A 67657-nucleotide genomic window follows, 5' to 3' on the forward strand; every position below is an offset into this window, starting at 1 on the left:
GATGAAGCCAAAGGGAAATTTGCGCCAAATTGGCAAAGTCCCTACATAGTTCACCGAGTACTCTTGGGAGGAGCAGTAATTCTTGAAGAAATTGATGGCACAGTAAGCACGAGGCCGATCAATTCAGATGCCATCAAGAAGCACTACATTTGAAGACGTTAGGACTAGTTGTTTTGTTGTACTTTTGCATTTTTTTGATGTAACAGAACTACGTATTAGCCTGACTTCCCACGGCGGGATACGTAGGCAACCCAAATAGGGTTCAGTTTCCCTTAGAAAACCCAAAATATCATCCTTTCATGTATTCAGAACTACGATCGACCAGACTTCCCATGGCAGGATACGTAGGCAATCCACATTGGATTCGGTCCCTTCATATTTTTACCTTTCCATCATACTAAACTACGGCCTGACCTGATTCCACTTGGATATGTAGGCAGCATGAATCAGGCTCAGTCATTGTATTATTTTACTTTATCTTTTGTATCAAACTACGTTATGACCTGATTCCTATTCTTAGGATACATAGGCAGCTTGAGTAAGGCTCGGTCACTACACTACATATTTTCACTTTTCTCATTGTAATTGAACTATGTCATAACCTAATTCCACTAGGATACATAGGAAGTCTAAGTCATATTCGGTCACTACATTTTATTTTTCCTTCTCCACCTTCAAACTACGTACAAACCTGGTTCCCATTTTAAGGATACATAGGCAACTTGAAAAGTTTGGTCTTACCTTTAGGATAATCCCATTTGCTCATAGTGTAGTCTCAGAATATAAGAGATGTCACTGCTAGAATCGTCGCAGCATCGACAGTCAGAGAAGCTCCACCCGAAGGATAAAGCTACATGGGTCACGATCGACACATAGAGGCTTAACGGATCCTAAAACATGTTATAATCTGAAAATAATAAAGGTTACTATATATATTTAATATATACATAATGTATTTGTGAAAACATATATACATATATGTATTCTTACTATACTTTTCAAATTTCCCACCTACTGAGACTCCAAATTTGGGAGTGATCAAGCAGCCGAGGGAGTGTTGGAGAATTCTGCAAACAAAGCGAGGATCCCTGAGTAGACACAAATCAACAACCCCTCCCAACTAAGAATTTTTCTTTAAGTACAAAAAAACAGGAATTGGAAGATGACATTTAGTCAGGCTTTGGGATAGGATCAAGGCATCATGCGGCTTACCACCACGACATGAGCCAAATATTCTTCCCTCAATTCATTCTCTTTACATATGTTTATACTATTCCTCACAGGCTATAAGATTTTTATTTGAATTCTTTCACAGGTACATTTTTAACACCCGAGTTGGAAATGAAGAAAAGAGGATCCTCATAGGAAGATTAGGCTATCTACTTCTCCCAATAAAACTCTATCAATCGGAGCCAACTACCTGACAGCATCAAATAACTTTGCCAATCAAATAATTATTGTCTAACTGCATCAAATAACTCCGCCTATCAAATAATGCCGTCGGACTCCTAAAAAGTCAAGCTTCCACATTTCGAGGACTGTACATAAGCAAACAAAGGCGAGTTCCATATTCCAAAGGCTGTACATAAGCAAGTAAAGAGATCCTCTGCCATATCAGAGGATGAAAATGATCAATACAACCCTCTGCCATATCGGGAGTTGTGCACTAGCAAAGGGGCACCCCGCCATAAACCAAAGAATGTACATAAAGAAAGTGACGCTCCACCACATCGGAGAATCATATATCAACAAGCATAGTACGGTCCATCAATCAAATACTCACACCATAGCAAGCACATCAGAAAACTACTATCGCAATAAATGCATTTGAACCTACTGCCATGGAAGCAAAAAAGCTATTATCGTAGCAACATCAAATTTTAATAGCAATAGCGTCATCTAGTTTAGACCAAAGATCACCATGCCAACACAGGGTAGTTCACCTTTGGGCAAATGTCCCATCGTTAGAGGCTTTACTTTTCAAATAGTACTCGCCAGTCAGATGGTGTTTACTTCTCAACAACTACACGCCAGTCGAATGGTTTATGCTCTAGTTGCTCGCCAGTCGAATGGATCAATTGCTCATCAGTCAGATGGCTTTATTTTTACAACAAATGCTCAGACAACGGAGGCTTTTACATTTTATTTGATGGAAGCTATTTACATTTTGGTTACTACTTAGCTGATAGAGGCTCTTACTTTCAGCAACTGCCCGCCAATTGGAGGCCTTTACTTTCGAGAAACTGCTCGGCCAAGGGAAGCTATTTATATTTCAGTTATCGCCCCGCCAGTCGTAGGCCTCCACAAATGGGAATCACTACACTAGTTTAAATATCTAAACTCTGCCCTTTACATTACAATTACAATTTATAAATTTTGAACAAACCGATACTTTTCACCCCTTTACCTAGTTTGGCAGGAACATGCAATACAGTGTGGAACTACCCTCTTAGCAGTAAACTAGGGCAAGCTAGCGGAATGTCAAGCACCCCTAGCTAAGTCAAGGGTTCCAGGGAAGAAGCTCAACTCGACTCGACTCAAGTTGTCATTTTAGTATCATCACCTAGTGCTATCTTAATCCGATGCTGGGGAAATTCTTAAAATTCACAGTCCCTTTTTCTCTAAAAAGCCTCAAATATATTGTTATTCAACGCCTCTCCATTCTCGGTTACCTCAAACTATCAATTCAGGGATAAATACACCCATATCCTTTCTTATTCATGTTGAAATCTTTATTATCATCCTCGAAGGAACCCAGTGTCATCATAATTCTACAGCGGGGTAAAATTTTACATTTATCAAAATTTTGCTACCAGCCAAACTAGAAATGGCCTGATTTCTTGTGGAGCTCAAGATATGTAGGCAGCTTGGAAATTGGAGCCCGGCCATTATCTTTCAAATATTTTTTTATCCAAGACAAAATTGGATATGTCAACGTGATTGCCAAAAGATTTTCACATAAATCTTCGGTCACTCAAGGGCAACTGTTGACACCCAAATTTGACTCGCTCTTTTCACTTTAATTATTTTTCGATTATCCTTGGTCCTAAATAATTTTTAAAATTAAATAAAAAATAAGATCCGTATCTCTATTGCTATAAATTTTTAAATAAGAGAGAATTTATTTTTATTATAAGAGAGAATTTGAATTCGTATGGAACAGTGAAGAAACAAGAGAAGATCGAGAGAAAAACAAGTAAAAAAATCAGCAAAAAGGAAAGACAAGTGGAAGAACAAGAAAAATCAGAGAGAAAGAGGTAAAAAAATGTAAGAAGGGTGGGAGATCTAAAAAAAAGAATGAGTGAGAAAAAAAATTCGAGAGAAAAGCAAATCTCGAAGAGATATTTTAGATCTATGAGAAAGCAAGAAAATTGGAAATTTTGAGCTCTAAAAAAGAGAAAAGAAAAACGGAGTTTGGATGCGCTTCTGAAAAAGAAAAAGTTTTTTCAAAATTATTACTTCTTTCTGATTTTGGTGAAGTCGGAGTTCGACAGTTGCGTTACTTGTCTCCGAAAAATCCTCGTCGTCCTAGCCTTAGTCTTACTGCCCAAAGAAAGGTACTAAACCCCTCTTTTATCTCATTTTCGTCTCCTTTTCTTTGTCTTATTTGGTGTTGAGCATGTAGACTAAATTTACTGAAGTTTTGTGTTGTTAAAGATGGATGGTTGTGCATATTATTTTTTGGAACGAAGATTGTGGTTTGTTGTCATTGTTTTGTTGTTGTTTCAGTGTACTGATTTGTTTGGAACGTATGAGTATGGGATGAATTTGGCAGGAATTTTGTCAAGATATATGTAAAAAAAATCGGTTAAACTTGTTTCTTTTGCTAAAACTCCATTGGTAATCATATGATGCTGATCAAGTCTCGTAAGTTATGTTGTTGTTTGAATCTTATCAATAGGTGTAAATTCTCAATTTTAAAATTTATTTCGAAAGACCTGTGTTAGTAAACGTGTGTATTGGTATGCCTATTTTCTTTAAATGACTGGAATTTTAATTTATTACTATATGATTATCTTGTGTAGTTCAATCTTTGTCAAATAATATTCAGTATCTACTAGCACGGCGTTATCCTTCAGTAGTTAGTGCCCTTTTCTTTTTTTTTTCTTTTGATTCATGATTCATGTAAAAATTTAAAAAAAAATGCAAAACCCAAATGGAACAATTATACAGTATCATCTTTGTCAAAGAATGAGAGATCTTTTTGGACTGCATTGGTTATTTCTCCTTCATTTTATTGATTTTCTTTTAATCGGACCAAAAAAATATATTAGCTTAGGGACGTGCCAATAATCTTAATAATAAAAAATTAAGAAATCTTCACTTTTAAGATTGTTCATCGCCCCCTTAATTAATGTCATGATTTCTCTTTGAGAGTGTTTAAGGTGTGATAATTCTACAAATTTGATTTTACCCCCTTTTAAACTTAGATTAGAAAAACAAAGTCATGGGTGCATGTTAATGCGCGCGTTCTTTTTTATATATTACATTTTAACTCATGTCTTTATTATGGTTCTTTATTTCATGTTCATTTACCCAGTAGTACTTAATTTTCTTATGTGTGGCCCAATTTGATCCAAATATTCGCCGTCAAATAAACGGGAGGTGAATGACATTTTTTGTTTCTCTTTTTCTTAGATTGAAATATTTTACATTAGATTTAAGATAGCTTGGTTATGCCTTGACGTTTCAAGGCTAAAATTTAGGAAGTTGGACCCCTTTTATTATTATTATTATTATTATTATTATTATTATTATTATTATTATTATTATGAACAAGACATATAATTGTGGGTGAACGAGCCATAAAATAATATATTCTATCCCATGGTGAACATGTTGTGCATAAGCTTTGAATGTAAAGCGTAGGATTATTTTTATCTTACATGTTGTTAAATTATCATATTTCGGTTAAGTTTAAATAATCACATGTGATGTTTGTCTATTGATCTACTTTATTTTTCTTTAATTTTATTTTTTTTATTTATTTGGATGTTTCAACCTTGTTCTCTTCTTTTCTTTTGCATGAACTCGAGAGTCGGGAGTTCCGCAACGAAACTCGTTTTGACCCAATTAATCGGGTCAATCGATATTACGATAGCAGAGCTTCGGAATTGCATTACTTAAAAACTCAAACTCCGAAACGGAGTCTAGTGCCCCCTTTAGTTTGTCCTTCGTTAAATTATCCGTATTATATTGTTGTTGTTATTGTTATAATTTTGCAGCTAACTTTATGTTCACTGTTGCTTTGTTGTGATAACTTCATTGCTTTATAATTTCTTTATTATGTGCCAATTTTTATTTTAAAATGAGACATTATTGTCATATTGTTCCGATTAACGCCTAACTAATCTATAGAATCGATTTTTGTAAAAGATTAGTGAATCTTAAATTTATTCAATTGTTTAGTTAAGTCACCTTGCTGTTTAAAGGCTAGCTAATAAATGAATGTAGTAATTCCTATCATTATTTTAGAGTAAAAACGAATTTTCAAAATTAAATTAGCAAGAAAGTAAGTCGCCAATTTTAGATTTGAATTACTGATTTCAATTTGTTTGATGAATAATGCTAACATGTTATGTTATTTTACAAACGATATTAGAATTTTTCAAACCTCCAAGTAAAGAATTGCAAGGTATAAATATCCATCCGCTACTACGTACGAGGTACATTATTTTCGACACTACTAAAAATTATTTCGTCATTGCTATTGTTCATATTAATTGCCAATGTTACTACTTTATTATTTGCACTATACTTATCATCTTTTTAAAAAAAAAAATGTCATCGATATTATTTTTATTATTGTTATTCTTAATTACTACCATTATTATTATTATATTATTATTATCATTATCATTATCATTATAATTATTATTATTACTATTATATTATTATCATTATCATTGTCGTTGTTATTTTTTTTTGCAAAAGCTCAACATGATTACCTATTTTTGCACACTTAAAATATATTTCGTAAATAAACTCCATGCTTTAAAATACTTTATTTATTTTCATAAATAATTAAAATTGAATATTTAAATTCAAATATCTTTTTAAATTCCCTAATAGAATTATAAGACTCTTATAAAAATTATATTATTATTTTTTCATAGGCATGCATATTTTCATAATGATTACGTTCCCGTACGTGGTAGCTTCATGTTTATTGCACCTTAAATTTTCTTCAAAATAATAATAAAATTTTCTATCAATATTTTTAGCGAATAACGAGGTAAAAGTTTTTCCTAACATTTTCCTAAACTAAGCCTAAGGATTATCTTCGGATAGGCTCTGAGGGGTGCCTAACACCTTCCCCTCGAGTAATCAAAACTCTTACTTAGAATCTCAAATATTTTCGAAAGACCAAAATAGGGTTTTACAAATAAGAAATGGTTTTTTCCTAACTTTCCTAAAAAGTTAGGTGGCGACTCTAAAAAATAATTTTCAAATCCCAAAAGTCACTAGAAATCACCAGATGTCGTGTGATGTTTCAATCGGTTCGAAATGGAATCATTTGGATTATAGCTTATACACGTAATAACGACAGTTAGAATTCTAGCACAAAAATACGAGGAGTTACAAGTGAACTGGCATTTCAGTGTTTGGCTTGGATCAAAAATCAGGCCTAGAAGGGCTTTGGTATGTTGGTGGAGCTGAAGGATGACTCTGAGGAGTTGATGTGTACCATTGTGGGTACGATGAGAGTTAAACATGTGGTTGTGCATTGTATGCTGGATATAGAAGTGGGGGAATGGAGTTTAATGGATTTTGGGCATGATTATGTAGAGCTTGGGTATGAGCTTGGGCTTGAGCCTTAGGGTAATGACGACGTGGTCTTCTTGACCGAACCCATTGTCCAACTACAATAGCAGATACATCTTCCTCATTCTTCTTCCCTCCAATACTTCCTGAACCCTTTTGAATTACTTGAGTAGGTTCTTTCAACGTTGCAAAACTCACAATGCGACCGGTCTTAATTTCATCCTCAATCATCTCCGCCATTTTGAGGACCTCAATAAATGGTTTGCCTAATGCAGGTAACAAGTGTTGATAATATGTTTCATCCTGCACTTCAATAAACACTTCCACTATCTTACTTTCTTTCATTGGCAGTTTTACCCTAGCTGCTTGTTCACGCCATATAATCGCATATTTCCTAAAACTTTCAGTACTTTTATTCTTCATGTTAGTTAGGGATTTCTTATCAAGAATCAACTCCACATCGTATTGGAATTATTGCATGAATTCATTAGCTAGGTCATCCCAACTAATCCACTTGTCGATGTCTTAGTCAACAAACCATTTCAAAGCTAGACCTGAAAGACTCTCACCGAAATAAGCCATGAGTAATTCTTTCTTTCCTCCACAGCCCCTTAGTTGGTTACAATAACGTCTCAAATGTGCTACGGGATCGTCGTGTCCATCATACTTCTCAAACTTTGACATTTTAAAACCAAGAGGGAGATTAACAATTGGAAACATGCACAGGTCATTATATGAAACACTTTTGTACCCCCCTAAGTCCTTGGAAATTCTTTATAGCCAGTTCCAAACTTCTTAATTTTCTGGTAATTTCCTCTTGTTCTTCTGTCATAACAGGTTTTTCAACATTAAGAGAAAATTTAGACGGGTGAGTGTAGCCATAAGGACCAGTTAACTTAAATGTGGGCTCAAAAGCATAATGTTGATCACCAAAAATATTTAATACGGGATCATTTGCAGTGTGAGGAAGCACAACCATTGATGGCCCTAAGAAGTAGGAGCTTTATGTGCAGGTGGAGCTGCAAAAATGGGAATTACAGGTGGAGTAGAGTATGTGGTAGTTTTGTATTGAGGAGATTGGAGAGAAATATTGGAAGTGTTTGGATATTGTTGCCTCGGAGTAGATCCTGATACATATTGTAGCGTGTCAACAAAAATAGGGAACTGTACATGTGATATGGGGGGGCAAACTAGACAGATATTTCAAATTATCAGTGGGAACTGGAGGAGATGTTAGCCCAAGCTCGATGCATTTCTATCATTTGTTGCCTTAATTTCTAAATCTATTCATTAGCTCCTAAATTCTCACTCCCCGAACTCTCTATTTGATTAGTGGCAACAACCTCGATATCCTTGGTGGACATAACTTTCTCTTTGACTTGATGCAATATGGCAGACCAATCAAAATTTCATAAACCAACCACCTTAAACTAACTGAACAAGAGATAACAAATGCATTAGAGTTCAACAAATTTTCAAAACTTTTTTTTTATTTTTGAAAAGAATCAGGTGTGCGTAGTTCGTGAAGTTTTGACACAAAATGTCCAATCAAACTCTCTTTATTTTTGTTTTCCTTTTTCTTGAAACTTTAAGAAGAAAAGAAAATAACAAATTGTCAAAAGAATTGACAAAAAAAAAAATTAAATTTTTTCAGCTTTTAACATCCTTATACAAAATGAAATCAATGATTACCAAAGAAATTTTTTGGGGGGGTTTGATTTTGAATTTCATACGAAAATGAAACTTGAACCTATTAAAGAAAAATCTTTTTTGTAGTTTCTTTTAAAGATTTATATCACACCTACTCTAAATGAAGAGTGAAGAAAATCTTTTTCTGAATTTTTGAAATAAGATCACCGAAACCTAGAAGGGCTACCTACGTATCTCACTCCCGAAAAAGGAGAACCCAAGTGTGTGTAGTTCATCCAAATTGGATAATTATGGATTAACTAATTGATTGACCCTAACTTAAGAGACACGAACAAAGATTGAGGATGAACAATGTCAATAAAATCTTTTTTGGGTTTTTAATTAGACATTTCACACAAAACTGACACCAACAACTATGAAAGAAAAAAAAATTGATATTTTTGTTATATGAAATGTACAAAATTTCTATCATCTTTTTTTTGAATTTTTCTATTATAAAAATCACCTATTGAAAAAAAATCTTTTTTTTAAAATTTTCAAATTATGAATGTTTGTTAAAGGAAACAAAAGAAAAATCTTCTTGATGTTTTATTTTTGAGTAAATGAGTGCAAAAGGTAAAAAATCTTTTTGAATTTTTGAATTGTGAAAAACAAAAGCCATAAAGAACACTAAAAAGCTGCGAAACTCTTTTTTCTCTTGACTCTTTTTTTCTTTTCTTTTTTTTCTGAATTTTCCTTGCCTACACACTTTTCTTCAATTCTAGCACATGTTTTTCCTGAATCAGTTCATTAAATGATCTTGTAATCTTCAAAGATGCAACAATTAGTACATACGGATGCTTTAGGGGTGAGTCTCCTACAAAGGACCAAGCGGGTCCTGCTAGGTCTCAATATGATGTAGATAAGCATGACCTAAAGGCTAACCTACGTTGGGATCCACTAACAAGGCTGTTCAGGGGAGCATATGATCGATGGTGGTTGTGATAGCGTTCCATCCACTCTATACCAGTCGGCGGCTCCCCCTCCTAAAATAAAGGTAACTCAACTAAAGGTCAAGTACACAACGTGTACTACGAGACTTGTTGCGAAAGAAGTGACTCGGGTTATGCATATGATTTCAGATATAAAGCAGTAACACATAAGAGAAAATCTTTAAACACGTAGCATGAAGGCACTCAACAATGATAAAACAAATATAAATGATAACACAAACAACGTCTATACACTCATAATGTCAAACTAAGCTGATACAACTCAAAAATAAGCTCAAATTCTAAAAATTCCAAGCAAAGTCGTCAGAGCTATCACACCCCTTTTTAACCAAGAAGATTGATTTTAAGTTTGAAAGAATTTTTATTATTAAGTGACTAAGGAATTTTGTTGACTGAGGGGAAGGTCTTAGGCACCCCTTGGTCCCGTGGTTCGACTACGATCTACGATCGCTCGTGGGGTATATCGGCTAGTATGACATTATGAAGTGAATAAACCAAATAAAATACACAAACCAAACAAACAAAAATCCAAAAGTTAATGTCCAATCCAATTTATTACAAACCAAAATAAAAATACTGAAATTAAAATTAAACTATTATCTCTATCCTAGATTATGCTTTGCCCGATGCCTCGAGCCTTTATCATGATCGGTCTTCTGAGTACAAAGTATCGCGAGGCATTCCCCTATAATGAATATAATTTTCCTCAGGGCATTCCCCGCCCAAATGAGTACAAGGAGTTTAGATGCGATGAAATAAAAGTTATTCAACACATTCAACAATCAATAATCCCTAAGTTTTGCATACCCAATCTACCATTTTCTTATCGATGCTTGGCCTAAAACATGATACTATTGAATTCAACAAAATAAATGTCCATTTCAAATCAAACAAACCAATTAATCAAAATAAGTTGATATTCATTTTTATAGATTTTCAATCCCTTTTTCCCAAATCATTTTTCAATAGAAATTTCTCATATGAGACTTGGTTATCCAACCCATACTAACATTGAATTCATACCATAATCAATTATCCATAACAAGTAACATCAACGTCAACAAAATTACCCAATCATCAGCATCCAACATATAATCATAAAATTAATTTCCCAAATTTAAGATGAACTAAAGAGAGAGATTTGAAGAATCGAACCTCAATTGTCGATTTTAATACACCGAATATAGAACTGCACTCAAAAAATCACAATTCGAACCTCGACGCAAACCAAATCCAATTTGAATATATCTTTTAATGCTTATCACCCATACGAACCAATAATTGCACGAAAAAGACAGACCTACACTGGCTTATACAATCTAGTCACTAGGTTTTGTGGGTTTTCAAGCGAGATGGAAGATGGACAATGGTTCTCAGATGATTATCAATAGAACATCATCGAAATTACATGAATGGGGTCGTTTTGGTCAGAAATCAAGGCTTGCAGGTCATTCTCTGGAACAGTAACAGCGGCGGGGGTTTTAGTCTCTATTTTTCTCTCTTCTCCTTTGGTCCCACTCTTTTTTCTCTCCAACCTCTTTTTTTTGTCACTCAATCTCTTCCTATCCTCTCTATTTTCTCTCTTTCCTTAACTATTTTTCTTGCTCTCAGTTGTGTGGCTATATGTGTGTCAGTTTTATTGTGTGAATTAGATAAAAAGATATGTGTGTTAATGGAGCCATTTCCACATTGTTCCTTTTCCCCTGTATTTTGTGTGTGGTCTGTGTGTTTAGAAGAATGGTGAGTGTCTGTTGATGGAGTGAGTCCCTGGAATTGTAAGTGTGTTGTTAGTATATCTGACTGTGTCTGTATTTTTTTCTCGTGTAGAAGTTGTGTATGTAATGAGTATATGGGTGTGAGTGTCAATCATGTAAGAGTATGTATGTATTTTATTAAAGGGAAAAAAGGGGAAAACGTGAGTGGGGTAGGAGGTTAGGTAGGGTAGTGAGGTGGGTAGAAGTGTGAGTCGTTAGGATAAGCTGAGGTGGTTAAATTTGATTTGGTGGGGTGTTAGTTTATTGAAAATTTTATTATTTTTGTTATTTGTTGAGGGTTAGTCACACGGGGGTGAGGTATACAGTAAAGTAAGGGTAAATGGGTAAAAATACACTCTTGAGAGGGACAAAATTACGTATCTACACAATCAAGCTACTACACACCAAGATTACAGTGTTGTTATTCACTAACATAGACAATATTCACATGTATATGGTCCAACAACTTCAAACTCTAGCTCACAGGGTTATTCTACAGCTCAGGACTATGCAACACCACCTAAGTTCACTAATGAGCAGTATGATCAGATTTGCAAAATGTTAGAATAAAACCAAAGCAACACCAGCTTGGCAAATGCAGTAAACATGATAGGTACCAGTAGTTCCCTGATGGTAAACAATAATCCACATTACTGGATCATTAATGTGGATCATTGACACAGGGACTACTAACCATATAATTTCTAGTATTAACTTACTTAATAAAGACTTTGTGATCAAATCCACTACATCTAGACAAGTTCACTTACCAGATGGTGGAACTTCCCTAGTCACACACACAGACACAAGTAATATATCTAACAGAAGCACCTTAAAAATGTATTGCATGTACCTCAATTAAAGTATAACTTATTATCTGTGTCCCAGGCCACAAGATAGTTACAATGTTCAGCTACATTTTATCATAACTTTTGCTTATTTAAGGATCTCTACAATGGGAAGGTGAAAAAGATTGGTAAAGAAAAAGTTGTCCTCTACTTCCTAATCAATCAAAAACTACCTGCAATGCAGAATGGTAGATTTGGTTTATCAATAAGTGATAAACTGATAGCCAATTCCACAAATAGAAAATCTATATTTTGTGGCATGTTAGACTTGGTCATATACCAGCTAGGAATATGTTGAAACTTTTTGCTATTCAAAGTCCATCTATACTAAGAGTTCTAGAAAACGGCACTATATGTCCTTGTGCTAGACAATCAATAACAACTTTTCCTACAAACACCTCTACTAGTTCCAATGTGTTTGAGCTCATTCATATGGATTTTCGGGGGTGTTATAAAGTGTCTACTTGTGATGGTTATAAATCATTTCTCACTATTGTTAATGATCATTCTAGATTTACTTGGATATTTCTCTTGAGATTAAAATCTGATGTAGTAGTTGTCATTAAATAATTTTTGGCTTATGTTCAAACTCAGTTCAATACTTATGTTAAGACAGTAAGAACTGATAATGGTGCTGAATTTGTACACACTATATGTACTGATCTATTCTCTAAGTTAGGAATTGTTCATAAAAAATCCTGCTCTTACACACCTCAGCAAAATGACATTGCTGAAAGAAAACACAGGCATATCCTAGAAATCACTAGAGCCATCAGATTTAAAGCTAAAATCCCTCTTAAATTTTGGGGCTTCTGTGTAAAGGCTATTGTATACCTAATTAATAGACCTTCATCTGTTGTGCTTAATGGTATATCTCTTTTTGAAAAATTATACAACTAACAACCTTCACTGTATCACTTAAGAACTATGGGGTGCTTATGTTATGCCAAAGTAGTTTAAGAAACTGACAAGTTAATGTCTAGGACTAAACAATATGTTCGTATGGGTTATTCAGAAACCCAAAAAGGCTATGTTCTTTATGACTTAACTAACAAAATATTCTTTGTTAATAAGCATGTTACATTGAGAGAGGATATATTTCCCTTTGAGCATGATGACAAGCACAATACATAGTTGTTCAAGGACTCATCACAGTATCTGATAGATGACTCTACAGGTGCATGTCCAGCTGCAATGCCTAATTACCTATAAATCACTCAATTATATGCAACTGACACACATGCACCAGCTGGTGAACATGTACCAATACAAGAAAGTAGAGGATCACCTGATCAAGCTGTTGTTGCACCTATACAAGCAACAAAAAGATCCACCAGAGGATCACATCCTTCTGCATGGATGAAAGACTTTATTTCTCTAAGTATTCATGATGATAAACCTTATGCATTGTCCAAATACATCTCATATAATGGTTTTTCATCTAAATACCAAGCTTTTCTTTTTGCGTTCTCTAATATTGTTGAACCTACTTCTTTTGCAAAAGCTAGCAAGGATCCAAGGTGGGTTGAAGCTATGCAAACTGAGATCAAAGTATTGGAAAACAACCACACCTGGACAATAGTACCATTACCAAAAGGGAAGAAACTAATTAGATGTAAATGGATCTTTACAGTTAAACATCATGCATCTGGTGAAGTAGAAAGGTTTAAGGCAAGACTTGCTGCCAAGGGATTTAGTCAAACTGAGGGAATTGATTACCAAGAGACCTTTAGTCCAGTTGTCAAGATGATAACTCTCAGGACTATTTTAGATACAGTTGCAGCAAGATATTGGAACATCCATTAAATGGATGTGTACAATGCATTTCTCCAAGGTGACCTACATGATGAGATCTACATGGAACTCCTACAAGGATTCAAAAGTCAAGAGGAGTGTAATAAAGTATGTAGACTCTCCAAATCCTTGTATAGACTCAATCAAGCACCAAGATAGTGGAATGCTAAACTATCTGAGGCTTTGTTTACTTTCAGATTTATTCAGAGTCAATATGATCACTTACTCTTTACTAAAAGAGCTAAGGATGGTATTATCATAGTCTTGGTGTATTAGATGGTATTCGAGTAATAGGTGATAATCTAAGTATGATTGAAAAGAGCAAGAGTGATCTGCACAAAGCATTAAAAATAAAGGATCTAGGTGAGCTCAAATACTTTTTTGAAATTGAATTTGCTAGAACAAAGGAGGGTATTTTGATGCATCAAAGGAAGTTTTATTTAGAATTAATGTATGAGACTGGACTTAGTGCAGCTAATCCTGTAAATACACCGATGGATACAACTAACAAGCTCACAACTGCTAAATATGATCAATATGTCAAAGGAGGAACAGATAGTGTTGATGAAAAACTAACTAATCAGGGTATTTATTAGAGAATTATAGGAAAACTTATGTATCTTACAGTCACTAGACCTGATATCTCCTACAGTGTGCAGACACTAAGCTAATTCATACAAAACCCAAAGGTATCTTACATGAATACATCCCTAAGAGTCATCACATACATCAAAAACAAACTAGGACAAGGTATACCACTTTCCAGCAATGAAAGAGATATCTTAATAGCCTACTATGATGCAGATTGGGCTTCATATACCATGACAAGGAAATCAGTTACAGGATTTGCTATAAAACTAGGAGATTTCTTGGTCTTATAGAAGTCTAAGAAATAGACTACAGTAACCAGAAGCTCAGCAAAAGCTAAGTATAGAAGCCTAGCCACTACAGTTGTAGAGTTGACATGGTTAGCTAGACTTATCAAAGACCTAGACTTTCAACTACAACAACCAATTTTTCTATATAGTGATAGCAAAGTTGCACTTCAAATGGACATCAATTCAGTATTCCATAAAAGTACAAAACACATTTAAATAGATTGCCACTTTATAAGAGAAAAGATTCAGCAAGGGTTGGTTAAGACTATGCATATTCCTACAGCTGATCAGCCTGCAAATGTGCTAACCAAGAGCCTGAACAGAGTTCAACATCAATATCTTACTTCCAAACTTAGTGTGTATAATATTTTCACAACACCAAATTTGAGGGAGGGTGTTGAGACCAAATCAGCTTCTATTAAGTAGTTTAAGTTGTTAATGTAATTAGTAGGAAGTGAGCTCACTAAGTTAGTTATAGGTTCACAAAGTTAGTTAGTGACTAACCTACTCTAACCAACTTCTATATAAAACTTTATATCTCTTTGTATCAAGCATCAACAAGAGTACACAAGGATAATAACAACATATTCTCTACTTCTTCTTCTTCTCTTCTCTTATCTTGATTATTTCATATTATATATTCTACATTAAAGAATCTGTACAATTCTTCAGAAAGATAATTTTACTTGAACAGGCTTTTCAAATTTCTTAATGTGGGTCTTCTGGCCTTATTATCCAAAAAGGTAGTCAGCTTACAAGGTTTGCTTGTATCATCCTTCGAAAATGCCTTCACTATAAAAAAAAAAGCAAATGAAATAGATGTCGTATAATTAAAGACATAAAATATTTACTAAAAGTAGTATGTGCAGAAGTTAAGCCTTAGAAACAACCTCTTGCAGAAATGTAAAGTGAGGCGGTGTATAATAGATTCTTGCGATCGAAACTTTCCTTAACCCTGTGCATAGCTGGAGTTTTAGTACATCGGTGCCTAGGCTGCCTAGTACGTGCAGAAGTTGCATAGAAGATAAATTGCCCAATAAAAAAAAAGAGGTTGCCAACTGTAAATTTAAATTTATATAGCTTCTAGTAATTTCAAGATCTTGGAACATTTAAGAGAACACAAATATATTAAAATGATAAAATAATAATTAAATCCTATCTCTAGATTATTGCCTTTTCTAGTACTATCTGAAATCAACACAGAGAAATTGAAAAATTTTACTTTTTTTGGTGAAAAAGAGGAAATGCATTAATGTAAATAAAGGTTAGTTACAAGCAAGACCTAATCAGGTACAAAAATAGGAGCATTTTGGTTAAGACTACCATTGCTATATATAACTTAGGAGAAGGATTTCCCTTCGAAGTCTTCCCAAAAAACTACTCCTATACTAACTGGAGGAGTAATAAAAATATGAAGGTTCTCGAAAAGGTCTTTCTTTGAGCCCATCTTCGCCATTAAATCTGCTACTCTATTCTGCTCCCGATATATGTGGTAAACTAGAGGATTTCCTAACTTCTCTAGCAGAGATCTGCTATAAACACGATAGAATTATATAGCAAGTTTCCATGTTGCAGAATGTTAATCACTTCTAGAGAGTCAATGCAGATATCTAAGGGCTTTAAATTATGTTCCATGGCCAAGTTGAGGCATTCTTTAAGGGCTAAGAGTTCCATGAGATTGTTAGTGGCATGGGTGAAGCTCCTGCTGAACCTCACTACTCAATATCCTCTACTATACCTGATGACCCCCTATCTCTTCCCTACCTGTGTTCCTAAGATAGGACCCATCAGTGTTGAGTTTAAAGAGGGGTTGCCATTTAATGGTGATGCTGGTCCTAGAGAGGTAATTTCTAAGATCTCCTAAGTGGTGGTACTCCACTTCTTCAACATGGGGTATGCTGAAGCAAGGTTGTGAGTTTGAATTTTGGAAATTCTTACTATTTCTAATCTTCTAGAGATGCCATAGGTAGAAGGGGAGCAAGGTGCTCCAGGGGGTGTTAGGGTTAAAATCCTTATTACTCAAGATTTTCCAGGTAGAGTGCCAATTATTGGTGTCAAACATGAGGACATTTAGTTGCAAGGTTCCTTTGTATTTTTGGATAAGATGGTGCCAAAAGGTCTTGGCAATATTGTATCCAACGAAGATATGGTGTTGGTCCTCCTGACTATTGTTGCAGTTGTGATAGGAGGAGGTGATGTTCAGGCCCCTTTTGGAAAGAGTATGATTAGTGAAAAGACTGTTGTGGTGCAAGATCCACATAAAAGTCTTTATCTTGTTAAGAATTCTAAGCTTCCAGATCCAGTTGTAGGAAAGGTGATTAATGGTGGGATGTCTTTCCAGGCTATTGGTCTGATGGTAAGCACTTTTACAGAAAAAAGTGTCATCTCCAGTAAGACTCCAAATAGGGGTGTCTTGATTAAGGTTAGGGCTCTATAAAAAGACATTTTTTATATTCTGGACAATACTAGGAGAGATGTGGAAGGGCAGGGGGTGAACTTCCATCTGCCTTTCTTCAAATACCCTTGATTTTAGTATGAATATGTAATGACGGGATAGGCCCCTGCATAATGGAAGAAAGATAGGGCATTCCAGGGATCCAGCTATCCTTCCAGGCATTCGCATTTGTGCCATACTTAATGGCCTATAATAGGGCATTCTTGCATAGCTTCCAGCCATTGATGATACCTTTCCAGGTTCTGGAGCCCACACTGAAACTATGAAGGATTCTATTAATGGTGTGATAGTTCTATAGATCAGCTCTTACAAAGAGAGTGAGGTTATCAGCAAATAAAAGGTGGGAGATAGGGTGCCCCTTTTTGGAGATGGAAATAGATGTCCAATTAAGAATGTCAACTTCATAGTTGATTCTTCTGGACAGTATTTCCATGCAAAGTATGAAGAGGTAGGGGACATTGGGACTCCTTGTCTAATGCCTCTTAAGGGATTGAAGTTGGTTGTTTTTCCCCATTAACAAGAACAGAGATGGATGAAGAAGAGATAGAAGAAATAATGAGTTTGATAAGGTTAGGGGGAAATTTAAAGAAAACTAGGGCTTGCCTGATAAAGGACCACTCCAATTTATCAAAGGCTTTTTCTAGGTTAATTTTGAGGAGCATGTTGGCCTTCTTACCCGTCATCTTGGAGAAATGACTAACATACTCTTGCACAATAATGGCATTGTCAGAGGCTCTTCTGTTGGCCATGAAGCTGGCCTGGCAATGGCCAATGATTTTTGCCAGGAGGGGCTTCAGCTTGGTGGTTATAATTTTGGTAATGAGCTTATATTAGGTATTGCAGAGTCCTATGGGTCTAAAGTTCTTAAGGGAGGTTGCATTCCTACATTTAGGGATGGGGCAAAGATAAGTAGCATTCACTTAAGGGTCCATAGAGTAGGAGGTAAAGGTTTCTTAGAAAATTTTGAACAGAGGGGACCCATAGTGTCCCAAAAATTTTTATAAAGGAAAGGATGAAGACCATCAGGCTTAGGGTCCTTATTAGGTTTAAAGGAAAAGATTGCCCTTTTGGCCTTCTCCATGGAAGGGATGGCCTGAAGAGCCTCATGGTTAGGGGGGTTAATGCTACCCTTAGTAGAGGGGTTGGACTGGGTAACTATATAACCCAGGGTATGATCAGTAATGTAGAGGTTGGCATAGTAAGAGAACACCATTTGATCAATGTCAGAATAATGGTAGTGCCAATTATCACTATCATCAATGAGGGAATTAATTTTATGTCTTCTCCTTCTATTGAGGGTGGAGGTATGGAAGAATCTAGAGTTGAAGTCCCCTTCTAACAGCCAAGAGATTTTGGACTTGAGTTTTTAGAATTCAGTCTATAGGGTGTGTACATGGTTGAACTCCTTTAGGAGGATTGCCTTTAGCCCATGAATGAAGGGGCTGGTTAGGTATTTGGGAGAGTTCTGGATGTCAGCTAACCTTGCAAGCAAAGTGCTTTTTCTTGGGAAAGATGTTTCCAAAAATAAGTTTATTCTAATTCTTATCCCTATCTTCAAACTCAGTGGTAGCCGTATTAATGTAGGGACAGTCCAGGAAAGAGTCTTTTATAAGGTTAGGGAAATCCTAGTGACTAAGCCACATGGATTCCACTCTAAAAGGCTTAATCTGGTTAGAAGGAAAAGAACCCACATTAAGAAAAAGGGGGGAGTGGTCAGAGTGGGTTCTAGGGAGGTGAGTGATGGTGGCCTCTGGGTAAAGATATACCCAATCATCATTAGCAAAGTGTCTGTCCAACCTTTCCAGGATGAGGCACTGTTTGTTCCTATATCTCATACTGGACCAAGTGAACTTACTACCTCTGAAACCTAAATCAATGAGCTTACAGTAATTTAGGCATTTCATAAAAAGGTTAGACCTGTTAATGTTAATCCTGGAGCCTCTAAATTTTTTTGAAGCCCTTAAGACTTTATTGAAGTCTCCCCCAACTAACCAGCTCTTGCCCTTAGGAAGGATGTAGGTATCAAAAAAAGAAGAGAGTTCGTCCCAGAGGTCAAGTCTGGTTTAAAAGTCAGTGCTGGCATAAATAACACTAAGAAACCAAGTAAAGAGGGGGAGTTTACCTTAACTTTAGAATTGATTACATGAGGAGAGGTGGATACAGAAGAAATGAAGATAGAGTCCTCTTTCCACATGATGAAAATCCCACCTGAGTTACCATTTACTTCAGCTTGGATATGGTTGTGGTATCCAAGCTCTTCACAAAGGTCTTGGTGGTTAGTCATCTTGGTTTCAAGTAAGGCTAGGATACATGGTCAGTGCATTTTAACCATAGCCTTTCCATGCTTCCTAAACTTAGCATTCTTGGCCCCCTAGCATTCCACACAATGCAGTTCTTGATCTTGGAGTGAAGGGGGTGGTGAGGTTCTAGTGTATGCACCTTGTCCTTCCCCTTGGGGTTGGAGGTGGATATCTGAGAAGGAGTTTTCTTTTTCCTGCTGAGAAAGAATAATATGACCTTGATGGTCTCTTTTATTATAGGGTTTGTTGGACTTATTTTTATACCTAGACCTTCTAACCCTAGAGGTATTAGATTGATCACAATCTTCTAGACTGGCTTGGTGAACTCCAGATGTAGAGGTTCTACCAAATTGAGGAATTTTGTTCTTGGCATACTGAGCTGAGAAAGAAAGTCCTCCATGTCCTTGTTGCACACTCTTAAGGCCTCTAGTGCATTCAGCCTCTCTATCCTATTGAGTGTCAGATGGAGAGAGAATGAGAGAGTGGATGGTGCTATTTCCTGGCTGATGGGGGCCAGTTGCTCCCCAGTTGGAGACAAAAAAGTTTTTCCCAAGAGCATTATTGCAGGGTCGTGAGGAGGGAAAAAAGGAGAGTCCCAGGCTGAGCTGGTTCATTATATTGGCTAAGGACTCTGTGCTCAGTTCCTCTCGAACTGGTGAGTTTATCACATAGAATAGGGTGGCCATCCATACATTGGACCCATATGTCTGTAAACCCTGGTTCAGGCTCAACATGGCTAGTTGGGCCAGGTATTGGGGGTCCTGGATTAGAATGGTGATATGCCTCTCTTTCCATTCCAGACGAAGAGGGATTGTTTAGTTGGATAGGAAAACTTCCAACCATGAAGTTGGTTGATGGTCTAGGAGAAGTGAAGATGTTGTGATGGTAATCAAGTTTGCGTTTGGAGAATGCATGAGAGCTTTCTTGAAAAAACTCTATCATGTTTACCTCATATATAAAAAGTAAGAGAAGGCGGGAGAAGGTAGCTGAGGAGTTTTCCCATGAGGAACTCCACCAGCATTAAATGCCCTGTCTAAAGTTAAGACATTCTCAATCACATCACTGCGGGGAGTGAAAAGGTTTCTCGTTGTTATTAAAAGGGTCTCATGATTGCTCAAGCCTACGTGGCCTAAGGGTGGCCTGCAGGGAGGGGGTTTTTTTATTTTAACACCAACTTGTAAAGGAGGAGAATTAATGTTAGAAGGTAGGGGGTTCTTTAGGACCCAATTGGTTCTTGGCTATAGGCCCAGGGACTCCATGATAAATGGGTTAATTGCCCAAGGAGCCATTCTGTGGGTCTTCTACAGCTTCATTGCAATGGGCTTTGCCTTTTGACAGCCCATTACTCAATTTAGTATCAGCCTTTTTCAGAGAGGGCTTAAAGGTAGTATTGGGCTTTGAAGTCTGACCTTGGGCTGGCCCATGTTGAGAAGTCTCAAATGAAGAGGGGTGAAACATCAATGGCACCGCTATCGGAGAACTAGGGTTGAGAAACTTACCTGAGACCGCATCGAAGGTTTTAACCTTGACGATGGGTGATTCTTTGGCTTTTGGTTGGTGTGTCTTCTGTGTTGCCTTCTTCTTTTTGGAAAAGTGGACCGTCTGCCACTCATAGGAGTTGTTACTGTTGGTTTGGTCTGCTTTGACTTATTGGTGGACTGTGTTGCCACTCCAACTCCATTTTGATCGTACTATGAAGCTCTGAATGGGTAGGAGCATATAAATATTGTGTGGCCTAATCTTTTGCTATTTTTGCACAAAAGGTTGGGTGTGATGATTGATGAATACTGACGCTACTACCGGGGTATCAATGGTTATTTAGATATATATCTTTACGTACCTACCCCTAACGTCGTCAAGGTACATGCATCAATCTTTAAAAGTTGTCCGATTCTATTACCTATCCGTTGTAGAATAAGGGCATTATATAGCTCAGTTGGCAGCTGGGGTTACCAGACCCATATGGCGGTGGAGTCCACTTTGGAGTTGGCAGGTACGAAGTTGGTCTCCCGCCTTCAAACAGATACAAATAAACCTGCGATGAACCATGGACCTCCATGAAGAATTATCGATTGGCTTGCTGCCTTGGAGAGTTTTGTTGTGTAGAAACCCATCCCGAGATCTATTAGGCATAAAGGTTCCTCAATTTTCCAAAGGTCTTCCAACTTTCTTTTTAGATATTGGTGGTTGAATTTGGAATTGACCGATTTCACTATGACGGAGTGGATCCTAGGGGCATACAGCCTCCGTTTGTCTTCCTCCGTCAGTAGGATATCTTGATCTGTGGTTCCGAGGTTTCCATCTTTGAATGGTGGGTTCAACTCTGGGAGTATGATTTTCCCTATGGCTACATCTTTATACGAGAGTGGGAGGGGTAGGGGCTCCGCCATTAGCACTTCGTGGGAGGTGGCTGGTATTGGAGGGTTTGGTAACAGAGGTGGCGTTAAGATTAGATCCATGGCTAAAAGTTGGTGCCAAAGGTAGGGTATTTTAGTGAGAGGGGAGTCTCTCTTTCTTTTCCTTTTGTATCCACCGTATGAAAAAAAAAATTACTATGGTTGAGGCACAACCAACAAAAGTTGAGAGAGGCTCCATTCATTTTTTGACATGTGGATAAGTAGGCGAATTTACTTATTTTAAACCTCAAAATAAATTAACAAGAGAGTGAAAATATATTATATTGATGTGGATCCCATGAGTCGCATATATTGTACTAAATAAATATATAAAATTACAGTAATGTGATTTGTGGGGCTCATGCTTCATAATTCCCGTATTCTTTTACTATTTGTTATCGCGTCTCTTTATATTAGTTTAATTTTAAATCAAATATATAATTTATTATTTTATGTATTTTTGTTCTATTATTATGTATTCATTGTATCAACTTTATTTAGATGAATTATAATAATAATAATTAAAGGTTAAATAATTAAATTATTATTTCATATTATCATTCTTAAGGATGTGTTAAGTCAAATATTGATAAGTAAATATGAATTAAACAAGTATCAAACAAAGTTTTGGATTTATTCTTCTTTAACATATGTTTTTTTCTTCTAAACCAAAAAAAAAAAAGATCTTGTTGATTATATTTCAAAGAATTCTATTATCAGTTCATTTTGATATGTTTTTTTCTTAATCATGTATTTATGTTGTGATCCTTTAAAATTCTTTGTTATTTTATAATTCAGTCATTTGCTAAAATTTTAATCGTTGCTCAAGTGTTGTTACTTCAGTAATATTTTATCAGTTAAATTTATGTAAGTATTCAATTGACATAGTAGCATTTATGTAAATAACGATTTGATAAATATTATACTCCATTTTTTCAATTTTAAAATACTATATCATTTTTGTTAATTTCTTGAAATAATAATTTATTTGGGTTGAAGATTTGTTAGATTTAGAAGGGAAAATTAAGACATAAACACCAATTTCTGATTTATTTATTTATTTATTTTGCATCAAAAGTTTGTCAGCTTTTTCTTAACATTAGCAAGGACACCAACTTAAAAAAAATTCAAGTTAAGTCTGAATAGCTAAACATGTAATTTAATTTCTAATAGAATTCTTTGAAATATAATCAACAAGATCATTTTTTTTTTTTTGGTTTAGAAGCAAAAGCGCGATTGTTAAAGAAGAATAAATACTCTTTCAATTCATATTTACTTATCAATATTTGACTTGACACATTCTTAAAAAATAATAATATAAAATAATAATTAATTATTTCACCTTTAATTATTACTATAATTCATCTAAATAAAGTTTCTATAATTAGTACTTAATAATAGAACTAAAAATGCGTACATTATATCTTTAATTTTAAATTGAGCATAAGAGAGGGGAAAATAATACTAAAAATACATAAAATAATATAAAGAGACATAACAACAAATAAAAGAGGGGAAGATAAAAAGCATGAACCCCACAAATCACATGTACTGTATTTTATATATTTAGTTCAATTTATGTGTCTAATGGAACCCACATCAATACAGTATATTTTCAATCTTTTGTTAATTTATTTTGAGGTTTAAAATAAGTAAATTGACCCGCTTATTAACACATAAAAAAGTGAAGGGAGCCTCTCTCAACTTTTGTTGATTGTGCCTCAATCATAGTAAAACTTTTCAAAGAAATTAATTTCCATCACATATTGTTTGCTCAATAGGTTAACTCCCAAAGTGTTTAACGGTCTTCATTGATCCAGAATCAGAAAAAGAAAATGCAATTTAACTCATCAGTGTTGTCTTTGTATACCAAATCTTGGCACGGTTGTTTGACATGTGAAGAATGTAAGAAACCTATTCCTATGATTCATTACTTTCCGGCACTGTCGCATGATAATGAACAGATTCAGCATATGCTTACAGATCATGTCAACCAAAATAACATGCAATTGATAAATAAAAAACAATCACAAAAATTTTCTTAGATGATTATCAAATACTAAATCTCTAAAAGTGTCTATTAAGACCGCAATTAAAAGATAGTAATATGTCTATGAGTCTAGTTTAGTGAAATTTAATTCTTAAGTTAGATTTTCCTTCTTTCTATCTCCTCAGTCAAAGTCGACGCCTTAAATCGTTTGGTTTCTTAAAAAATGCTTTTATTAAAAATTCTTGAAGTACTTAAATTCTCTCCCTCAAAACAGAATTATTTTAATTATCCTTGTGGCATGAGTGAAAAGTGGCATACCTAATAACTTCAATGAATAATTAATTGAAAATAGAGTCCTGACATTACTGTAAAGTTATACTTTCAAAGCACTGCATCAAAGCATTTCTAGATTACAACTACAAAATCCTTGCACGAACCAAGCCAACAATTTCATTTCATTGCTTTGTCATTACAGAAATAGTTGTTTGTGATTTTTTGATTTTACCGATATTTAACTTTATATATAATAGAATAAGCAATCTATGTAAGTGTCTAACACATAAAAATTTTAACATCAAACAAACTCAATGTTCGATACTTCTTATCAAAATATCTTTAATTCAAGAAGCAGGATTCTTGATATCAAAGTAACAAATTTATGAATTAAATATATACCTCTTTATAAAAATATTCTTTTTTTCTCAAAGAAGTCAATTTTTCGTAACTTACAACTAAATGCTAGCAGCAAAAAAATTTCAAATAAAATATTAAAAAATCTAAAACTAAAGGTGTTAACTACATTCAGCTCTCCACAGTTGAGAATACAGTAATACATGACGTTGGTAAATTTCTGTTTTTTCTATTATCTATGGAAGATGAAAAAGATCTGGAGAGTTCATAAAAAATTAAATACACAATGCAGTTCATATGATTTTATTTTATGAACATGATCATGGTTATAAGGTAAAATCCTTTGTATAACCATAGAATCATAACTGGGTTTGTCAAATCTGAATCATTGATGACAACCATTTGATAACCATAAAAGTGATTTGTGAGGGAGAGAAACCGAGAGAATGATATTGTGTCGTCTGAATTCTTTTCAACAATTCTAATAGGCAAATATCTAATATTGCCTTAGCATTAGTTGTAAAATTACGATAAGTATGTTGCTACATTTATCAATAGAGAAAATGGTCAAAAGAGCCTCCAACTTTGCCCCAAATTTCAACTACACACTTATATTTTGTGGGGTCCTATAACCCCTCTGAACATTTTAAAAATGGAACTATTAAACACCCCACCCCACCCCGAAAATTCACACCCAGATATGTAATGCCACGTAATTTCCACGTAATTTTATATTTTTATATTAAAAAAAAATAATTATTATTCTTTTGTGTCATATAAAATATTGATACCCACATCAGATTATTTGTCTTTTATATTTCTTGTTCATTTTGTGTTCAGTTTTTTAATTCAATAAGAGATTTTTGAATTTTATTTTCATGGATTGTGTTGAATTCCTGAAGTATTTGAGTTTGAATGCTGATTTGAAATTTGGGTTTTTGGCGTTTGGGTAGCTTGGACAACTATATAAAGTTTTGGAGTTGTTGTTTGATTTGGGATTGAGAGTTTTGCAATTTAGTTGCTATTGTAAGATTGGAACCATTTTTTGTGATTTTTGTGGGAAATTAAGTAAATTGAAAAATGGGTGTTGTTTCAAAAATGATTTTGATGAAAAATGTAGTGAAAAGATGAAGTCTTGTAAGATTGGGTTGTTGATGAATTTGAATTTAAAAGAGGAAAAAAATGGTGATTTATTGGAATTGGATGGTGAGAAGGAAGAGTTTGAAGAAATGTGTAAGATTTTCGGACTATTCACTCTTTCAGAGAGAGTGAGATACACTTTCTTTGTTACATAAGTCTTTAGGGGTGTAATAATTTCATTTTTTAAATGTTCAAGGGGATCATAGAAGCCCCGCAAAGTATAAGTGTATAGTTGAGATTTGGGACAAAGCTTGGGAGCAGCTCTTTTGGCCATTTTCTCTTATCAATATGATAAAAAGCAACATAAGACAACTACTAAATATTTGCACATTTAAGAAAAAGAAATTTATCAAGAGGTTGGAACATTGATATCAACACCTTCTTTAATTAGTTAAAGAATTATGTCTTCATAGACTCTTGATGTTGCAAGATGTTGTTAAAAACGTGTATTGATCACGTGAAAATCAATACCTTTCTTCTAAATAAGTTATCTGTAAATACATCAAAAAAGTGAAAATCAGGGAGAAAAATTATATATATTTCATTTGAATCAATACATACCAGAGGTGATCTTCTATCATAAAAAAGCGCTTCTTGTTGATATCAGCTTTAGTAAGAATTAGACTCTTAAGTTGGTGCATCACCATTATTGATTGAATTATTCACTTTCAAAGCAAGCTCTGTCTCGTTCTTGCTTATATGGACCACAATACACCAAAAATCCATAGAGCCCATCATCAATTGTTATACAACCCACATCCAGAGGCGAACTCGGGATTTGAGCTTGACGGCTGCATCTTTATATTTAAACATAATAACTGATAGTGCCAAAGTTCGATATATAGATCTTTGAAAACTTAATATTATTAAATATCATTAATTTGGTTTAATATGACAAGAGTGTTATTTACCGTACTTGAATTCGATACACTTTTATATTTTCAACAATAATAGAGAGTTTTTGAAAAATAGAAAATTTGAGAGATTTGTTTGCTAAATGGTTGCTACGAGAAAACATTGAATTTAAGCCTCTTTCAAACGTTAAATTGCTAATTTTTAAATAGAAAATAAATCAATGATTAAAAAATAAAAGTAAAACAAACATTATATAGTATACTAAAATTTAAAATACATAAATAATGTGTGTGTCAATGTTTTCTGGGGAGAGAGCAGCAATAATGCTGCAGCAAATTATACTTAGAAAAAGGAGCAATAAAACAATTGTAGTTGGGTGGGTTTCGAACCCAAGTCCTCAACCCAAAAGAACATTTTATGCTACAAGCTCAACCACTGCAACAACACAATCAATTATCTTTTAGGGTGCACAACATATATTTAGTTAAACTCACTGGTATATATACAGATATACAATCTATATATACGGAGTTTTTCTCGAAGCTAGCGGGTGCACGTGCACCCGTACTCTATACGTAGGTACAAATTGGTAGTAAAGATGATAATATACCAAGCTTATGCACAAAGTTATATTATAAATTGAGGAGGGAAAGAATGGAAGGCTTTCAGTTTGAGATTGACCAGTAACTTTTGAAACTTTATTACAGGCGGTCGAATGTTCAACTAAAGTGTCTCATGGCAAATACTTTTGGCTGACTCCTCCACTTCATTATATTATTAGCCAAGAATCAAGATATGTGAAACTCAAATGGAACTTTTTAGAACAGAACAATCTCTGCTAGAAAACACGATGTCTTACAGGAATCATTTGTTATCATCAAGATTCTTCTCAAAAACAATAACTTAGTAACAATTTAGCACACAAAATAACAAGGCATTGAAGTTATATTTTAGAAACAATCTTCTTTATTAGATTTTACTGATTTTTAATTTAAAAATGCAGGAGCTGAGACAATCAAATGAAAGCTTATATCATCGTACAAAGTACAAAAACACGTATACAATTACCAAATGGAAGCTCAAGCAGTGTATAGGAGAATGTTTATGGATTTGCCATTGATTGTTTCCTTTCTCATCTTTCTATATAGTAGCAAGAATTAAGAAAATTCTACATTGCCAAACTCTGAGCTTGATATGTTCTTAAGTTCTTTTTAAAACAATTTTTCAGAAAATCGATCTTCTAAGATCGGTTATCTGTAAAATTAGATTGAATTTTTTTGACGAATGATTATTTATAAAATTAATTAAAAAAACTGAAGAATTGACCTCATGAGGTCTGATAAATACCTCAGAAGGTCAATATAATAAATATTTGTCCAGATCTATAATATCTGACTTAAATATCGAATCACAACTGACCTCATGAGATCAATATGTTATTTCTATCAAAGTTTTACCGACCAACCTTTTTGAAATCAATTTTGTTTTTCAATGAACACCAACTTAGTTAATGCAAAAAAAAAATTAATTTATGCAAGTTATTTGGAAAACCAAGATATGAACATGGCAATTGCCTGGATTGGATCAAGCATCTTACTATGTTTGAGAAAAGATAAACACATGGTGCCCACCGGAAATCAAATTGTCCTGCATGAAGAAGCATTTGAATTATAACGGCGAGAATTTTTTAAATTTGTGATTATAATTTTAACCTTTTGATGAATAAATTGGTTGAGAGCGATATCCATGCTTATTATCAAAGAACTAAAATAAAAACTCCATAATCAGTGTTTCTAAAAGCTTGAAGACTCAAAAATGGATTTTGTGATTCGTTGAAATTTTGATAAAATGTGATTGTGGTCCATTCAGGATGTCAATTTGAAGTTATAATTAAAATTTAAAGCTATTCGATTAATATTTGAGCTATTTTCATCGAAATTCATTGGAGAAAAAAAATCCAATTTTTCTATAATAATATAAAATTGTGTATAAACATATATTGAGCACTACACAAGGTTGATATATTCTTTGTAATAAGTTTATACTATTGTATGCCGTAAATATAAGCACGACTGCATAAACAAAGTTTGCTATGCGACAATAAACCAAAAAAAAAAAAAAAAAAAAAAAACGGCTAATGTGGATGTAATATACTGTTTATTTTTTGAAAAAATCCCCATATTTAAAGTATTCTTCCAATTCGTTGTTTTTAGGGTTCATTTCGATTACAAAAATTAATTCTCTTTCCACAAGTTACTTGTTCCCTTTCACCTAGGGGTGTTTATACGTAGCAAATTAAGACAATGAGGGTTAACTCAACCGAGAAGACTGAGAATCCATAATGCGTTCAAAACCAGATTAACTTCAGTGTTGACCAAATGTTATAGACCAAAAAGGTTAATGGAACTAATTAAAAATGTTAAGTAATGGAACTAATTAAAAATGTTAAGTAATTACAGATTAAGTGCAAGAGTGGTATCACTGTATGCCTATAGCAGTAGATGGAAAAATGTTTACCCAAAAAGTAAACAAGTGGCCACATTGCAAGAATTTTTTTTTGTAGAAAAAAAGAAAGGCTCACTTTGAAGTGTCAAAAATGACGAAAGTTGATACGGACAGAGAAATATTTACACATTTACAGACCTGTGGAATTGTCCAGATAAGTCATCATCTAAGTCTATAATTTCATCCTTATTTTCTTTTTCCATTCCAATAATCTCCAGCTCCTTATGCAGTTCAGCAATTTGCGTTTGTATCCTCTGTCCTTTATCAGGTAACTTGGAGATCATTTCCTGAAAAAGTTAAACAATGAAGAGATGGAGTTCTAGACTATCATATAAGTATTCATTATAAGCTTCATCATATACCTTGTTTGCAAAAATTTGATAAAGCCGCCTGATTTTGTCCTTGATATCAGCTTCTGTAGGACCAATTCTAGTAGGTACAGACTTTTCTTGTGATTTCAGATCTTTTGGCTTAAAAGCGTACTGACTCCTGAAGAAGAATCGATTTCTACAAATTAAAGTAAAAGCCAATAGATAGAGTTGTAATTACTAATTGAAGTTTATATGAGTCATACGCATCAACAGCACGTTCAACTGATGAGTACGAAGATGAGTTCCCAACAAATGCCATCTTCTCTCGTGCACTATACATAGGTAAAAAAAACAAAATCTCTTAGAAGATGATGGTAACAACATGGATAAAAAAAAAAACATAGCTACTTTCGAAGTGCACTCTACTAATGGTCTAAAAATAAGCTAGGGCATGGTGACAAACTTCTAGTTGGGAAAGAAAGGAAAAAAGATGATGTGGTAGCACATTAGCACCAATAAGACAGGATGAATAACAAGGGACACTTTTAACAAGCACAAGTCACTAGTCTTCAAGATCCTGAACAATAAGGCAACGCTTGTACATGCTTAATAGACTAAACTCAGGAATTCAAAATAATTTTTACAGCAAAAAGCATTGGGAAAAACTAAAGACAAGATTCCTGTAGCCTTGAGCAAGAAGTGAAGCATACAATATATAGAATGTAAGTTCACAGTAACTACGTTATACATTGTTCTACTTCTTCAATCCCACCTCACAGCAAACACATTAAACTGTAAGTTGAACAAGCCAACAAGAAAATAACAAATCGTATAATGAGTTTCTACTTTTCGACTTGATGGCCATAAAAATGATTAATTTTCAACATCCAATTTCATATTTATTACTTTAATAATTAAACTATTGCAAGAATCATTTTTTTGTTATAAGCAGAATCAGTAAAAAGAAGCAAGAGTCACATGGATGAAAGAATGACCAAGAATAAGAAAAAGCCGGTGAAAGCAAACCAGGAAAGCATAGAAACTAAAGCAGAAAAACTAGAGTTAACGCAGATTAAGGGGGAAAAAACCATAAAGACAAATGATCATTTCTTGGCTGGAATGCCAACAATTTGAAGCATGCACTTCTTCAGAATGCATAACTTCACCCTTGAAAAGACATGAGTTTTAATAGCATTGTTTTTAAGTCTCACTTGACGTCCACGCAAATCTAAAGTTGAGCCTCCAATTGTGCCAGATGAGTGCAATGTCTTGAGTTAATAAGCCATTATATGGTTTTGGTCCCACTGTGCCTCAATTAAACAGTTGTTCCCTCCTGGAAACGAGCGCTCCTACTTTCCCACTACTCCCTCCATCCCTTATATGTCCATTCAATTGAACATGAAGTTTAACCTATTCGTCGGAATTGAACTCATCTAATTTTCTAAGTAAATCAGGACATAGATATCTTCATTTTAGGTAGGAAATTAACATGTTACGACTATAAATATTCAAATATGCTGAGGAAGTCATAATTTACAAATAAAAGAACTAGTTCAACCCCTCCAATAGTATATTGCTAATCACCGTAGAATGAAGAAAATAAAAAACAGCATAATCTGCAAAATAGTGTCAAAACACTTTGGCATGATCCAAAATACAAAGAATCATCGAAAATGATTTGTCTTGTTGAAAGAATAATATAACTTACATTCTCACTTCGTCCTCATCTTGGACAGCTGCCACAGGCGCTGTCTTTGAGAAGAGCAAACTATGGCTACTAACTCCAGCTATGCCCAGAGTTTCCAAAAACTTTACATGAGCCCTCAAAGTCTCTTCCCTGCAGCAAAACAGTTATCATTGTAAAAACTATTTGACAACAAAGGCACCACTTGGCTTATGAAAATAATATAAACTATTGCTGATTTTAAGGGGCACAAGCCCTGAGAAACAATCAGAAATCCTATCAAAGCTCAATAGGAGAACAATCACCCAAAATTACATGAGATATAAACACATTACATTTTGTGCTCATGATCATGCTCTTCATTCAACTGTTTTTGAGTATTTGATATGTCAAAACCACCATCCTTGGGAAGGCTAAAGAGCTCCCTAAGATCCTGAAAAGTTGACCACACAAACCAATCAGCAGAATTAATAATTTCAGCTAGACATACCAAATGTAACTTTTAGAATATCCACCTATCTATGCATATACCTGCTGACTGAAATAACGGATTTGTTCCTTGTGCTCAGTTGCTGTTTTGAACAATCCCCCTTTGTAAACCTGAACCATAAGTATAAGATAATGTGCATATAGAGAAGATAATTTAACAAAACAACTGCCTTCTGCCAAAGGATGTGACATCACACATTAATAAAACCATTGAAGTTTCTTAAAAGCAGGTCAGATCCTCAAATCGAGGAATTCTACGTTTATCCGAATTGCGTTGCTCCTGTTCTTAGAACTAACTTGAATATTAGTCAAGAGAATAAACAAAATTAAGAGGGAAAATGTGCTTAGATTCACAATATATCGAGATCTATTAATAAGTAGGACAATATTACGTAGAATACTTCATAAGATATTCTAGACTTTATTTTAGCAGCGGAAAAGACTCAAAAATACCCCCGAACTATCTGAAATAGCTCAAAAATGCCCCTCGTTAGATTTTTGGCTCAAAAATACCCCTCCGTTAAATATTTGGCTCAAAAATACCCCTCCCTCTAACGAAATTCGAAAAAGGATCAAAAATACCCCTGAACTATCTGAAATGGCTCAAAAATACTCCTCCCTTTAACGAAATTCCACGTGACTATGCCACATTACCATCCACATGTAAAATGTTAGTATTTTTTAATTATGTGACATTCCCTTCTTCTTTATTATTATTTTTATTTTTTTGCAAAACAGTGAAACGAAAAAACTAAAAAAACAATCTTTTACTAATTACTTCATTAGTGTTTTAAAAGTTCTAGATTTCACCTTTTCATTAGCGTTTTAAAAGTTCTAAATTTCATCTTGTTATTATCGTTTGAGACGAGGGACAGCTTGATCTTGATCTGATGTTGACTCGGAGGAGGAGCTAGAATTTTAACTTTTAAGCTAGCAAATGTTGATGTACTAATAATTGAGTTGAATTTACTACATGCAAATTCTTTTTCAAAATAAATGAATTCCTTTTAACACTTGTTTAATTATTCGAAATGAATTCATTTTTCTTAATTTAGTTTTGATGAATAATCTTATTATTTTTAGAACAAGTTCGAAAAGAAGTAAATGATAATTAATATTGATAAATTATTCTTTAATTATGTCATTCATTAACTTTTTGAAGATGTGCGCCACATTCAAAGATTCATTAATTTTAGATTAGAGGAGGTATTTATTAAATCATTTTAACATAAACATTTTGAGTAAAAGCTAGCAAAGCCAAACACATCTTTTGAGTAACTAATTTGAAGTTTAGTTTGAAATTTGTTACTTTTACGAGTAAATCTTAATTTTAACTTTGATACTGGCCTAATAATTAATGGGTTTATTAGTTTAATAAGACTATTTTGTTGGGTTTCACACTTTTAAACCTATTAACAGGAAAAAACTTATTTTTTAGATGACCAAAGAAATTTGATAATAGCGATGTTACATTTAATAAATTTTTTCAAAAAAAATATTATGTAACCATCGTTTGTCTACTTTGATTAAAAATTAAAAAGTCATATAAGTTTTGTCTGTTTCACTGACGTTTTTAAATAAAAATAAAAATAAAGAAGAAAGGAATGTCATATAATTAAAAAATACTAACATTTTACATGTGGATGGTAATGTGGTATAGTCACGTAGTTTTTTTTTATCTGGGTGGCATGCTTGATGGAATTTCGTTAAGGAGAGGGGTATTTTTAAGCCAAATATTTAACAGAGGGGTATTTTTGAGCCATTTCAGATAGTTCAGGAGTATTTTTGATCCTTTCCCGAATTCCGTTAGAGGGAGGGGTATTTTTAGCCAAATATTTAACGAAGGGGTATTTTTGAGCCAAAAATCTAACGAGGGGCATTTTTGAGCTATTTCAGATAGTTCAGGAGTATTTTTGAGCCTTTTCCGTCTTAGAAGAATAATGATTTGTATTGTTTTTGATCGAAAGAAAATCATTTTATTTCAACCAGTAACATTTGTAGTACAAACACTTTTCTGTCTCTTTTAGCTATTACAATTTTCAAACATATCTATACTAGACTGAATAGCTATTCAGCTTTGCTAATATTTCCTGCCATTTACACTGTGATTGACCTTTAATATGAGTTTGAAGGCAGATATCTTTTATCAGCTGTGAAGCATTTTTCTGTTGAGTCTTGAATCTTCTTCCATTTTTTTCAATCCAGACTTGGTAGACTGTGGCAACAAACAAGAATATCAGGATCTGTAGTCTTGCCTTTGAAGTGTGTACACCACTAGTCAGCCACTTGATTTCAGTTGTCCATGTGTGTACTTGTCTGGTAATGCATATCCACTTCAAGAGAGTACTCCAAATAGTTTTAGAATAAGGACATTCAAAGAATAGGTGCTGAAAGGTTTCTTTAGTTCCTATACCACGAAGTACACATCCAGCATCTACACTTATACCCTATTTTTCAAGTCTTTCAACAGTTGCTAACCTTCCATGTAAATCCAGCCATACTATGAATTGGTGTCTTGGGATAGTTCCTTGGGATTGCACCAAATTTCTCCATACAACCTTGGGTTGTTGAGGTAGCATTAATTAGTATAGTTTTTTTATACTAAATTTTGTGCCCACTGTAAATTGTGATAGGTGTTGCATTGGGTTGACAGTTGGAAACCCTTTCCTAGCATCAAACACTTTCTTGTTTAGGTGTGTTCATTGATACCAAGTCTCTGCCCTTGATATAGAAGTTGTGAATCTATTGGACCCACAAAGTGTCCTCCTTGTTTGACAATGCCCATAATAATTTACATATAGCAGCTTTGTTCCATCTTTCAAATTCAATTATGTTCAAGCCCCTAGCAGCTTTGGAAAGGCGCATAGTGTCCCAAGCAACCAGTGATTTCTTTGAGTTTTCAACACCTCCTATCTAGAGAAATACCCTGCATATATGTGTAACTATGGAGATAACTTTCTTAGGCAGTAAGAACACTTGTACTGGTATGCTTGCATTTCAAATATTACACTCCTAATTAGCTGCAAACTGCCACTGTAGGATAGTAGTTTAGCAGTCCAACACTGAATCTTGCTACTATTTTCTCAACCAGAGGCATGCACTGTTGGATAGTCAATTTCCTAAATGAGAGTAGCACCCCTAAGTACTTGAAGGGAATTTCTCCCATTGTAAGTTGGCACACCTCGAATGGTAGTTGAAGTTTGGGTTGTGCCTCAATTGTTTCAAGGATTTGTTTAGGCACTCCATCACCAGCACAAAGAGATATGGGGACATAGGGTCTCCCTGTCTAAGCCCTTTCTTAGCAGCAAACTTATCAGTTAAGCTTCCATTTACCAGGATAGAGTAGCTAACAGTAGTTACACGTCATTATCCAGTCAATCATCTTAGCAGGGAAGCCTTATTCAGCAAGAATCATTTGCAGGATTCCCCATTCAACTTAATCATAAACTTTTTTTATATCAATTTTCATGAAACGTCTTGGAGAAACATACTTCTGCCCATATCCCCTAATCAGTTCATGTGCAACTACTACATTATCTAAGATGTTTCTTCCCTCTGAATGCAGATTGTGAATTTCCCACTATAACATCTACCATAGGCTTCAGTTTTGCAGTAAGTATTTTTGCAATAATCTTATATAAAGCAGTACAGCATGCTATTGGTCTATACTCCTTCACAAAGTTAGGGTTGGCTACTTTAGGGACAAGTGTGATAGTCGCACAGTTTATACTTTTTAAGCAGTTTTTCATTTTAAAAAAATTGTAGAACTGCTGCAGTGACCTCTTGACCCACTACTAACCAGTTATTTTTAAAAAATTCTATGGGAAAGCCATCAATATCTGGTGCCTTGTCACATGGGAGGTGTTGGATTGTATCAAAAATCTCCTATTCTGTCACTGCTTGTAGTAATTGTTTCTGTTGTTCAATGTGTAGGCATGGACCATCTCTTGCTATGTCAATATTAATGCAAGGTAATTCACTTGCTGCAGAGCCCAAGAGTTATTGAAAGAACTGAGTGAATTCCTATTGTACTTGTGATGGTTCTATGACCCTAGTTCCTTGATCATTACAGACTGAGCCACTTCTATTTCTTGCTTGTCTATTCTTCAGGTGAGCATGAAAATATTTTGAGTGTCCATGTGCTATCCAAGTTGCCCTGGACTTCTGTCTCAATACTTATTCATTTATCAATTCCCACTTCTGTAGTTGAGCAAGTACTTTTTCTCCTGCTGGATCAAGTTTGTATTAAATAGATTTTCATTTAAGTTTGTTTGCACTTGTTGCAGCTCTGTTCTCAACTTTTGTATTTTCTACTCCAATGATGACATCTGTTGATTCAGTGACTTAGCCTTAGCTCCAATCCTCAGTAACCTTTGCCAAACTAAGTACATTGCACAACCCTGTATATTTTGACCCCAGACTTCTTTAACTATACTCTGGAACTGGTCTTGGTTTAGTAAGACATTAAGTATATTAAAGGGTCTTTTAGTAATCTGAAGAAGCACTTCTGTGTTGACAGTAATGGGTGAATGATCTGAACACCCTGGCTGCTTGAATACAGCATCTAGAGCTCCATACTTCATAAACCAAACTGCATTTTCTAGTATCCAGTCTATTCTGTTCTATTGCACCAAGTATAGTCACAACCTCTTTTGGGTAGTAGGCGGAGTCTTAACTGCTCTATACAGTCTTGGAAATCTTGTACATCAGTTTGTTGAACAGGGGCCCCATTGAGTCTATTATTGTAGAAAGTCCGGTATTGAAGCCACCAAGTATGACCCAAAGGTCATTTATAGTATTATGAATACTTCCCAGGTGTTCCCAGATGTCTTTCCTGCTTATAGTGGTGTTGTATCCATAGACAGAGATCATGAAACTAACAAAACTGGACCCTTTACCTTCCACATAGCAGTGAACCAACTGTGGTGTGGTTAATACAATTGTGACATTGTCCTGTTGATGTTTCCAGCATATCCATACTCTTCTTGTGTGGTCCGCATTATAGTCAGTTGTGCAAGTCCATTCCTTACCTAGTAGCATTGTAATAGTATCTCTTTTATTGTACTTTATTTTTGTCTCCAAGCACCCCAGTAAATCCATTTTATTTTGAGCCAGAAAGGGTTTTAGCTCCTTCAGTTTAAAGGGTTGATTCAGCCCTTTTATGTTCCAAGAGCAGAAGATCATGTGGAGCTTGTGAGGGCTGCTCAGGACAAAGGCTAAGAGCATATGCATCTTGTATGTTTCTTTCTTCTAATTCACTGGTTTGACTACTTCCTACATTTGAATTTGAAGCTTGCATTGCTCCTACTTTCTCTTTCCCCTTGTTCCTCCTGGAATCATGCTCTTGTGGATTACCAATATCAGCAGGTATGAGGTGCTCTTTTTGGGCTAGTGCAGCTATAGGAGCAACTTTTGGCAACCATTGTGAGGATCCATATCTTCTCCTGTGTTAGTGTTGGTACTTTGGGAGGTTCAGGATGTTGTTTAGTCTGTTTCCTAAAACTATGCAGTCTTGGCAGTATTATGGCCACAAGTCATAGTCTAAGTTCTGTCTTCTGGTATTTCCATCAGGTTCTTCAGCCAACATATGTTCAGGTAATGGTTGTGTCACATTCATTTCTATCAACATTCTAGTATAGGATATCCTCCCCTCTCCAACAATTAGGCTATTAGTGCACACTGGTTTACCTAAGTAGCTAGCTATTCTGCTCAAGTTCTCAATAGCCCAGTATTGAATAGGTAGATAGGGGAATAACTCACAGTGGCACTTGTTTCAGAGATTCTTTACTCCTCTGGAAGTTTGGTACCCATGCCATGATTTCAGCACAAAGGCTCTATAATCATGCGTATAAGGGCCATTATTGAGAACTTTAGCTCTATCAGCTTCATTCACAAACAGAAAGATAAAGTAGCCATCATCATGCAAAAACACACTTAAGTGTTTCCACAAATTTCCAGAATGTATACACATAGTGCAACATCTGTTTGAATGACGGGTTCTTCCCAACGACGTAACCTATTAAGGCACAATTCCATTTCCTTTGTTGTTTCTCCACTTCAGTCAGATTTAATTTAACCATTTTAACCCCATTCTTCATCACTGGTGGGAAGTATTTAAGTTGCTTACCCATCATCGAAGGCTTGCTTTGTTGTGTCTCATTTGGTTTGGAGCTTGTCGAGAAAGTGAGCTTCCTCATCGCGTACGTTGAGACCTCCCCTGGCTTTAGCGTTTTCAGTCAGGGTTTTGGTGGTTTGAGTAATTTGAGATTTTTGTGTGGGAGCTTTCGTCGGAGCTTGGTAGGCCTTCGAGCCACTACTAGCCCCCGACACCCATTCGGATAGTTGGACTGTAGGTAGTGGTTAAGGAACCCCCGTTTCCGATGTAACTATTCTAGAACTTGGGTCTGATTGTTGTTGATGGTTGTTGAGGTGAAGTATTGGTAGTTAGCTTCGCTTTCGTCTATCGTTTTCGGGCCATTTTCCGCTGTCGGCTTACGTTAGCTAACGGCGCTTAACGTGAGCCTCCAAGCTTTATATTTTCTACCAGTTCTTCATGATATATATCAAACTTTCTAAAACTCTTCATGAACGTAAAAAGTAATTATTTATTTTATGAATAGACTAAAGGTTGTACAGACGCACGCAACCTTACCTCTTGTGAACCAATTTCAATTAGAATTCTTCGTTTCTCTCATTTTACACATACAACAAAACAAATCTTTGATTTTAGAGTTCTTAATGACACAAGGACCATGCAGTTAGCTACAAAGACTATAATGCTAGCTTACACTCCAGCGGAATAGGCATTAGTTTAGTTACATTAGATAATGATTACCATAGTTCTCAAGATAACCTACAATAATATGCACTTAGCAGTTGATGTATTAAACATTTAGGGTCACAAACTACTGAAGATCACTCATTCATCAAAAACCTATTGCATATTTACCACAACTGGTTCAAGCATATATACAAAGTATGTACCTGTTTCCGATAAATCTTTTCTTCAACAGTACCACAAGTCATCAATCTATAAACAACAACATCCTTCATCTGCCCAATTCTGTAGGCTCGATCAACACTTTGGTTATCCGTGCTGCAAGTTTGAAAGTAAATGGCTATTATCTAATTCCTAACGAAAATTTAGAATATGGGAAGAATAGAAGGAGAAGAAGCACTTTACAATGAACAATTGTATAACTATTATAGGCTTGATACAATAATTAGCAGCAGAATTAGGAGCAACATTGTCTTTCAAACAATGTGCATCCTGGATTTTTAACAAATATTAACACAAATATAGGAAGATAAAGTGTACTTTGGTTCAGCAATGTGGTCAACTGATTTTCTATTGGCAAGTGCTCATTTGATTGTGACCGTATCCTCACATTACAAGATAAAAAACAATCCTGAATGTCTAAGAGTGGGATTGTAGCCCTAAACTTCGGAATGTGTTTTCTAGGAAAGACTTTTCTTTCCCCTGGTTGTTCCATGGTATGACAATCATGGGAAAAGTTTTAAGTAATTTTAATTATAAAAACCGGTGATTTACAATTTATATAGATTGAGATCCAAAATTAAATGCTTTGATCCTCTACTCGGGACCCCATCATTCTTTTCGAAATAGGGAGCATTACTTCTTCTTCTACCATTAATACAATGTAAAAAGTCAAACTACAATCATAGATTCCATTCTCGTACAAACACATTTATCTTAGAGGACATGGAGGCAGTTGCACATTTTGACCTGAAACTGAAGTATGAACATTTTTAAAATGAAAAAGCATATGAAAAGTAGTGCAACCAATTCAAAATAGAAATCCAGCTATAAAAACAAATAGTATCTATAATAAAGATAGCATACATTTGAACTACCAGAAACTCACTACCAAACCAAAAGGACACTAGGAAAATTGCCAGAAAAAAGCTTTAGTATCTTCATTTTCATGCAGCCATTTAGTGATGTCTGATAGTACCATCCAACTTCTCATTGAAGAATTGATTAGTGTGTAGCATAGGAGAGAGATAGTAATTCCTAGATTATAATCTTACTAAAAAAACAGACTAAATCCACGGGATGTCTGCCACCCTCACCAGCAACAACACCAAGCAACTCCATCCACTAAGTAGATGGGAAAAATCACCTAGTTTTTTGTATAAATCCTAGCAGAGACCAAAAAACTAGATGATTCTTCCCATCTGTCTTAGCCTTGGCGGACAAAGTTACCTGGTAGCAGGCATCCCGTGGATTTAGTCGAGGTGCGCGAAAGTTGGCCTGGACACCATGGTTATCAAAAAAAAAAAAAAAAAAAGAGGGCAGAGGCTAACCTTACTCTTCAGCTAAAATAATACTTGAAATTTACGCAATGAATTATTGCCCTTGATTAAAGAAAATATATGTATAAAAAAAAGTAGATTATGGCATCATCTCATAAACAATCTAGATATAAAATGTCTTTCTTAATGGCGTCATTTTTGACAAAGATGGTTTTGGGTACTGAACTACTGATATAAGTTTTGAGGATCTACAGAAAGAGGACCAAAAATTGGTAGAAGTTTGAACACAAAAAGCTATACTTGCATAAGAAAAATATTAAGTTTAAACAAAATTATTGGACAACATCAAACGGGAATTGGAACACTGAAAATTCTCTAGGTAGTCAAATATTTATTTTATCCAACTACAAGAAAATATCAAGTTATCAGGAAAATCTACAAAGATATTAAAAAGTCGAAGAATGAACCTTGGATTCCATGCTGGATCAACAACGATCACTCGATCTGCTTTTGTCAGTGTAAGACCTAGGCCGCCAACTTGAGAAGTTAAAAGAAATATTGGAGCACCGCGACCCTCTTGGAAATCCTATAAAATTGACAATAAAAATCAGAATGAAAAATTTTATGGAAAATTATATATTAAGACCAAGGAGACAAACATTAACAATCTTCAATCTGTCTGTAGCTTTGGTGGTTCCATCTATCCTCATGAACTGGAAACCGTTGGATATTAAAGCGTCCTGGAGTAGATTAAGCATCTTGCGTGTTTGAGAAAAGATAAGCACATTGTGCCCAGCGGGTATCAAATTGTCCTGCATAAAGAAGCATTTGAATTATAAAAACAAGCTACTGCCAAGGTAGGTAGAACATCACTTATGCTATCGACATCTCACCAACAAATCAAGTATAAATGTTATCTTGCAGGAAACATCATGTGTTACTTCCTCATCAAGTTTATCAGTTACATTGGCCATTTGCATAACCAATTTCTCTGCCACAGCACGGTCATCCTGGTTTGATGTTGAGTCCATCTCTTCAAGAACTTCTTCTGCTGCCCTCTTTGTTAGTAATAGTGGATGGTCACATATTTTCTTTAAGATCTGTTCCATACAAATTTCGTGTCATATCAGATTTGACAAAAATACATGAATATCTCGTGCAAGACTGAGAATTAAAAGCTCCGAGCTTGCTTTGACCCAGACACCAGAATGAACATCAAATTACAAAAAAGGATCACCATCTGAATTTTGAAAGATTGGGGAAGTTACGTGTAGATTTTCAGATACAATCAGCATGTATCACTATACAAATAAAATGTGATGGAAATGATGGCCAGCAAAGGAATACTAGATTGATTAAGAGAGAATATCGAAACAATGATGTAAAATCTTTGCACAACAAATGTATATACGCAAAAGGTATATTTGTTGAATAGTGGGGATTCTATTATTAAAAATAAGAAGGGCAACTTACTTTACTACACTGATTAAGGGGACAGGACGTAGGAAGGGACATTGTATGAACTAACTTTGGAAAGCAAGAAAACCAACCAGAATCTTTTAAAAAGATAAAAGTGTTCATACTTTCTACAGCTACATAAACAACACGCGAGAAGCATCAATGCTACATGAGTGTACATTGTTTATAATTTAGTCTGACTCTATAACAGAAGCCCCTAGCAAGGGCATAAGACAAAACTAAGTTTAATAACAAGCCTAGAATCCTTTAATGAAGCCTAAGCGAGCCCAAGAAATAGATACAATTATAAATGCAGGTGACGGGAAGAGAGATATACCTAGAGAAGAAAGGACAAAGATAACAATGGAAAAGGTAAAGTGATTAGCAGCTTCGAAATTCATGCATACAATTGAGAAGTGCCTAATGAAACTTGAGTAGGGATACGAACATCCAGAACAATTTATTCGGGATGAAAAGATATGTCAACAAACTTTTTGCAATCTCAAATTTCAAAATCTCCTAAATGTTAAAGAGTCTAGGATTTCGGATAGATAGTTTTTAGTATTATCTTGTGGTTGTAGTATTATCTTGTGACTAGCGGTATTAGTTTATTTTGCATATCGTACTAGTTTATATGCATTTATGTTTTGTGTTTCTTATACTGTTATCGGTCCTAAGCCGGGGGTGTATCGGAAACAACCTCTCTACTTCACCTGAGGCAGTGGTATGGTCTGCATACACTCTACCCTCCCCAAACCCCACTATGCGGGAATACACTGGGTATATTGTTGTTGTTGTTAAAGAGGCAAGATCAACGGCTTTCTGTCTCTATCTCTTGATAAAAGATAGAGTAACTAGTCTGACCAGCCTTTTCATTTTGATTTTGTTTTCCAGCAATGAATTTGGCCCCAAAATCTGGCTTCTAAGAGGGGATTAGAGGAATAAGTGTCTCCAACCAATAGTTCAAATTAGAGTTGTTGCCTAACAACTCAACTGTGTTTCTTACGCTTCTTGTGTAGAACTTCTCATCTTCAAGTTGTGAAGAATTAACAGTCGGCAATGGGTAAAAACTGAAATACCAAGTTAGGCTTGCTAAAGTAGTTCTTTTAGAATTATAGTAACTTAATATTTATGCAGTTCTGTTATTTTTAAAAGAGAAAAAGAACAGTTGGAGATATGAATGAGGTGTTAACAGCAAGAAACTATGAAAACAAAAGTTGGTTTGGAAGTTGAGTCTACACTTAATCTAGTGTTTCAATGTAGAAGTACAAATATTAATGAGCTCACCATTCTTTATAAGCAATACAGAGAGATGATTACATAAAGCAAATTCCATATGGAAATATCACTATTAATCATGTTGCATATATCCAGTAAAAACTTGTGAAATAATCAGAGAGAATAGGCATGGAAGAAAGTTCATATGGAACATTACAGTTAGTGCAGCCAGTGGGGATCTATCAAAGGATGACAGGACAATCTCACTCTTCAAGAAAGCTGTGTAGAGTTGCCGCTGGACAAAGCAGTTAGGTAGAATATTAGGAAAAACTCCAAATAGATTATCCGAAACAGAGGACTAACAGAACAACTTACTTGAAGAGACAAATCAATGGTAAATTGTTAAGTGATGGAAACAATCTTATACCTGACAATTCGTCAATTTAAGCCACACAATAATCTCATTTTTCTTGGAAAGCTTTGCGGTGCTCGAGGAGTCATCAGAAAATACTTCACTCTTGAGACGTCGTAGAAAATATGGTTGAATGTGTTCCCTCAATTCCTGTAGAACACACGGTAACAAAATATTAGTGGGATTGAGCATCTGTGACAAGCCAATAACCCCACATGAATTTTAAAAACAGAGATATAGCCCCAAAAAAGAGAAAAAATCAAACATAGATGACAAAAGCATACATAGACCGAATACCAGGAAATTACACGATTCATAAATCATAAACATCCTTCCTATGGGTATTCTCATCTGATAGAACTAGAATCATGTATCTCATTGCCTCATTGATAGGAATCATTATTTGAGTTCCCCTTTCATGGGTATAAATAAAGCACCCCTATGATTTGGTATTTCTTGGAGAACTAAAATATATTTTGATTAACTGTCATTTAAAAACACCCAGTCTTGACTCATCTTTGTTGATGTTTTAGTAGTGTTGTCAAAAGTGTGCGTAAGCCCTGAAATGAGGCTCAAAACGCATCGAGCGCTTCGTTCACTTAATGTGCACTTCAGTGTTCTAAGACATACTTTCCCTTGCCCATTCTAAGGAGACGACACTAAACAATTGATATTTCACTTTTCCATAATTCTTTTGGATCTCTATGTTCATATATTTGTCGTTCATGCTTATAATTATTAAACTTGGACTAAACATTTATATTTGCATTTTCTCCCTTTGTGACTTTTTCATCAAAGCCCACGTTTTATTTGCACTTTTCGCTAGAGGCTTTTTGCTTTTGATAACACTGGGTGTAGTTCAAATGAAGGCAGATTGAGCTCGCCAAGGCACTTGAGGTCTGAAAACAAGTATAAACATGGCAAGCTTAAGAGCCTATGACCTATGTGCTCCAGCATTTGAGAGAGTAAAAAAGGGCAGCCCAGTGCACTAAAGCTCCCGCTATGCGCAGGGTCCGGGGAAGGGCCCCACCACAAGAGTGTATTATACGCAGTCTTACCTTGCATTTCTGCAAGAGGCTATTTCCAAGGATGCCTACATCCAGATTAGTTTTACCGAATAATGTACAGCAGAACATTGTAAACTATTTTGAATAATTAGGTGAAATAAAAGGGTCTTTGTATAAAATATTATAAGAAAAGGCTAAAAACTCCTATATAAGAAGAATTTTGTAAGTTTATCCTTCATGAAAAGTACATTTCTCTCCTCTTTTCTCTCCTTTCACAGAGACTAATTTAAAAGAGGAAGTATGTGTTGAGCAGAAGTTGCTTCACTTTTATATCCAAAAGTGATGAATATTAATTTGTACCAGTCAGACTTGACTGACCAATTTAGCTGTTAAGCCAGGAACTGAGAAAAATTCTGAGTCGAGTACATACAACAGCAGAACATGTAATAAAACACACATACTCCAAATCCCGAAGTACGTTCATTGCCTATAATGTGAAGAACAGAATGCAGGATGCCTACATTTTCTGTCTAGCTTTATGGCTTTTCTGCTTTTGGTCAGACGAGAGTTAAAAGAATGAGAATGAAAAAGATGAAACTACTAATTAGCTTTGTCAAAAAAGACATAACGCATTAAATTTTAAGGGCAAAATCAATAATATTTATTTCAGAGTGAGAGGACAGTTTTCAGAAATCAGAATACATGAATTGTTCAAGATCAACGATAACAAGATATCAAAACATTAATTTGAAGGGTGTAGATTTTGAACCTTACAAAGAAGAAGACAATCAAGAAATACAAGAAGACAGAAGAAACTAGCATATGCAGAGTATAAAAGATTGGTTTAACAATCACCTTTGCAACTGCTGAACCAATACGCTTGTCTCTGTCATACGCATTCTTATCATTTCCACGAAGAATGAGATGCTCATATTTCTCTTTGAACCTTTAGAAAAGAAGTAGCTTCATGTTATTTAAGCCAAATGTTTAAATATAGGCAAATTGGATTTGAACATGTTGGTTACCATTGTTTGTCGCCCAACAGCCCAGGGCAGCAGAAATTGAATAGAGCCCATAACTCCTGCTTGGGTAAGAAGGGGGTAGGAATAAAGGAAAAGAGAGCAAAACACAACATTAACTTGATCTATAATTTCAAATGACATCATAGTGTGATAGACATCAAAAAAGGTAAAAGTATAAACACCTTGAGGTTGTTTTGAAGAGGCGTGCCACTTATAATGATACGATGAGCACAAGGAATCTCATGCAAACTTTTAGCCCTCTGTGTACTGGGATTCTTTATGAGATGCCCCTGATAATTCAAAAACTACTTTAAGAGGCTTATACATTCACACCTTGGAACTTGTAATAAAAACACAATGATATATATTAGCCACCCAAGCTTTAAGGCAAATGATTGAAATGCTAAACAGTTTGAATTGAATTTCACACTTTCTCAATGTCAAGTAATAAGATTAAGGTTGAACACAGCCTCCGAATACTCAAAGGTAGATCATGGCATATTTAAATATGGCCTACAAATTTAAATATGGCCTACAAACTTGCTGCAGCAACACCAACAGCAGCAGTTATGACTATTCAAGCAACTAAGATCAAGATCTGGATGCACCCTTCCCAAGTCATTAGGTCTAGAAAGTGGGTCAAATCATGTTTCCCCCAGCTATCACATCATGCAACGATCAGGCCTAAAGAAATTAAGAAGCACCTCATCAAGAATCATATAATCCCATGTGAATTCCTCATTTCTGTCTTCGTAATACTGATCACCACATAAATATTTTACATTATTTCTTACGATGTCGTATGTTGTGAGGAGAATACCTTTGTCCTGCATAAATGAAAAAACAAGTTAAAGAGTAAGGAAAAAGTAACCACAGATTAAACCACGCCATAAAACATAACTTAATATAACCCAGAATATGGAAGTCCATTGAAACTTTAGATATCAAACAGTTATATGTCAAGTCAAAAATTTCAAACATACACCCACAATTATATAAAATGCATGAAACTGTGTCAAATAATCATCTTTATACTTTTAAGTTTGATAAAGATAACATCAAATACTCATCTTCATACAAACGTATAATCTAATCGAAAAGGAGAGAGGAACAGAGAATGAAGCAAATGCAAGTAGTAGGCTCTTCTTTTCTCTTTTTTGCATGCAGTCCTAACAAATTACATTATGATTAAGATAATTTCTATCTGCACAAGCAGTTGATGGAATCCCTATTTTATATAGGTCCAGCACCAAAAAGACAAAATGTGATGAACTTGCAAAGCCTTATTGAATATATAAGATGAAACCTGAAGGACGTATTGAAGCTCATAATTCCGGAGTTTTGCACTAGTCGCAAAATATCTGCACCAAGAAAGTACCATGAACACTTCTCATTTCGTACTACTGGTTGAAGGCAAAGTTGAAATCAATAAGACAACATAAAAGCAGGACGCCTTACTCCCTTATTTTCTGAGAAAGCCCTACAGCAGTTAATTCCTTGATCCAATGGGGCAACAAAGTTTTAGGAGCAACAATCAACACTCTCCTTATCAACTTTGAATAAAACAATCCAGCTAAATAGCCACATATCTAAAACATAACAAAAAGTAGAAAAAGTTACTTCAGAAATTATTTTGTGGAACACATTATTTTGAAGATGGAAGAAATACAAATTAAGACCTTGAGTTTTACCTGCATGGTCTTCCCCAAACCCATGTCATCGCCTAAAATACCACCCTTACCTAGACAGTGAAGAGACCAAAGCCACTTCAAACCATCACGTTGGTGAGGATACAGCATTTTGGCAACTTTACCAGGTAACCCATAATTGAACTTTGGTCCGCTAAGAGTGTAAGCGTGATCCTCCTCTGAAACAAAATCATGTGAATCAAAGTCATCTGAAGGATGACCCTCATGTCTAGCCATCCTGTTATGTCTTCCCGCTTGAGTGACAGCACTCTTGTCACCAACAACCACACATTCACCATCACTGTCATCAGCATCTCCTTCTTCTAGAAATTTGTAGGCAGAAAGAGAGTTTTTCATGGGCTGTGGTTTTCCAACCATATGCTTAACTTCTTTCCTCTTTGGTGCTCCAACAGAAGATCTCGTATCATTGAAATTACGGACGACATAGTCTTTCTTAGATTCATTCCCTGAATCGATCTCCTTCAGATACTCCTTATGAATTTCTCCTCCAATCCTAGACTCCTTGGTTGAATCAGATGAGGAACCAGAAGCAAGTGAAAATGAGGAACCAGCACTAAGGTATTCCAGGATATCATTCTTCTTAGTCAAATCAATGGTCTTCGGAGCCTTCTTTTTCTCAATGGACAAAATCTCAAGTTTTGAACTTAAATCATTCAGGATATCCCTTATTTCGTTACCACAACTACCATGTTCATTCTGAACTGCATTTTTCACATGGGGAGGAGGTGAATCAAAATCTGTTAGCTTGAGAAGTTCAGACTCTTCATTATCCTTTACCTTCATTTCCTCACTGTTATTGTTATCCTCTAAAATTTTGCAAAGGCGGCGACGACCTTTGATCTTCACCTTCATTATTTTCTCCTCTCCTGCCAAACCATACACTCATCAACATCAATGACAATAATTAGGTAAGTGCACAAAAATTCTCTGCATATTCTGGACACAAGCATATCATTTCTCAATAGGAAAAACATTACCTTCATTTGGCGTTTCTTTGTAATCTTTCAGGCCTTTCTGAGAGACCTCACAGTTTTCATGCACATCTTTGGACGGTTTCATATCCACTGCAACATCGTTTTCTGATTAATATGGAGAAACAAACATGCTGGAAATCACTCAAGATTAAACAGGGAGACGAATACATAGATAAGTCTTAGTTTATCTACCAGACAGGGAAGAACTGTTATCATCAAATTTAGATAATAGTGGGTCCTCTTTGGTTCCCCTTTCCCCTGCAAAAATTCAGATGTTCAAAAGAAAAAAAAGTTTAGCAGAACAAGGAAAGACTGTAATACAGACATAAGGAAGCACACAATCCTATTTTCAGCAAAAAAGAAAAAGGAATTTGAGAGACCCAAGTAACTACCAGAAAAAGACGAGCTATCAACATTACCAGTTTCAGAGCAATGAGAATCAAAAGAATCCTTGGGTGGGTTACTTAATTCCTCTTGAGTTCCATTCCTGGGTTCATCAATCTCCTCTTCCCCTGCACAATCGTTTCACTCAAGTCTTAAGGTAATTATAGGGAATTAAATAATAAATAACCGGCTATGAAGTTTCACTTTTCTTGATGCGACAAAACAACAACATACCTAATGTAATCCCATTTGAGGGTAAATAATATATTATAACAAACTAAATTACATTAATGGCCCCGTGTATGTTGAGGAGTGAGGACTGCAAAAAGAATTAGATACACACTAGTAATTACGAGCAATCGATATTTACCAATTCCGAAACACTGATAATCGAAAGAATTCTCAGGTTGATCACTTAATTCCTCCTGAATGTCATGCTTGGATTCGTCAATCTCCTTTTCCCCTACACCATAGTCAAGGAAAACAAGTACAGATAGAGATTAAAACAAGGGCATTTAGCTCCTGTTTTTTGAACAAGAAAAAAGTAATCAAAATTAGGTTTAAACAAAAAGGGGAGTTATGGCAGAAGAATACCACAAAGAGAAGATTTAGCAGAATCTGCAATAGCAGAGAAATTAGGAAGGGCCTCGTTCTCAAAAGCACTAATATTGTTATTCTTCAATTGATCATCAGTCTCTTCTGCCTCTCCTATACCATTTGAACAATATCCAAATATATACCGACACCCAAAATAAAATTAGCTTTTGAAGAAATGAAATTCACCTCAGCAAAAAATAAAACTGCATAGGTAAAATCGAGACAGAAATCAGCACTCCCAGATAAATTAGGAATACCTAAATGTGAAGATTTAGCAGAATCTGGACTAAAATCAGCAAAGGAAGAGAAATTAGGAATGGCGTCGTTCTCAAAAGCACTACTATTGTTATTCTTTAATTGATCAACAGTCTCTTCTGCCTCGCCTTTACAATTTGAATTATATCCACACAAAAAAAAAAAAAAAAATCAGCTTTGGAGGAAAAGAAATTCACCTCAGCAGGAAAAAAAAAACTAAACATAGGTAAAGGAATACCAGAAGGAGAAGATTTAGCGGAATCTGGACTGAAATCAGCAATAGCAGAGAAATTAGGAACACCGTCGTTCTCAAAAGCCCTAATATTATGGTTCTTCGATTGATTAACAGTATTTTCTGCCTCTCCTATACAATTTGAACAATATAAATCAGCTTTCGAAAGAAGAAAAAAGTCGCCACAGCAGACAAATAAAACTACATAAGGTTAAAGAATACCAAAAGGAGAATACGTAGCACAATCTGGATTAAAATCAAATAAATTAAGAATAACTAGGCTTAAACAAATCATTGCTCATAGCGTGAGCTTTAGAATACCGGGTTAATTCTTTTAGATTTAAACAAAAAGGGGAGTTATGACAGAATAATACCAAAAGGAGAAGATTTAGCAGAATCGGAACTGCTGAAATCAGCAACGGCAGCGAAATTAGCAACAGCATCGTTCCCAAGAGCATTAATATTGCTATTCTTCGATTGATCAACAGTCTTTTCTACGTTTCCTATACAATTTGAAGAATATAAATCAGCTTTTCAACAAGAAAAAAATTCACCTCAGCTGAAAATAAAACCAAATATAGGTAAAGGAAAATGAATACCAGAAGCAGAAGATTTAGAGGAATCTGGACTGAAACCAGCAATCCCGGAGAAACTAGGAACCGCGTGGTTTCCTATAGCATCTGAAGAAACTCGAACTACACCCACACAAAAACATACACAAAAATATATAAATATATATCAGCTTGAAAAATCCTAAAAAAAAAATTGAGTTAGCAGAAAAATACGTGGAGAAGGAGAAGAATCGGAATCAGAGATAACAGAGAAAGAGGGAAATCCGTCATTTTGATTGAATAATCGCCTTGCGTCCAATTTAGTCATATCATCTACATAAACAAGGCATCAATGAATGATTACGTGATCGAATGAAGCTAGAAACTAGAAGATAGATAAACAACCAAAAAAGATAAAGTGAAGTAGGAACCTGGAGGGGGTTTAGAATGAGAAGCGGAAAGGTTAATGAGAATCTGACTATGGCGTTGATTAAGGCTACGAGGTTGCTGCCGTGATTTCGACATTGTTGCTGAGTGAGTGGAGTGAGTTTCTGCAAAATGGAGTAAATGTTCCTCCTTCCACTACCCTGCTTCTTACCTTTTATATTCTTCCCGCTTTGGGTGAACAATTTGAATTTCAAAAAAAAAAACCTCTAACATGATGCCCTATTGGTTATTGCTCAAAAACCTGAATTCAGAGTCAATTCTTTATAGGCAAAATGGGTAAGTGTGTTGGTTTTGTAAGTTGAACACTTCTAATTACTCGTTCATTTTATTTTAGTTGGTATTTTCTTTAAAATTATTTATTTCAATTTAGCTATCCTTTGATGAAATCAAGGAAATTTTATTATATTCTTCCAATACTATCATTAACATTAAATCACTAAACAAAATATATTTACTCAAATTTAAATTTTTAAAGCAGAATTAATAAGGCTAATTTAGTAAAATAAATCCCTAATTAATATTTTCTTAATGGGTGTGTCAAGTCAATAGGCCAATTAATATGAAACGGAGGGAGTACATGTTTGTCATCTGAACCCTAAACCCACTAAAAAGTTATATTTTAAATCATTTGACCGTTGACTTTGCCGATGTGGCATTAAATGGCTGACTAGGACAAGGAGAGTGTAGTCACTCGCCTGGGATGCGAGTGGGGGTCAATTTTTTGCCAATTTTATATTAAAATAATTAAGAAAAAATAAAAAATCCTCCAACTACAACTTTTAAAATTTAAATATATTTTTAAAAGTTAAAAAATAATAAATTTTTAAAAAATAAAATAAAAAAGACCCCTCCCCCAACCCCTTCCCGTCCAGCACTCCCCACCCCACCCCACCCCACCGCCGTCCACCAGTCCCCCACCCCCACCGGCTACCATGGTCATTGTAAAATCACAATTGCAATTGCAAAGTGCAACTTCTCAAGACTAAAGTACAACAATTCACAACATAAAAACAAACAAATCAACACAATCGAATAGAACTTTGAGCAATTTTTTTCCAAACAAATCAACACAACCAACAAAAATTAGAAGATGAAGATGAAGAATCAACAAGAAACAAACAAACAAATGACGTGATTTTCTTTCTTCTTCGATTCTCACTTCTCAATTTTTCCAAACAAATAACAAGAATCAAATACAAGAATCTTTCTTCTTCGATTCTCACTTCTCAATTTTTTCAAACAAACAACAAGAATCTAATCACCAGCTGTTACAAAATTGAGTGATCATGAGATCATCATCATCTTCAACAACAACCAAAGCTCAAACACAGACAAACAGGTGAACGAAAAGCTTCAAGAACCGCTAGAAATTGTGCAACAAAAGATAAAAATAGTGATTTTTTTGGCCTCTTAGTGCTTTGAGCATTTCTTTTTAATTTTTTCAAAGAGTAAGAAGAATAAGAAGATAAAAATGATGAGGGAAAAGAAGAAGGAGAAGGGGAGGGAGAACCATAAGAAAAAGAAAAAAAAGAAACGCAAATCAATTAAAAGAAAAATGGGGAAGAGAGAGGAAGGGGGAGGGGTTTATTCATTTATTAATTTATTTTAATATTTAATATTTTAAAAAAAAATGATGTGGAAGCTGATGTAGTAGCTGACGTGGCGAGAGTGTGTTATACTCATCAAAAAGCATTTAAAATATTTTTTAATAGGTTCAGGGGTCCAGATGACAAACATGTAAGTAGAAGTGTTCAACTTACAAAACCAACCTAGTACAGCGGTCCACTGAATCATTTTGCCTTCTTTATATTATCATTCAACTTAGTAAAGTATCTCACTAAAGGCATTTATCTATTTTTGATTTCAACAATGTGATTCAACTCTGTAGATTTTCTTTACAAATTAATAATTGCTAAAATAATCCCCATTCTTTAAAAGAAAAATAACTAACATTATCCCTTAAGTTAATTTTTGAATTGGAATGATCCATGTTCTTTAACAATATGACATATTAATAACTTTTTAACTATAAAATAAGGCAAAATGGTTCAGTGGACTCTTGTACTATATCGATTTTGTAAGTTGGACACTTCTACTTACATGTTTGTCATCTAAACCCTTGAATTCATTAAAAAACAACATTTTGCATCCTTTGACCGTTGATCAAGCCTATGTGGCATTCAAATGTTGACTAGGACAAAGAGAGTGTAGTCACACGCCTGGGGGTGCGAGTGAGAGTCAATTTTTGGTCAATTTTATATTAAAATGATTTTTTAAAAAAAAAAAGTGGCACTCAATCTTTTTCAATTTTTTAATTTAAAAATATTGTTAAAAAATAATAAATTTTAAATAAAAATAAAAAGAAGGCCACCCCCAACCCCCTCCCCCTATCCAGCCACTCCCCCACCCCACCCAGCCCCATCCCAGCACCCCCACCCTACCCAGCCCCGTCCCAGCACCCCCCACCCAGCCCCCATCCCAACACCCCCCACTTGATACCAACAACAATGTACAAAAAAATCACTTTCTTTAGTGTCTCCACTTCACAATTTTTCCTCAAAAAAATTCAAAGCCTCCATTGATATCAACAACAATGTACAAACGCCCTCTATTGCCTACCATTTCACTTCTCCATTCGAACTCAAACAAGCCATTGCCTTCCTCATCAAAAGCAACAAACCTATCTCCTTCATTCTCCTTCCTCGAATTACTTTCATTTTGCGCACTCACTCCTCACTTTCCCTTCGCACAACAAATCTGGGCAATCCCTGAAGAGGGTTTTTGCTTTGTTTTTTTTTTTTTTGGCTCAAGTCTTTGCTGTGGTTGATATTGTTGTTGTTGTTGTTGTTCATTGTAAAAAAAATTGTTGTTGTTTTACTTTTAAATTTTTTTTTATTCACTTTCTCAATTTAATTTTTTTATTTTGTTTAGGAATAATTTTGTAACTTTTACAAATTGTTAAAGATATTTAAATAAAAATTAAAAAATCATTATGTTTGTGTATGTGAATTTATAGTTTCAACTTTAAATTAATTGGAGAGAAATTTCAGTTATTAGGAATAAATTTGATGTTTAATTAAATTTATTGTGTTTGTGTATTAGAATTTATGATTAAAAATTTAAATCAAAAATTTATTTTGTTTGTGTATTAGAATTTCTATAATTTACAAAAATAATTTATTTAATTATGTTTGTTAAAGATATTCAAATTTAAAAATCAAAAATTCATTATGTTTGTATATATGAGTTTATAGTTAAAAATTTAAATTAGTTGGAGAAGAATTTTAATTATTTGGAATGAATTTGATATTTAATTTGTGAGCAAAAATAAAAATATGATTATTTAAATTTTTCTATAATTTATAAACTTTTTTATTTAATTAAATTTATTTTAATATTTAATTTATTATGTATCATTTTAAAAATGACAAGAAATTTAATGTAATACCTGAAAATGACGTGGAAGCTGACGTGGCAGATGTGGACGCTGACATGGTAGCTGATGTGGCGAGAATGTGTTACACTCACCAAAAAAGTGTTTAAAATGTTGCTTTTTAGTGGGTTCAGGGGATCCAGATGACAAACATGCAACTAGAAGTGTCCAACTTACAAAACCGACATAATACAAGGGTCAATCGAACCATTTTGCCTATGAAAAATAGTGCGCATAATTTTAATTCAACTTCTAATTATAATATTAAAATAATGTTGTCCACCAAAAAATGTGATTGATATTGTTAAAAAAACTTATATTCACTCTATTTATTTGAAAACTTAGGAGTTCAACGATAAATAATATTTTACATTCATTTATTTTATGATTAATTTTTATTTTTTGATAAAATAGTTCAAATTTAGTTGTTATTTTCTTTTAAAAATAATTATCAAAAAATTCATAATTCATATAGAAGACGATGAATTCCTTCAACCTCCCGACTCTCTAGCTAGTAGAAAACAATTATATATAAATATTTTTAAAAAATTCTATAATAAATTAAAATGTTGATGAAGGATATCATGATAATGTCATAAATCAATCAACATCAAATAGAATTAGAAAAGTTCATATTTCATTTTGTAATTAATTTAAAAATGTTAAAGTTTTCAAATATTATTTTTGTCAATCTTGTGATATTATTTGGGAAAAAGCTATATTACCTCTTCAACTTGACTTTAAAAACTAAATACATTTCTCAATTTTTATTTTTTTTGCTTTTTAATATTGTGATATGTCTTTTTAAATTTAACTACTCCATCCATCCCATTTTAGTTGGTCGTCTTACTAAAAAAAAATAACTCATATTAGTAGATCATTTACTAAATCGAAATAGAATTAATTAATTTTTTCAATGATACCCCTACAATTCATAGTATACATTAAAATGTGAACAATTTCAATTTCAATATTCATTTCTATGTCCATATCATTAATATTGCTAAAGCGTAAAATAATAAAAAATTTCATTCAATTTATAATTTTTTAGTCGCCGTGTAAAATGAAATGTGTCCAACTAAAAAGGGATAGAGGGGGTATGTAATGAAGTGAAAATGTGAAATATAGTTGGAGGCCTATCAATATTTCAAATAAAAGAATAAGATTATTTAAATTCACGGTTTAACTTAAGGGACTAATTTGCTCATTTTTCTTAGCAATTATTAGTTTGTAAGAAAAATGTACAAAGTTGAATGACATTGTTTGAACAAAAAAAAAAAGATAAGTGACTTTAGTAGGACATTTTCCTAAGTTGAGTGACAATATGAGGAATTGACTCCCTAAAGTCACTAGGTTAGATTATTAAGAGTGTTTTGTTTGGGAATGTTGTTATAAAACTGTTTAATTTCCCAAGTGTTTTTATAAAATGTAGCTTTTCATAAACGATAAAAGTCTAGAATGTTATTCACCTATTGAAAATGGCGCAAAAATGTCCTTCATTCACCTTTTGGCTCTATAATATGTTCACATCCACATGCAGGCTCCAAAATGTCCTTCATATCTACCTTTGAGCTCCAAAATACCGTTTATTTAACATTTTCAATATTAAATAAATAAAGAATGTTTCATTAATGAAGTGACCCTAAAGCTTGATAAAGGGAAAGAAGTTCAACCCCCCAAAAGTTTGATAAAGAAATGCTAGAATCATTTGAGATATGTCAAGGTTGATACAGAAAGAATACCCACAAAAGCCTGATGTTTTGTTATGAGGATGAATAAAAAAATAATGAGAATAATTAAGAAGAAGAAACGTGTGAGAATAGGCAAAAGAATATATTTGTTCCAATAAAATTATTTTAGAAAAACGTGTAGCTTTTTGAAAAAAGTAAAAATTATAATAATTGAAGATATATGATATTGACCATATTTTACTTCTACCATAATTATCAACACATTTATTTATGAGATATTTATACCAAACCCTACAAAAAAAGAGTTAATTGTCTTTAAAAATATTTTTTTCAATTTTTTTAAAGAAAAGTAAATTAATTAATCTATAATCTATATCTATAATCTATAATCTATATCTGTAATATATTAAAAGTGTGAAGATCCTTAGAAAAGTGATTTAAACTTTTTACCCTTTACTAAAAGACACTGCAATAGACAGAATCATCTTTTCACAGTTTTTCTTCAATTGATAATATTGAATATTAACTATAATAAATATATAAAAGGATTAAATGGAGAAAAATTTCTATTTTTAGTTGAATTCCTAAATTTATGGCAATATTTTGTTAAAGAAAATCCAACTTCAAAGAAATTATTATATATATATTTTTTTATGTAAGGTAATATTTTAAATATTTAAAAAAAAACTATTGAAACTATTTTACTTAAAACAAGTTAAGATACCTAAAAGAAGAAGAAAAAAAAATCTTGCAAAAACTAAATGCAGTACGTGATTTTTTCCAATTAAAAAAGGGTAGGTGAACTTTCCCAAGAAAAAAAAAAGGTTTTATTTTTTTAGGTAAGAACTGTTATTCTTTTGTTATAATATTTTAATTTATGAGTCATTACATTTTCCCCCCATTTTTAGAATTTCTTTTCTAGGTTATACGGATACCTTATTTGGGTAATAAAATTTTTTAACCGTAGCTTTGTTATTGGGTATCGTTATGATTTCTAGATTCAAATTTTTATTTATATTGTGTTTTGATTTTATTAATCATAATTAACAAATCATCCTTTTATGTTTGTAAATAGTTTTGTTATTGGATCTCTAATATAATGTATTGGTTTAATTTTCAGGTTTCAAATTTTCTTTTGTATTACGTTGTTTTTATTGATCAAGAATATTAAAATATCTTTTCATGTTTGTATGTAATTTTCATTATTCAAACTACAATATGACTTTATTGTTTCTAGGTTTTATTCTTTTCTATGACATTGGGTTTATTGATCATGACTAACAAACTTTCGTTATTGAGTAACTTTGTGGTTTCTACTCAAATAATAAGTTTATGATTTTTTTTGTGTAACGGTTAGGTTTAATTGTATTGTTTTGAGGTTTTTATTATCGTATTATTTTATTGTAGTTTACAAATGTTAGATAAATATCGATCGGCTTTGTAATTTTTTTTTAGATAAAAATTAGGTTTAGTTGTATTGTTTTGATATCTCTACTTTATTTTTCTTTTGTATGTACAAAGATAAGGTTTTGGTGTATTGTTATGATATCTCTATTATCGTATTATTTTGTTGTAGTTTACAGGTGGTAGATGAATGTCAATCATGATTGAGGAAATTTCTTTTGCAAAGATTAGGTCTAATTGTATTGTTTTGATATCTCTAGCATCGTATTGTTTTGTTGTAGTTTACAAGTGGTAGATAAATTTCGATTGACTTTGAGATTTTATTTTTCTTTTGTTAAATGTTAGGTTTAATTAAATAAATTCTTTTATCTTTACATATTCAAAAGATGTTAAATCTAATTATTGTATCTTCTTTATTATTTAAGCAAATATCCTATTTAGTGTAACGTATGAACTCATTAAAGCGAGGTACACGCGCGAGGCGCATACACCTAAATTAGTATATTAAAGTGTGAAGGGACTTAGAGATATTATTTGAAATTTTTGCCCTTCATTAAAAATCTTTGTTTTAGACAAAATCATCTCTTCATTATTTTTCCTAATATTTAAGAGTTGAAAATTAATTAAATATATTTATAGTAAAACTTTTCCTTATTAGAAGTCGTTAGAATTAATGACAACTAATACTTTTTCTATTAATTTAAGAATTATAAATGAACTAAATTTGATTTTAAAAGGATTTGAAAAATCTAGAAATAAATATAAAAGTGTTAGAATAAGAAAAATTTAAGTATAAAATTTTTAAAAGTTTTAAGTACGTAATAAGAATGTAACCAATAATTTTGTAAAGATTTAGTTTTAAAAATAAGGAAAGATTTTAAATATAGAAAAGAAAGAAAAATAATCATATCACAAATATGACGCAAATTAATGTGTCTCTCTTAGCCTTAGCAAGAGAAAGAGGTATTGCATGATAAACGCAAAAATGATAATCCATCGATCACTTGGAACTTCTGATGGTAAAATATATAGTATGTGTTTACACTAAAACATATGTTTATGTTTACATTATTATATTAAAGTGTGAAGGATATTTGAAAAGTGATTTGAACGTTTTACACTTCATTCAAAATCTCTGCAATAAACAAAATTATTTAATTTTTAATAAGTATATGTTACACGTGCGAGGCATGTGCAGTTAGACTAGTTTTTTAAAAAGTTGTTACAACTTGCAATTAAAATCTTAATAAAATAATTATCTAAAAGTGTTGCTACAATTTGCAATAAACAATCTAATAAATGCATATGAGATAATCTATAATCTATATCTATAATCTATATCTATAATCTATAATCTATAATCTATAATAATAATATAATAATAATAATATAATATAATATATAATAATAATAATAATATAATAATAACATATTAAAAGTGTGAAGGGCCTTAGAAATGTCGTTTGAACTCTTTTGCCCTTCATTAAAAGTAATCGCAATAGACAAAATCGTCTTTTTCACATAATTTATTTAATTTCTATTCTAATATTAAGGACTTTGAAATTAATTAAAGTTCTTATTTGATTTAACCAAATATTAAACACTTTTAAATCAATTAGAATTTTACCTTATTATATTATAGAAGAGCCACTTTCAACCTGACTGTTTATTGGTATTAAAATTAAATTTGAGGGTATAAATGTCTTTAAAAAGAATTGTAGCATCAACTTAATTGTCTTTTATGGTTTGTTATTTGGACCATATTAAAAGTTATAATAATAAAAGCTCATTCTTTTCTATTGAATTACAAGACTTGTCACGAAGAAAAGCCCATTTTTGTTCTAAAATACCATAATATGTGGGTCCTTTTAGTCTTCTAATCATTTCCAAAGTTAAAGTAGCACACGTGGATTCATTTCCAAAGTACCTAAGTACTTTTTAATTTGTATAAAATTATTTTGAATTTATTATATTTAAGTAAATTAATTAATAAGATGATAATTTATTGTAATAATTAATTATAATTTAAAAAATTTATTCTTTATTTATTTTGAATTTATTATATGTAAGTGAATTAATCAATAAGATGATAATTTATTGTAAAAATTAATTATAATTAAAAAATTCATTATTTATTTACATTTCATGTAAAAAAATATAATTTACTTTCATCCTTATTTGTTCTATGAAATATTACTTTGCTTAATTTAAATTTTCACTGTGTAATTAATAAAATTAATTAGTAAAATAAATTATTAATAAATATTTTTTAAGATTTGTGTCAAGTCAATATATACCGAGAACAAAATATTGTAGTGGGCCCCATCAAAAATTTTCTAAATCTTACATAAATTAAGTAATTTTGAAAAATCATAATTTATATTAATTATAATTAAAATTTAATTAAATGTTATATACTTTTTATTCTTATACTAAAATAAGATATATAGAAAATATTGTTGTACTCATTTAATTTAGCAATTAAAAAATATTAATTATTCTCTTCTAATATTAACTTGTAATTTAGTAACTCTACCAATTTTAAGTTTTCAAATACATTGATAAAATTAATTTAGTAAAATAAATTTCTAATAAATAATATTTAGGACGTGTGTCAAGTCAATATGGACCAAGTAAAAAAAACAGAAATATATTTAATAAATTGTCATAAATTGTTAATAAAATTTTACTTTCGCCTGATCAATTATATATGAATAAAATTGATTAACACTAAAAGACTATGAACTTATGACATTATTATTTTTTCTTTAATAATTGAAAATACTTTATAAAAAAGAAAAAAGAGCAAGAGCATATAAACATATTTTCATTTTTTTGATTTATGTGATCTATTTTGAATAAAAATATACACTTTCATTTTCATAATATTTATCTTTCATGTGATTTAAAATAAATTTTGAGTAATAGAAAATTAATAATATTTAATAAAAAATAAAATAGTCATTTCTCGCATGTCTATTTCAGCTATTTCAACCGCAATATTACTATAATATTTTTAATTAATTATTATAAGTCATTTAAATATTAAAAAATTAATAATATTTAATTAAAAAGATAAAATAGACATAATTCTTGATGTTTAACTTTACGTCTTATATGAGGCTCACTTAAAAAAAATTCACAAGTATTTTTATAGTAATTTTGTTATATCCCTTCTAATTAGTTATTATACGTCATTTAAGATATGTCTGCTTTGTTGATTCAATCGTGATTTTACTATATCACCACTAATTTATTATTATGATCATTTAAGCATTAAACGATTAATAATATTTCATAAAAAAAGAGTAAAATAGACAAAATGATATGTCAACATCAAAATTATACTAGTGTCATATAAATTGATATGGGACAAAGGAAGATATAAAGTATCATATATTATTTGAAAATGAGATAAAAAAATACTGTAAATAACAATAATTAACAAAAATATTTAAAAAATTGACTGATTGCCAAAATTTTATTTGTGCTGCATAAATTGGGACGAAGAGAGTATTTATATCTTATTGAAAAATTATGTAAAAAATATTATAAATCACATAATTAACAATTTTAAAAAAATTTAAAATATAAAATATTTGTCTGTCTCTCGAAATTATACCATTGACACTTAAATTGAAATAGAAAAAAAAGTATTATAAATTATAATAATTTAAAATTTAAATTATTTTAATAATTAATTATCTAAATTTTATGTACGTCAAATAAGTTGAAATAAAAAATAGTATATATTGGGTCTGTGCTAGCACGGGCTGTGCATATCTAGTATAAAAAAGAAATTTGACAATTCTATTTAAGTAAAGGAGAATATATGGTAAGAGATGTAGCTGTAAATTAACGTCTTCGACAATATATAGAGTCCTAAGAAAATCAAATAATTCATCGTCCGTTTTTTAGCAGCAGATGGAGGTCGTTGGGCAACGTCGGACAAGGATGGGAAGCTCATGGTATATGATTTTTACAACAAAGAAAGTGCATCTTTGATGTTGCATGATATGTCAAGCACCCAACTTCAAGTATTATTTTTTCTCTGTTATAGCCATACAACTTATATGCATGTGAACTTCTCACAGAGTACGTGAATTGGGCAATTATTTCAAGTTAAAATATAACTTTCTAACTGATTAGCATGTGTGTTTTTATGTTCGGCAGAATTTAATGGCTTTCATTAAAATTTTTGTATTTGTGTTAAGAAATTCACTTAATAAATGTAAATAATTCATTTCGAACATAGTAAGTTGAATTCAGTTATTAGCACTTGAAACCATCATTTTAAAATTCACAAAAACAACATAAGCTGTTACATAATTTTTCTTTGGTTATCTACCAACAAAAATAAATAATAAGCAAGCCACGGTGACACTCAGTCTTACGAAGCACATCTATTTATATATACATCAATTTTTAGAATTCAGTTATTAGCACTTGAAACCATCATTTTAAAATTCATAAAAAAATACATAAACTGTTACATAATTTTTCTTTGGTTATCTACCAACAAAAATAAATAATAAGTAAGCCAAGGTGACGCTCAGTCGTACGAAGCACATCTATTTGCTTCATCTAGACATTAGAAAAATAATAATATTTTGTTGTGAGAAACTTTCATAAAATAGCTATAATTTGGACTTAATTCGATATTTATAGTTATAGTTTGCTTGATTACAATTCATAGCTACAAGTTAAAAGAGAGAGAGGCGGGTGAGCTTGGGTGAGGGAGGGAAGAGGCGTGCGAGATTTATGAGAGAGAGGAGAGAGGCGAAAGAGAGGATGATGTATTCATTGTATCAAGTCGAATACAATTGATTTATGTGAGCGAATACAATTGTATCAAATGTAGCAATCGGTACTATTTTATTATTTAATAGCAATATGTTAATGTTTTCCATCATTATCATATGAATGAAATATCACTCTTTCATACACACTTATTAAGGACTACTAAAATATATGGTAAGAGAAAAATATAAGATACGGGTATTAGGAAAATTAAAATCTACATAATATTAATATAATACAATGGTATAAAATATATATATATATATATATATATATATATATATATATATATATATATAATATTAAAAGTGTGAAGTGTCTTAGAAATATTGTTTTAACTTTTTGTTCTTCACTAAAAGTCTCTGCTTTAAACAAAATCTTTTTTTCACCGTTTCCTGATATTTAAGAGTTTGAAAATTAATTAAATAATTATAGTAAATCTTTCCTTATTACAAGTCACCAGAATTAAAGGATAATTAATACCTTTTTCATTAGTTTAGAATTCTAAATCAACTAAAGTTGATTTTAAGAAGATTTGAAAAATCTTGAAATAAATATGAAAGCGTTAGAATAAGAACAATATAAGAAATAACAAATTTGTAAAAGTTTAAGTAATCAAAGATTTTTCTGAAGATTTAAATTTAAAACTAAGGAAAGATTTAAATATGGAAAAGAAAAAAAAATAGTTGTACTACAAATATAGTTCAAATTGATTCGTCTTTCTTAGTCTCTAGCAGCAAAGAAAAAAGGTATCGAATGACAAACGCAAAATTGACGATCCATTAACCACTTGAAACTTCTGTTGGTAAAATATATATGTTTACATTATCTTATTAACGTGTGAAGGACTTTTTAAAAAGTGATTTGAACTTTTTGCACTTCATAAGAAACCTTCGCAATAGATAAAATCGTCTAATTTAAATAATCAAAAATTACACGTGAGAGACACGTGTTGCTAAACTAGTTTTATTTATAAAAAAAGAACGCAGAAAGAAAAAAACATAGAACAAATGAGAAGATGATTCTCCAAGTTGAATGGAGAAAATGATATTTTGAAAATATACATAATAACTAATTACGATTTTTAGGGATTTTCGACTCTTAATTTGAAGATATGAAGAGTGATTTACTCCTTAATTAAGTTAATTTCTATTATTTTTCTTAATTAGCGTGCATTAATTGCTTTACTGGATGTATCACTAGCAATGTATCTCTTGTAATTGGATGTATCGGAAAAACTAAAAAATGAAATTTTATGAAATTTTTACAAAAATTAGGATATGGTGTAATTAGAGGCAAACTAGTAGGGATTTATGTAATTTTACTTAAATAAAGGACATTTGGGAGTCGAAAGGTAGATGTGAAGGGCATTTGGAGTCCAAAGGTAGATGAAAAGGACATTTAGGAGCCCAAAGATGGATGTAAAGGGCAATCTAGAGCCAAAAGGTAAATTAAGGGTATTTTTGCACCATTTCCAACAGATGAAGGGCATTTTAGGCCCATTTTGAAAGAAAAAAAATAATTTGTGTGTGGTAAATTATTTGAAAAGTGTTTTTAATAAACAAATTGTGTTTGGCTAATCTTTTTCAAGAAATGTTTTTAAGAGTCAAATTACGAAAAAGGACATATATTAATAAATTTTTACGACTAAAATTATTTTATAGAGATAATTTATTTTAAATATCTATTATAATTTTTTAATTAAATTTTTATTTTATTAAACTAAAAAAGTGTATGATAAAATTTTCAATCTCTCTCTATATATTGTTATGATACTATTATATTTATTTAAATATACTTAAAAACATGAAGGAAAATGAATTTTAAAACATTTCATAAATAAATCATTACATATGAAAAAATTCACCATAAAAATAAGTAATCTTTCACACATCACAAAAATTCTCAATAATTTCATCCATAATTTCATCACACAATGTTTCATGAATTATTTATTTAAAAATATTAATTATTGAGAGAAAATATTTATAAGTGTTGTCAAAATACTATTTGATCTTGCAACTTGATTCATCTGTCATATATTGTTACTAATAATTAAAAAAATAAAGAGTTATATAGTCTTCGATCATTACTGTCAATGATATTTTTGATTTTGTTTAAAGAAAAAGAGTGAAAATAAAATAATAATATATAAAGCATAAAATAAAATAAAGAATATATGATGTAAAATTGAAGTATAAAACTTTAAAAGGTCAAACCATCGTCAAGCCTGTAAAATTGGCGTGAACTTTTATTTTAACACATAAAGTGGATGACGTCATTTTAAACACCTTAACTAGCCACCGACTATGTCATTCTGACATCATTTGCTCTGTTGAAAAAAAAAATCCCGGGGCGTGTAAACAAACACATGTACATGAATTTTAAAATCTAATTAAAACTCGCCACCTCATTTTTACTTTATAAGTCAACCACAATTAAAATAAAGGGGGGGGGGGGGATCAGTTCATTTTTAACTTTTATCGGTTTAGAATCCGATTGAAACCCTTGGTAAGCTTTTCGATCTTGTGCCATTTTGCTCCAATTTTTCTTGAATTCTTAGTGATTACTAACTAATAATCGTATATTTTACAGATACAATGCTTGAAATCAAGTTTTAATGCATTAATACTCTCAGTAGGGTTCAAATCGATTTTAAAGTTGATGAAATTGAATGTTCTACTAAATATTTCGTTTTATTTTTTGTGCATTTTTCTTGACCTTTACTGTTTGTTGTAAGCAATTAGATGCTTGATTTGATTTGCATATTTAGGATATTTTGAAAGAATCTCGCTGATAAAATTAGTTTTTTTTTTTAATGATTTCGCTAATAAAGTTAATTGTTTTTTTAAAAAAAATTCACTGATAAAGTTAGTATTATTTTAAAAATTTAAAGTTAGGGTCTTTTTGGGTATTTTCTTATTATTGAAAATCTTTGAAGGTTGTGAATGAAATATTATAGACAATTTTATTCTGACTTGCTTTCACTATGAGGGACTATTGTAGAAGACCTTAATCCTTCTTATAAAGACGAATTAGATATCTTTATTGTTGCTATTGGTAAATACTTGTATAGTTTTATTGAGTTTCTTCCCTACACCAAAGATTTATGGTACTCAAAAGTTAAGGAGTTCTTCTGTCAACATATAGATGGTGGTGAATTAGTAGTTCAAGTTACTTATAATAGATAGTTATTGAAATTTTTGAAGGGCTTGAAAGATAGCGACGAGCTTGATGTTTATGTTCATGACATTAATGATGAGTTTGAGGGTATGACAAATCTTGTTGGTTTTATAGAAGGGCCGAGTATAATAACTTTTCTGATGAAGATGATAGAGGTAGTAATGGTACATATCTGTCTAATAGTGAATTAGATGAAGGTGAAGTTCCTAATGAGGATGGTTCAAGACATTCAGGAAGAGTTGAGAGCCTTTAGGGCCGAAAGTAGAAGCAAATCCTAGAAGAAAATCAAAAACACCTAAAGAAATATCAGTAGGTAAAGATGGTATTAACAAAGTTTTTTAAGATATTGACAGAAATAAAAAAAAAGATAGATATGTGGATAAATTAGGATATGATGAAGAGTACATTGATAGTTCAAACAGTGATAGTATTGATAACACTAATGATGAGGAAGCTGTTGTGGATGTTGATTTACTAAAAAGAAAAAGTTGTAGTAAAATCAGGTATGATGATGAATGTGGTTTTGCTATTTTTGATCTTGGTATGATTTTTAATGGTCATAAAGAATTTAGAAAAGGAAGGTATGCAGTAGAAAACAAAGTTCAGGTTATTTTAAAACCTAATGAAGCTCATACTAAACATACTGAAAGACTAATAGTAGCAGACATAGCCTATACAACATCTTTTAAAAATCCAATAAGTTCCAAAAGTCCAGCTTAAGGCATTTTGGAATGACCCTCCAAGTATTTTTTTGATTTGTACGTATTTTCGGCATTTTGAGACTTTCCGCAGTGGTTACAGGTCATTTATAACTTGTCAGAACCGTCGGTTCGATTATCAGACAGTTTATTTGGGTTTTAAGCTCATTTCCCTATTTTGGAGCTTTCGTTGTTTAGGATTTGATCTCGGAAAAAAACTCCTAGAAGATGACCTCAAAGGAGAATTCCAACGATGCCATCAACTCCGAAACATTGGTTTTAGGCTAGGAGAAACCTTGGTTCAGGTCCCGAGGCTTCCGAACTCGTTTTGGGCTATTGGGTCTAATTATATGAAGATAGATACAAATTGTTTGTCGTGGATAAAATTACTTACTATATATATATTTCATGTAAAACAAATATTTATTTATAATTACAGTCTACAACATAATAAGAATTCATAGCAATGAGCATAAATTCTTAGTCATGGATCATGAAAATATTATAAATAAATTTTAGTCACATCTATTTTTACGAATGTTACGGAAACAAAAAATTATTGTTAAATTGTTTAGCAAAATAAATTCTTACATTTAACTATGACATATTTTGTTAGTATATCTATCTATAGAAAAATGTAAAGTAACAAAATTTTAAGCATGCCAAAACATTTTATATTAAAACACTATATTCATACACTAGTTTTCATATTCATTAAAAAAAATCATAAAATCAAACTAGCGTGATGAAAAATAAATAAAATAATTTAATTAAATTTCTCAAAAAATGTAAAAATATACACTATACATAATTAAAAATTAACTAAAATTTAACTACTTCAAACATTAAAAAAATATAACTAACAACTAATAAATAAATTTGTATTGACTAATTTTTGTTTTCTTAATTACACCCTACTACATTTGACAATTATTTAATTATGAATTATTAATTAAAAAATTAAATAATTATAAATAGAATACATAAATTTTTCATTCCTATGTATTAAAATATTTTTCAATATATTGGAAAATGGTAATAAATAAAGTAGTCTTAGAAATTTAAGGTCTCATTTGTTTGCACTTAATGAAGGTCTAAATTTAAATGGTTCAGACTTCAAACTATTAAGTGCATCTGTTTTTTATTAAGATTTTAGCTCTTAATAGGTCTTAATCATTTAGATTTGGAACCAAGTCCTAATATCACTAAGAGATATGCTTGTGTTGAATAATATTTACCACTACTCTATTCACAATCACTAGTCGCCACCACTGCCACATTCATCACTATCACCATTGTCAACCATCACCACCAACCACTTTCACCATCACAATCATCATTGACAATCAATATTGCTACCACCTACTATTGTTAGCCACTACGAAACCTACCATCTCCATTACTCTAATTATATCCACTGCTAACCCCTCCCCCCAATGCTAACACCAATTCCAACACCACCACCATCATCTGCCACTACCGCCCACTCCCTAATACCGACTAACTCATCTACCACAACTAGCACCACAATTAACTACCACTAATACATCATCAACCTCTATACATTCTTCTACCACAACCTCCATCATTGTCATCGGTATCGTCACTTCTACTACCACTTCAACCACTACAATCTATCTTTACTAACAACCATCTACACTATCACATCTAATAACGTCTCCAATTACCACCAACACAGCGTCAAACATCACACATTCATTAATCATCCATCATAATCAATACCTCCAGAAACTACCATCAACCAACTTCACATCACAGTCACCACCGCTACCAATCATCACAGTCATAACAATTACTACAATACCAACCATCTCTATCATCATAACTATCACCACAAACATTACTAGTCACTAACATCAATCATTACCACTATCACCACCAGTACAAACCATCTCCACTATCATTAGCAAGTATAAATATTTTTTCAATCAAATAATAATTTTATTGAATCAATTCAAATATTGTACTAATATATAATTATTTTTTATTTAAATTATATTTTTTATTATATATACAAACAAATAAATTTTGCACATTTAGCTATTGAAAAACAGTCTTAATCATTCAGTTTTCACATCTAGAGATAACATCTTAATCATTCAGATGTGCATTCAGATTCATACGTCTGGATCATAATAAAAACAAAAAATTCCTCTTAAAGTCCATACGTTTAACCATTTTCAAGAAACTAAGTCACCTATCAAACCACATTCAAAACAAAAAAATCCCCTTTAAAGTCCCTACACTTAACCATTTTCAAGCAACTAAGTCACCTACCAAACCACATTCAAAACAAAAAAAAAAAATCCTTTAAAGTTCCTACACTTAATCATTTTCAAACAACTAAGTCACCTACCAAACCACATTCAAAACAAAAAAATCTCCTTTAAAGTCCCTACACTTAACCATTTTCAACCAACTAAGTCACCTACCAAACCACATTCAAAA

At 32.8% G+C, this 67657-nt stretch overlaps 1 protein-coding gene across 4 annotated transcripts; it reads right to left on the reverse strand.

Moving 5' to 3' along the window:
* Window positions 1-28844: 28844 nt before the first annotated feature.
* Window positions 28845-50206, reverse strand: LOC107858843 (protein CHROMATIN REMODELING 24). Of its 4 annotated transcripts, none has more exons than XM_047397991.1 (30): window positions 49964-50206; window positions 49767-49865; window positions 49581-49676; window positions 49356-49484; window positions 48988-49113; window positions 48752-48877; window positions 48492-48605; window positions 48268-48360; window positions 47933-48025; window positions 47706-47771; window positions 47517-47618; window positions 46522-47405; window positions 46289-46419; window positions 46137-46191; window positions 45535-45657; window positions 45013-45120; window positions 44834-44889; window positions 44664-44754; window positions 42817-42951; window positions 42607-42684; window positions 40607-40813; window positions 40373-40525; window positions 40181-40299; window positions 38421-38532; window positions 31479-31547; window positions 31283-31380; window positions 30972-31100; window positions 29527-29595; window positions 29315-29441; window positions 28845-29239 (listed from the first exon to the last, which is right to left on the reverse strand). In XM_047397991.1, exons 1-30 carry the CDS (start codon window positions 50055-50057, stop codon window positions 29075-29077), a joined length of 4047 nt encoding a protein of 1348 aa, XP_047253947.1. In that variant the 5' UTR covers window positions 50058-50206; the 3' UTR covers window positions 28845-29074. The 4 variants fall into 4 exon arrangements, with proteins under 4 accessions (XP_047253947.1, XP_047253953.1, XP_047253960.1 ...); XM_047397997.1 differs by having other exon boundaries at window positions 47517-47603; window positions 49964-50205; XM_047398004.1 differs by lacking the exons at window positions 49356-49484; window positions 49581-49676; window positions 49767-49865; window positions 49964-50206 and adding an exon at window positions 49204-49317.
* Between the last annotated feature and the right edge of the window lie 17451 nt (window positions 50207-67657).

This window comes from Capsicum annuum, chromosome 1 (assembly GCF_002878395.1).
Source record: "Capsicum annuum cultivar UCD-10X-F1 chromosome 1, UCD10Xv1.1, whole genome shotgun sequence".
NCBI classification, from domain to species: domain Eukaryota; kingdom Viridiplantae; phylum Streptophyta; class Magnoliopsida; order Solanales; family Solanaceae; genus Capsicum; species Capsicum annuum.

Coding starts and splice junctions, on each gene's coding strand:
- LOC107858843 (XM_047397991.1), bottom strand. CDS start 50,057: ATGTCGAAATCACGGCAGCAACCTCGTAGCCTTAATCAACGCCATAGT. Junction 48,606..48,751: donor TGCTAAATCTTCACATTTAG/GTATTCCTAATT, acceptor CAAATGGTATAG/GAGAGGCAGAAGAGACTGAT. Junction 38,533..40,180: donor GATCCAGCATGGAATCCAAG/GTTCATTCTTCG, acceptor TCAAACTTGCAG/CACGGATAACCAAAGTGTTG.